The sequence below is a fragment of the Rutidosis leptorrhynchoides genome, chromosome 8 (assembly GCF_046630445.1).
Source record: "Rutidosis leptorrhynchoides isolate AG116_Rl617_1_P2 chromosome 8, CSIRO_AGI_Rlap_v1, whole genome shotgun sequence".
NCBI lineage: Eukaryota > Viridiplantae > Streptophyta > Magnoliopsida > Asterales > Asteraceae > Rutidosis > Rutidosis leptorrhynchoides.
The window spans coordinates 183,648,620-183,720,708 of NC_092340.1; the positions used below are offsets into that span (position 1 = coordinate 183,648,620).

The window sequence follows — 72,089 nt, forward strand, 5'->3', positions numbered from 1 at the left end:
GGTATTGTTGATTGGTGAAGCATGACCTTCGAGGTCCGCTGGCTTCATCATGGTATTGTTGATTGGTGAAGCATGACCTTAGGGGTCCGCTGACTTCATCATGGTATTGTTGATTGGTGAAGCATGACCTTCGGGGTCTGCTGACTTCATCATGGGTGTAGTGTTATATCGGTGAATCATGACCGTTGACGGGGTCCGCTGACTTCATCCGGTGTTGAGTGATCTATCGGTTGTTTTATACACCGATGGTGGGTTCGTAAGGACCGTGTGGTGTGATCTATCGGTTATTTTATACACCGATGGTGGGATCGTGAGGACCATGTTGTTTGATTAGTGATTGCGATAGCCGTGTTTCGCTCATATGATGTTAGGATAGTGGCGAATTGGTTATATTGCGCACTACAAAGGATGTTTAGTGGTAAGTGTAATCCGTAAGGATTCATGTGGTTCGATCTTCAACGCTCGGATTGTTGACTTTAGGTTGAGACTTGGTCGCTTTTAGCGTGGTCCTTGGTAAAGGTACGCTAAGGAATTGATATCTCGGTTCGAGATTGGTCGAGTTTTTCCCGATTTGAGGGATTAGCAAGGTTTTAGTGCTCGGATGGTGGATTTGATAAATCGCAGGTGACGATTTAGCTGTTAAAGGTGATTCATTGGGAAGAATTATCTAGGAAAGTTCGGATTGGGACTTATGATTGAGGACCGTTGAGTGGGTCCAGAGTGGTTAAGTGGAGAAAATCACGAGGACATGATTGATTTTAAGTAGGGGAGAGTTGTAAGACCTGGATCCTGATTCTGGCAAGCCGCGCGCCGCGCCACCTGGTCGCGCGCCGCGCCATATGTCTCTGGCAGACTCCCTTGTTATTTTAAGAGTTTTAAAAGGGCATTTTGGTCTTTTCGCGTTTGAGCTAGATTCGAGGACTTAACCTCATCCACCCATTTCATTTTCCTTATTTCTTTTTCCTTTTCTTTTCATTTTCTCTCTAAAACTCAAACACCCCATTTGATTCTAAGGGATTTTTGGAAATGAAGAAGCGGGTTTTGATCTTTGACGTAGTTGACAAGTTTGTTCCCCTCGTTCTTAGCTTCAAGGTGAAACTAGTGGTAAGCTTTAACTCCGAATTTCATTTTGTGTTCATCATTCAAATTTGGGGCTTTTGATTGTATGATTCATAGATGGAACCCATTTAGTTGTTAATTGAAGATTAACACCAAGGTTCGGGTTTATAAGTGTTAAAGGCGGGTTTTGGGTTGGTTAATGATTTAACCATGTTTAAGACTTGAGAATGGTGTATAATCACTAGTATTAGTGATTATTGATGTATTGGAGACCTTTAGGGTTCTTGTGGTTGACTAATTTTGACTAGAGTCAAAGTTAGGGTTTGTTGATGATTATGACCCGAATGTCGATTCGATGAGGTTTATAAACTTAAAATGGATTAAGTTGAAGTATAAAACCGAGTTAAACATGTTTTGCTGTCAAAACTTGTAATTGGTGAGATTTTGACTTTATGGGTCAAAATTAGGGTTTGTGGGCGATTTTGAGAACGATAAGTGTTTAACACTTTTGTTCGGGTTTAATTGGCATATTAGGACCATTATCACTTGTGTTAGTGATTATTGGTTAGTTTGGGCACAATTTGTGCTTGGAAGTGCAATTGGGTCGAAATTGCACTAAGTGTCGAATTGGGTTGGTTTGTAAATCCATCCTAATTGTGTTGTGGTATTTATGATAATGGAATAGGTACATTCCTTCGGTGAGTTGCGGATTATTTCGGAAGCGTTCTTCAAGGCAACAAGGTGAGTGTTAATATCCTATATGCATATGTATGTGTAGGATGGGTGCGGGTCGGGAGAAGGGGTTCTCGCTTGTAGAGCTCGCTTCTCGTATAGATGGAAGTGTTGGACTTGTGTATAGGTCCAATTGGCACGGTTGTGCATTTTAGTTGACCACTTTGGCGAGGTGCACACTTTGTGTGTATGTTATCACATGGGTGTGTGATGTGGACTTATATAACCCCAATGACGAAGGGTTAATATAGTGAGTGGAATAATTATATGTGTAGGTATATAATGTATCTATTTGTTGTAGCGTGAAATGTGTAGTGTCGAGGTGCTAAGACACCACGTTTCACGTGATGAGTGAAGCATCAAGGTGTTAAGATGCCACTCGGGGTGAAGCATCGAGGTGTTAAGACGCCACCTAGGGGTGTAGTGTCCAGGTGTTAAGACACCACTCCGTAAAATAATGAGTGAAGCATCGAGGTGTTAAGATTGTAGCGACCCCGACAAATCGTCAAGTGACGGCGTCGGCTACGTGGGTCCCATTACCTGATTATAAGTCTTTAAGATAACGTTTGACCAAAATATGTCGCTTCATTTCAAAATAAAGATTGTTTCAAAGTTTACAGGAATTGTTCAACCAAAAGTTAAGTTACAACGTTATAAGTACGATTGAAATCTAGGCGACACAGTTTAAAGTAAAGTCAAAAGACGCTCCATGAAAAGCATGTATACTTGACATCCAATGCAAGTATCAAATAATGAGCGGAAGCATGTATCACATATCGTGCAAGACCTGAGAAAAACATGTAGAAAACTGTCAACGAAAAACGTTGGTGAGATCATAAATGTATTTGTAAAAGTATATTTTGAATCACAAGGTTTAGTATCAAGGCGTATACATCTCTAAAGATGTGTTTGTAAACCACAAGATTTAGTATAAAGTGAATATCAAGCGTATACATCTCAAAAGATGTTGTCTGTATCACGAGCACCCAATTACCAAAACTTAACTGAATCTTCCCTCTGAATTTTGAATATAGTGTTAGAACATACACTATGCACGTTGAAATTATATTTCATCCACTAACGGTAGCGAACCGTCTGAATGAGGGTTCGTTAAACCCGTATGGCCACACAACATAATCACTCGCTTACACTTACACCCTGCAAGTGGAACTAATGATAATTGGATTGAGGACTTTTGTTCTAACTCGTCTGTATCTTTGCTCTTGTATTCGCATTTGTATCCAAAGTATGAAAGTATAAACCGTATAAATGTATATAAAGTATATGTTTCTCAGCCCACGATTTAAAAGAATAAAAATTGTTGAAAAGGTGGGACTATGATCTCACCTCGAGTGCACGAGTATAAATGTACTTCACAAAGTAAACGTGTGCATGAAAGTTGCTTAGCCTTGACCTAAACAAGTAAGTTATATCAATTAACCGGTTACGACACAAGGTCGGGTGAAATGTGTTCAATTAGTCCTATGGCTCGTTACGACTCGATTAAATATAGCATGTGAATCACGTTGCCAAGTTTCATGCGAGAATCAAGTATAAAAGCATGTTAGAAAGGTTGTATAAGTATTTGGTTAAGTTTGATTAAAAGTCAACTTGGTCGGGTCAAAGTCAACAGAAAAGTCAACGGGGTCGGGTTGGGTATCCGACAATTTTTCTAAGTTATATAATCATATATGAGCATGTTGGCCAAGTTTCATGTTAATCGGAGGTCCGTAGCATAGCAAACATTTTTGTGTCAAATGACCAAAACAAACAGCCAGTTTTAGGCTATTGGGACGGCGTCCCATATATCTGGACGGCGTCCTGTTTTGAAGACTGGGACGGCGTCCTGATGAGCTAGACGGCGTCCCGTTTCAAAAGGTGGGACGGCGTCCTGAAGTGCTAGACGGCGTCCAAGGGGGTTTCCAGGCTCTGTTTGCAGAAAACACAAGACACGAGCCAAACGTCAATCAATCCTAGTTTATGATCCGCAAACAATTAAGACATGTATTTTATATCACCGGAAAGCTCTTTCGACAAGGAACACAACTAGATACATTTCCTAAATCAAATTTATCATTTTAGACAACAAAAATCTCGTCGAAAGTTCGTTAAACGTTCCAAAACAAGGTTTCAAGTTCATCAATTGCAATTCAAGTTTCGGGAATCCAATTTATACATATGATATGCCGTTTTGAGGGTAATGAAACATGTAATACAACTAAACACTTACTAACAACATTTCATGGCATTCAAATCATCAAAAGTTCATTTAAAGTCTATCAAACTCTAACGAAAATTCACAAAAATCAATAGTCATGAGTTTGATGTTTCCTTAATCAACCTATACATCAAAACGAAGCTAAAGATACTAGTAACACAATTAAATCATGCACTTTAACAATCTAACAACATTAACTCATCCAAAATCAAGGATTTAGCACACCCATTTCAAATGTTCAAACTAGTTACTCCAAACCACAAATCGAGCAAACAAAACATATATTCATGTTACACACGAGCCATAGACACTAACTAACACAATTTCAAGTATATAAAACGAATTTAGAGAAATTTAGTGTTTTAGAAATGTTACCCAAGATGGATGAAATTGGTACCAAATCGAAGAGGATGATGAGAGGATCACGAATATGTAATTTGTTTTGAAGTTTGCTTCCCGATCCGAATTTAGATGATGATTCTATGAAGTTGGGGTTTGTGTGTGTTCTTGCTAGAGAGAAAGAGAGAGAGGGAGATGATGGGAATGGTGGAGAAATGGGTTGACTAGTTGACCTAGTCAACTAGTTTGCCCATTTGGCAACTCCGGTCCCTCGAGTTTCAAAGCGGGTGCGGGATTTAACCGATCGAATATTTTTAAAACGCTCGAGTAAACGGGTGATGTCAAAATTAAATAGCGGGAATATAATGAACGTTACTCACGGAAACTATTAATTTAAATACGAAAGATTATGTTTTTAAAAAAAAAGACGGTGTTAAAATTAAATTTAACGGAAAAACGCGGGATGTTACATTATCCACAACTCAAAAGAAATTTCGTCCCGAAATTTAGTTGGAAGTAGTAGTCGATATCCCTTACTCGAGACTTTACATTGTCAATGTTATGAATAAGTGAAGGCACGTCCTTGAGTGTTCTCATGAATTTGGATAGTTAGGGTATTTCGTTGTATTAAGGTTTGGTTTTTACGATCCCCGGTTTCAACTGGTTTTTCCTATGAAGAGTAGTTTGTCATCGATAGTTGGTGTACCTAGCAGGATTGCACGTTCCTGTTTCGCAGGACACGTTTCTATGTTTGTTACACGAAATGTAGGGTAAACGGAAACTTAATTGAGTCGGAAGTTCTAAACGGTAGGAAGCGGTTCCAATACGCCCCAAGGTTTCAAAAGGTTCGATATTGCGAATATAGCCTTTCTCGATTTCCCAAAATGGATTACACCTTTCCAAGGTGCGGTTTCTCAATATTACGCGGTTACACACTGGGATTTGTGAGGTTTTCATCTAAGTTTGGTATAACTCTTTTGGCGACTACGGATCGTCTCGAGCCCTCCTCGGATTTGAATGATTTCAATTGTTGTTTCTTGATGGAGTTCAGATTTCGGTGGTTGATGCTTTGGTTAAATGAACAGGGGTATGACATTAGCGGTCATATAGGGTTTCGGAAAGTGCGGGTGAGCACACGGGTGGTAACTACTGTTGTGCGAGTGATCTACTAAAGGTGACAATACGAGCTTGTGACATGTCTCTCCAAGACGTAAATCGTTCGTTTTCTCGGTTCATCGGTTGTGGGAGATACGCGGTACTCACGTCTAAGCGGGTTCCCAAGGTTCCTTGTAAAATTAGAAGTGAAACGAGTATTTCAATACGGAATAATTGACAAAGATACAACGTGTTGGAATAGAATCTCTTAAGATACGTTTGAACAAGTTAGTTAGTGTTCGAAAAATGTTCGTTAGGACTATTCACCCTCGTGGCGAATACTTATGAAATATGAGGAGTTTCTCTATCCATGGAGAAATGTTACAAGGAGTTTCTTTAAACGAAAATGCGAGCGATAAAGATAGGAGTGAAATGAGGACTTAGAATAGGATGAGCTTACATCTCGAGGTTGCCATAACGTGCCTCTAGTTGTCAAAAGTTGAAGTCTGAAAGAGAAACGAGGTAGTACACGTAGTTGTATAGTTCGGGGTTGAATAATAGTTGGCCGATTATCAGAAACACAAGGACGTTAAGTCAAAGAAGAGTGAAGTATCATTGGATTGTGTGTTATCTTAATTTCCAGTAATATCAGACGGAAATGGTGAAATATCAGAGGTATGTAGTGTGGTACGTGATGACGAGAAAATTGATCGGATCCACAATTTAGTATTCGACTTCTTCGTGTAAAATAACGAATTTAACTAGAAATGTTGGTGTGAAGAATCACGCTCAAGGCTCGAACACGGAGAGGTTTAAAGTTTTCCTTAGTGAGTTAACGAGTTTAAAAGTCATGTAACACGAGAAAAGTCAGAAATGAATCTTCGGTAATAACAGACGAGATCTAAGATTTTACGAATACAAGTCTGAGTGGGGAGAGTTTCCTGATTATATGTGGCTTGATTTCGAGATTGATTGTAATGCCTTGACCATTAACATTTTGGTCTAGAAAATTGGACTTCGTTCAACAGAAATTCTCACTCGGAGAATTTGGTATAAAGTTGCTCTTTTCTCAAAAGTTCGAGCGTAAGATGGTGATGTTGTTCGTTTTCCTTCTTTACTTAAATAAGTTAAGACGTCATCTATAAATATGATAACAGATTTGTCTAGATAAGTTGCATACGTGATTTAGGAGGTTCATGAATACGGACGGAGTCCTAAATAAATCAAACGGTACTAAGAGAGATTTACAACTAACGTTGCGAGTTCGGAAATGGCTTAGGAGACATCGTCTCACTTAACCCCATATTGATGATAACCGGAACGGAGGTCGTTTTGGAATACACACGGGATTCATGCAAGAAATCATGAGGTCATGGATGCGAGGGAGAGGGTATCGGTTTTCCAACCGAAAATTACTCAGTTCACAATAATCTATACAAGATGATGGGGAAAAATTATTTTTTTTTTTTTTTTTTTTTTTTTTCTTTTTTTTTTTTTACGAATAGGTTTCGAGCTCCCTAGTTCTATAGGTGTCAAGTCAAAAGTCTTAACGTATATCCTCCAATAAAATTTATAGGCACACAATTTTTTTTTTTTTTTTTTTTTTTTTTTTTTTTTTTTTGTTGGTCACTTAAATCGTCTAAGTAGTATCTAGGGGAAAAAGTGGAATGTAAAGAGCACGAGTCAAAGACTTGTTTATAAAATGTCTAACGGTAACCGAATCGAATAAACATGAAACGTGAGAATTTCGACAAGGAACATACCCGTGACTAGTCCATCGTCGTCTCGGGCATCCTAGGCGTTGATGTTGAAAGTTTAACGGCGTGCGTTGGGGTTGATTTTCTTATTTGGGCACGCACTCCTAAAATGACCCGGTTGGCCACATTCAAAACAAACACCCGTCTTGGGTGCATTGTGCTCCTTTTGAGCGACGGAAGCGGTATTCCTACAATCGTGGGCTACATGGCCACTTCTTTGACACTTCAAGCAAAATGGTTTGCCACATCCGCCTAAATGATGTTTGTAGCACTCGTTACAATACGGTAGGTGTCCGGTATAACCCCTCTTGCCGTCGAAGGTGTAAGGCTTCTTAGCAAAGTTGTTGTTGCTTGATTGAGAGGGTTCCCACTTCCTTTTGTTGCCGCCCGATTTATCCTCGGCCTTAGGTGCCGGAACTACGATTTCGTCAACCGTTTCAATTAGTTGGCGAGCCATGTTCATAGCGGCTTGATGAGTAGTGGGTTTGGATGACATCACCCCTTGTTTGATGCTTTTTGGAAGACCGAGCATGTAGAGCTCAATCCTTTGAGATTCGGGGTTAACAAGATTAGGACACATCAAGGATAGTTCGGCGAAGCGTTGATTATAAGCTTTAAGATCGTTTCCGACCGCTTTCAAAGCTCTTAGTTCTTCCTCAAGCTTTCGGGTTTCTTCGCGCGGAAAATATTCAACAATCATCTTTTCCTTTAGATCGGCCCAAGAGAGGGCATGAGCTTCATCGGTACCCACCGATTGAACATAGGTGTTCCACCATGTTAGAGCAATTCCGGAGAAAGTGTGAGTGGAGTATTTGACCTTGTCTTGGTCCCGACAACCGCTTATGCTAAAGACGGCTTCCGTTTGCTCAAACCATCGGGTGAGCACGACCGGTCCCCCGGTTCCATCAAAAGTGTGAGGTTTGCACCCCATGAAAGCTTTATAGGAGCATCCCTCGTTTGAGTTTCCGGCTCCATTGTTGTTGTTGTTGTCGTTGTTGTTGTGGTTGTTATTATTATTGTTGTTGGATGAGTGACCGGCCATGGCCGCATCTACGGCGGTAGCTATCATCCGTTCGAGAGCTTGTTCGGGAGTTTCATTGCGGCGTACGCGACGAGGAGCCATTGTTCCTTCAAGACACAAGAATATCGTTGGTTAGTATTTTCAACAATACTAACCGGAGTATGGATTAAGGATAGAGAGAAAATTTTCCTTGACTCGCCCTAAATTCTTTATGTCATAATGTCGGAACGTCCATGTGAATCACCGTAATATAATCCCGGAAATTATATTACCCTGATTCTCATGTGCATTTAACATTACTTCATAAAGTCAAGGTGGCGCGTCAACAAAATTTATCAACATAAGATCAAGATCGAATACGAGTTAGATATGATAGAAGAGTTCGAGTATAAATGCACAAATAGTCAAGTAATTCCTACTTCAGTCTATATGCCGGTTCTAGTCTAGATTCACCTATGTACCCTATGACTCGGGGTGGACACAAATGAACTCTAAATCCCTACAACCAAGGCTCTGATACCAACTGTAGCGACCCCGACAAATCGTCAAGTGACGGCGTCGGCTACGTGGGTCCCATTACCTGATTATAAGTCTTTAAGATAACGTTTGACCAAAATATGTCGCTTCATTTCAAAATAAAGATTGTTTCAAAGTTTACAGGAATTGTTCAACCAAAAGTTAAGTTACAACGTTATAAGTACGATTGAAATCTAGGCGACACAGTTTAAAGTAAAGTCAAAAGACGCTCCATGAAAAGCATGTATACTTGACATCCAATGCAAGTATCAAATAATGAGCGGAAGCATGTATCACATATCGTGCAAGACCTGAGAAAAACATGTAGAAAACTGTCAACGAAAAACGTTGGTGAGATCATAAATGTATTTGTAAAAGTATATTTTGAATCACAAGGTTTAGTATCAAGGCGTATACATCTCTAAAGATGTGTTTGTAAACCACAAGATTTAGTATAAAGTGAATATCAAGCGTATACATCTCAAAAGATGTTGTCTGTATCACGAGCACCCAATTACCAAAACTTAACTGAATCTTCCCTCTGAATTTTGAATATAGTGTTAGAACATACACTATGCACGTTGAAATTATATTTCATCCACTAACGGTAGCGAACCGTCTGAATGAGGGTTCGTTAAACCCGTATGGCCACACAACATAATCACTCGCTTACACTTACACCCTGCAAGTGGAACTAATGATAATTGGATTGAGGACTTTTGTTCTAACTCGTCTGTATCTTTGCTCTTGTATTCGCATTTGTATCCAAAGTATGAAAGTATAAACCGTATAAATGTATATAAAGTATATGTTTCTCAGCCCACGATTTAAAAGAATAAAAATTGTTGAAAAGGTGGGACTATGATCTCACCTCGAGTGCACGAGTATAAATGTACTTCACAAAGTAAACGTGTGCATGAAAGTTGCTTAGCCTTGACCTAAACAAGTAAGTTATATCAATTAACCGGTTACGACACAAGGTCGGGTGAAATGTGTTCAATTAGTCCTATGGCTCGTTACGACTCGATTAAATATAGCATGTGAATCACGTTGCCAAGTTTCATGCGAGAATCAAGTATAAAAGCATGTTAGAAAGGTTGTATAAGTATTTGGTTAAGTTTGATTAAAAGTCAACTTGGTCGGGTCAAAGTCAACAGAAAAGTCAACGGGGTCGGGTTGGGTATCCGACAATTTTTCTAAGTTATATAATCATATATGAGCATGTTGGCCAAGTTTCATGTTAATCGGAGGTCCGTAGCATAGCAAACATTTTTGTGTCAAATGACCAAAACAAACAGCCAGTTTTAGGCTATTGGGACGGCGTCCCATATATCTGGACGGCGTCCTGTTTTGAAGACTGGGACGGCGTCCTGATGAGCTAGACGGCGTCCCGTTTCAAAAGGTGGGACGGCGTCCTGAAGTGCTAGACGGCGTCCAAGGGGGTTTCCAGGCTCTGTTTGCAGAAAACACAAGACACGAGCCAAACGTCAATCAATCCTAGTTTATGATCCGCAAACAATTAAGACATGTATTTTATATCACCGGAAAGCTCTTTCGACAAGGAACACAACTAGATACATTTCCTAAATCAAATTTATCATTTTAGACAACAAAAATCTCGTCGAAAGTTCGTTAAACGTTCCAAAACAAGGTTTCAAGTTCATCAATTGCAATTCAAGTTTCGGGAATCCAATTTATACATATGATATGCCGTTTTGAGGGTAATGAAACATGTAATACAACTAAACACTTACTAACAACATTTCATGGCATTCAAATCATCAAAAGTTCATTTAAAGTCTATCAAACTCTAACGAAAATTCACAAAAATCAATAGTCATGAGTTTGATGTTTCCTTAATCAACCTATACATCAAAACGAAGCTAAAGATACTAGTAACACAATTAAATCATGCACTTTAACAATCTAACAACATTAACTCATCCAAAATCAAGGATTTAGCACACCCATTTCAAATGTTCAAACTAGTTACTCCAAACCACAAATCGAGCAAACAAAACATATATTCATGTTACACACGAGCCATAGACACTAACTAACACAATTTCAAGTATATAAAACGAATTTAGAGAAATTTAGTGTTTTAGAAATGTTACCCAAGATGGATGAAATTGGTACCAAATCGAAGAGGATGATGAGAGGATCACGAATATGTAATTTGTTTTGAAGTTTGCTTCCCGATCCGAATTTAGATGATGATTCTATGAAGTTGGGGTTTGTGTGTGTTCTTGCTAGAGAGAAAGAGAGAGAGGGAGATGATGGGAATGGTGGAGAAATGGGTTGACTAGTTGACCTAGTCAACTAGTTTGCCCATTTGGCAACTCCGGTCCCTCGAGTTTCAAAGCGGGTGCGGGATTTAACCGATCGAATATTTTTAAAACGCTCGAGTAAACGGGTGATGTCAAAATTAAATAGCGGGAATATAATGAACGTTACTCACGGAAACTATTAATTTAAATACGAAAGATTATGTTTTTAAAAAAAAAGACGGTGTTAAAATTAAATTTAACGGAAAAACGCGGGATGTTACAAAGATGCCACTAGGGGTGAAGTACCGAGGTGTTAAGGTGCCACCCTAGGGGTTAGTGATACGAGGTGTTAAGTACCCTAACGGATGTTATGAACACCGATGCCGTTTTCGCGAGCGTCATTCCTTTGTGCGATTGGTTAACCATGGTTATTGTGTTGTAAGCGTAAGAAAATTATGTTATTCGAGATATATACATATATATATATATATATATATATATATATATATATATATATATATATATATATATATATATATATATATATATATAATGTTGTATACATATAATGTTGTATTGTCGTGATGTAGCTAACCCTCCGTGTGTAGCTTATTGGCATTGTTCACATCGTTGTTGGTGAACTTATATTTTGTTGATGTATCTTTAGCTCGTTGCTTAGTGATCTTACGGTATGCTTAGACTAGCTTGCCTTTATGCTTGGATGCTCCGGTATGCGGTATTTGGTTTTGTGGGGCGTGTCCATTTTATGCATATATATGTATGTACTATATTCTCACTCACTAAGCGTTAGCTTATATAACGACCCTCATTTTTCTATTCTATATTTTTCCAATATTAAATTCCCAAACAATATAATTAAAACTTAATGATTAAACTTTAATCAATAATTGTTAAGTGTTAAGAGTTAGAAAACATATTAATTAACTTTGTGCAAATATTGACAAGTTAATAAAAGTTGAAAATAATAAACTGTTAGTCGACACTCACTGCTAATTAAAATTTATGCATTTATGTAATATTATAACTAATAACCTATAAGTAATAAATAAAAAGTGACATTTATATAAATAATAAAACAATTGGGAACTAAATATATACAAGTCATGAATTAGTAAAAAGAAAATAATACTTATCATGTAGTAAATGTAAAAATAATAATAATAATAGTAATAATAATGAGACTAAAAAAATCTTAAATCCTTATGTTGACTAAAAATAAAGTGTAAACTAGTACATCCTTATGTTGACGAATTATAAACTAGTACCACCTATTGTTGACTAAAAATTATAAAACAAAATAAAATCATTTATTAGAACATCCTTATGTTGACTAACACTCTAATACTTGCACTATATAAACACCTAGTTTCTCATTCATAAATCACACCAAAATCCTCTCTCAAAAACAATCTATCCCTCTCCCTCTCTTGTGGTATTCGGATCTTCAAGCTTGTTCTTCGTGTTCTTCAAGAATCTTCAAGGAGTTCTTCAAGATTTTCAAGGCATTGATCTTCCATCTTCATCGTGTTCATCTTTTCTTTGTTAATTATCTTGAATCTTCAAAGGTATAACATAAACTCTAAACTATTTACATAAACTTTGATCTTTGTTAATTCATATTCATATTATAAACTTGTTATTCATAAGTATATACATAAACACACCTAGATTTATATATACATATATACATGTAAAAAAAATATTTTTATATATATATACATATATATACGAATTATATATACATATACATATTAAAACCTTAAACCCTAATTACACCTAAACTATAATTCTTAAACCGTAATTAATTAAACTCTAAACATTTATGAAACCCTAGGACATTAATTACTAAACCCTAGTTATTAATTACTACTTTAATTAACTAACTCTAATTAATGAAACCCTAATACTACTTATACTAGTACTTAACATGTATACACTATTACTATTACTAGCACCTATAACCTACTACTTATATTGTAGCATAAAAACATTTTGGGATATGTATTAGAGATGTATAGATCTTTGAACTTTCTTGATGAATGGTTTCTACGAGATTCTAGGCAGAGGGTTTGGATTTCCGATTTAAAGGGTCCTATGGCTCAAGCCCCTAGATCTAAATTAGCCATTCGAAGGGAAATGGGTGATTGGAAGCTTATCTAATACGACAAGTATCCTAAAATGGAAAACACTCATAAAAGTAGAAACTCTCTAGTCATAGAAACTTAGTAAAATAAGAAACTTTCTAAAAATAGAAACTTTATAAAAATAGTAACTTACTAGGAATAGAAACTTAGTAAAACAAACTATACTTAAACACATACTTAAATTTAAACATGGGCAAAACACTTAACTACTCTTAAATGTCAATTGGTTGACTTTCCTGCTCACTCGTTCAACTCTCTATTCCGAGGAATAACTCTCTCTCTACTTACTAAGGTGAATTCATAGCCCCACTCTTTATTGCTAGCAAACTTATTTAACTTATTTGGGGTGAGACACATGCTGCTTTTACTATTTACAATTTAGACACAAGTACCAACTGCTAAAACTATGTTATACCCGACTAAGTCCCAACAGTGATATTTTTAAGTGCTGCGGCATGCTTATTTATTGGGGGTAGGCCTATCGGGAGTAACGTCCCCGATACATTTGACTAAGTCTTTGTATTACTTGATAATGAAATTAAACCGACAAGGACAGACACAACTTGTCAGGGGGCAAATTTGAACGTTTAGTCTAAATATCACGCTTTGGCATAACTTTTTGATCCTGCAGGAGATCAACTTTACAAACAAAATCTTGTGGTCTAAAACAACGATAACTACTTTTGTTAAACCTATGAACTTCACTCAACCTTTTTGGTTGACACTTTAACATGTTTTGTCTCAGGTGCTGTTTGATTCAAGCTTTCTTATCTACTACTTATGTGATGCTACTTGGACTTAGGATTAAGAGATATCGCATTTATTACTTCTGCATATGAACAATTACTTTATCATTATTTCCATTATTGTAACGACATATCATTTTCCGCTGCGTACTCAATAAAGTTAAATTTTCTCATTTAGTATTGTTCTCGTATTATAATATGTTGGTTTATTTGATATTAGTAACGTTTCTTCCAGACCCTATTGGGAGGACGTTACAGCTTACCCTCTCGTTGTTGACTTTTTTATAGATTGCATGGATGCGGAGGCTCGGGTAAGAGGGGAATAGTGGACTTGCGTAGTTGCTTTAGAAGGCTTGCTTTTGGATTGATTAGGATTGGGTAGCGTATCCCCAATCGCCATGTTCGGCCTTTATTTTGTATTACAAATCATGTGGTTGAAAACTTGTATTTTCGTACGAAAGTCGTAAAACGGACGATGTGGACCCGGTCTTCGTAAAACTAATTTTATTAATGGAACGTGTTAGTTCTACATATATTAATGTATGGTTAAAAGTGTTTTGTTTAAATACGTCGGGAAGTGGTCAAACATTTTCGCATTTCATGACTTTTTGGACATGCCAGTTTGGCGCGCCGCGTGGCCATATGGCGCGCCGCGCCATATACTGTTTCAGCAAAAAAAAAATTTAGTTGATATTTCCGCGTGATCGTTTGTATTATGGGTTGGGATGTTACACCTAGTCGACCCGCGCAGAACATTTAGAGCTACAAGTAATGACTATAAACGATAGGGTTGGTCGCCATTGATCTCAATCCTTAGTGTTGGCGCACTCAGAAGACTCTCGTACGCACACTCAGGTGTATAAGTTAAGCGTATAATGTGTGCACAACAATATATGTGACAAGTTATGTGCTTTTTCAGCGGGGTCCCAGACGAGGGGTCCTATAAATCAGTTTTCTTGTAGTGTGAGAGTAGTTCTATTAGCTTTTAGATTAGATTAATGAAAAGACATAAATTTGATTGAGAATTTATACTTCCAAAAATAGGGTTAGGAATGGGGATTTGGTTTAAATTGGTTATTCCTAAAAAGGTTTAGGCTTCTAATGGTAACGACTTGAATCTAGCACACATATTGAGTGCTAACGACATGGGTAAACTGGCTGAAAATTGATTTAAAAAAAAAATTGTAAAAAGGCTAACTTATCATCCTAAAATATTTCTTTATCATATACAAAGTTTCATATGATATGTTGAAAAATTTTAAATTATTCACATCTTGCATTTGTTTTAGTCGTGAAAATATGCAATTTATTTAATCATCTATTTAATCATCTCCCACCCCACACTTAGAAAGTTGCAATGCCCTTATTGCATAAAAATATAAAAAGAGATATAATTATAAGCGAGAAAAGTAAATCTCCCCTTTTCGAGCGTTTAATATAGTCGAGAAGCATCTTTAATTGCTTCATCTCCTATCCATTCTTAAATCATCATCACATACTTGTAACCAACAATCAATCATAACATCACATATATAATTAAAAGTTCAACACATACGCTAATTTAACATAATCAAAGTTATTACAGACCATTAGTATGAATCATCAGAATAAAAGTAGTAATAATAGTTTCTGAAATAAACATAACATAACATAATCGATGATCATCAAGGGAACCTCCTGATCTCCTCCTCATCCTCATCAACAACATGCTGAATCCGGGCCAAGGCATAAGCACGGTTATAACGCGCAGGTGGGAATGCAACATCTGGAGCATACGGTGGTGGTGGCTCTTAATAGGTAGGGTCAAAGGGCTCGGTACTGGGTAATGATCATAAAACCTCTCATCATTATGGAATCCCTACTGAATCGAGTAGTCCATAAGTCCCAGCTCATACCTGGACTCCCTCCTAAACTCATCAAACTCGGTCCTATCCTCCTTGCATTTAGCCATCAACTCATTATGACGAGTCCTCATCATATCTGACATATCACCCTAACGAGTGTTCAGGGTTGTCATCATCTCAGTCACACGAGACAGATCATCTGCATCACTGATATCGGCTAAATAGTCACATTTTACCCCCGATATTATCCCCATTTATAATAAAGTAATTGAATTTATCATCTAAATAAGAATTTATTTGCTTCATTTGATAGATTATGTCATTACAAAGGCTATGTTTTAAGAATCACTAAAAACGGATGAAAAACGGGGAAAACGAGCAAAATCGGCTAAGACGTTTAACTCGCGTTTAAATAACTTATTTTATAATTTTTGAAAAACGTTTATTTACTTAATCTCATGTTGTAGGATATTTAATTACGAACACTTGGGCGAAGAATCGTCAGAAACGGAGCTAAAACGAAGATTCTAGAGCGAAAACGGTGAAAGACAAGTTACGATCCAGCAAACGGCTTGCCAAACGGCCTCATGGTGGATGGCCGTGTTGTACGATGGATTTTAACAATTCGACAATTGTGAGAGTCGAAGTTTGAGAATGTTGTAGTGAACACTTCGTATGAAGTGAAGAAGAACAATCTAAGATCCTTCGTATGCTCAACGTTGAAGCAAAGTTGATGACGTGTGTACGATCAGTTTGCGAGACGGGTGAATCTTGCCTCTTTAATGAAGTTGGGTGTTTGAGGTTTCCTGGTGGGGCTCGGACTTGACGGTCAGATAAGTCGAGGTGAGTACAATGTGTGTTTACTTGTTAATAAGATTTGTATTGGTATGCGATTGTTTGTATTGTGGTTGGTATGAGGGCTCGGTTCACGTTGGGAACGCATTGGGTGGGATTTTGGTTCACGTTGGGAAGGCATCAGGATCCAGAGGGTTCTCGGTTCACGTTGGGAATGCATCGGGAACCATATGTGATTGCATATAGAAGGACTTGATTATTTGTAGTATGTGAGTAATTGTATATACTTGTTAATAAATTTGATATTTGTGTGAAATTATAAGGGAAAACGGCTTGCCATCAAACGGGCACCAAAAACGGCCTTGAAAAAGGACTTGCCAAATGGCCTGCCAAATGGCCTGCCGGGGTTTTTTTAGCAATTTATTTACAACTTTGCCATCAAGCATTTCCTATAAATGGGGGCTTCATCCCACCATTTCAACACACAACTTCTTCACTTCTCTCTCTAAAATATCTCTCTATTGTTGCTCTCTAGTAAATAGTAGGAGATTAGTTCTCTCTCTACATTCTCTCTCTAGATTCTAGAGAGAGAAAAGTACAGAGATTAGGAAATGTAATTATCTCTCTATTGTCGCTCTCTAGTGATCAATAGGAGATTAGCATGTAGTTAATAGTAAAAGCTATGAAGCATTGTAACACTATAGATATTATGAAGAAATACAAGCGTTATTCTGCTGACATTATTCGGTAATATCTATGCTTTCTTTTATTAAATTATTATAATATTCTTGTTTGATGTTTATGATTTATTAATATTAGAAATGCTTGTTGCCATGATGTATGAGTAATTGCTTGATGGTTTGCCATAATTTAATAATGTTGGTTAGGGATGATTATCATTTCGTACTCTCTTTCTGTCTATGATATTAAACCTCGTTATTATCGTCCTTCCACAAATAAACATGATTAAACCCTTTTATAAAGTCGAAAAATATAAGGTAATTAATTATCTGTGTTTATACATTGGTCAAGGTATGAACCCATCGAAAATACTATAAAGTACATGAGAAATTACCGTAGGACCAGATCAATACATTGGTCAAGAGTATAAGACTCGAGGAAATATTGTTGCAACGGTAGAGTACAGTGTTGATGTACTATAGGACCACTTGAGCATGGTCAAGGTTAGAAGCTATGGAACCGCTATAAGTCTAGAAAATGGTGGATAACTAAGGGATTTTTTGGGTAGATTTAAGTAAGCGCTGGTTTAAATCATAAATGAGAACTATCAGAAGTTCTCATAAGCTTATAAATCTTTAAGGATGGCTGAGAACTATCTGAAGTTCTAATTGGTCTACAAAACCTCAGATTTTACAAAACCATTGAAAGAAAGGAATTCGAACACAATTATAACCACTCACCTAGGTGATACACTAAGGTGTTAAGAAAGGTTGGATATTCTATATAAATGGCTATGCTACTTTATCCGTGCACCTAAGATATGCCTTGCATCCAAGATGGGCCACTTATATTCTTAAACCGGATAAAGCGTCAGGAGTTGAGCATAGTCCATCCAATCAGAATCACGATAGCCTAGTTCTTCGTGACATGCTAATCGAGAAATCAATTAGTAAGGAATCTAGTGTTTACACTAAGGTATATCGATCCAGTGAGTGTCTCGCAATCATCCCGACACTACGCTTTCTTAAATCAGGGTGAACCACGTCTTCTCTGTCCTTAGTTGTTGCATGCTAGCTAGCTTATTTTAATTATAAACCGGTTGGACTTGGTTGTTGGATTTTCTGAACAGTCGCCAAATTATTGGGACCAAAAGGATCATGCCTCTCCGCAAAAGGTGTACCTGGCCACTAGTCTTGGATACTGAATTGTGTACAAACCCATCTTAATCACTAAATTATCTGAATAAGCTCCGTTTCAAATTGAATCGCTCAAGGAACGACCCTAGGTCATATTTACCCTTGCTAACCCATAGGAAGGAATAATAGATTTAGGACCAGCATATATAAATTAAACAATCAACTGCTTCTGTTGATATCCTGAATGGACGTTTTGCGACCTAACGACACCGCATAGATAAACCGTCCAATTTGGACATATCACGGGAGAGTTAATATTTGGCGTCGCTGTCGGGGAACGGTAGTACGATTTGGAGCCTGTTTGGATTAGTTAGTTTTTAAGAGTTTTGACTGAGACTAGCTTTGTCAGAAGTTACTAGTTTACCGTAGTTAGGTTAGATAATATTAGCTTATTTTAGATTCTTCTGACACATCCTTTCTTCAATATGATATCATACATTGTACCCATCCGACGAGATCCACACTTACCTGCCGATAGTTCGATGATGGCCGCACACATCACTCTTGCTGACATCAACAAACTCTCGTTAGAAGGATGAGGAGGACCGATACTCTATCCAGAGGTTAACGGAACATCTTTTGTGCTTAAGCATAGCATCATACGACTGATTCAGAACCATTGCCAATTCCACGGCTTACTAATTGACGATCCCAACAGAACCATTGCCAATTCCACGGCTTACCAATTGCCGATCCCAACTCTCACTTAGATAGATTCCTCTCCTTATCCAACTCATATAAGCAAAATGGGATTGAACAAGATGTAGTTCGTATATATTTGTTCCCCTATTCCTTAACTCTTCATGCAAAAACCTGGTTCAGGGGGTTAGAACCCAACTCTATCACCTCATGGGAGGAAATGGCAACAACTTTCTTAATCAAGTACTTTTCGCCATCAAAACAAATCAGACTTAGGAATGACATCGTAAACTTTCAACAAGCTTCTGATGAATCACTCTACACTTCATGGGAGAGATTTAAACATTTGCTTCGAAGATGCCCGAACCATCGTCTTGAGAGCTCTGATCAGATTTTGACCTTCTACAATAGTTTGAATCAGAACAACCAGTCTACTCTTGATGTTGTTTCTCAAGGTAACTTCATGAAATTCACCGCAGACGAGGCCTTGAGATTGATCGAGAAGATGACTATGCACCATCACGATTGGAACACGGAATAGCACATTTCATCATCAACATCGCTTTTCACCTCCGATCCTATCGAAAATAAAACTATCAAATTTCCCTCGGACCAAATAGAAAACCTCACCAAAGAAGTGGAGGAGCTAAAGAAACTCTCGCAACATGTGTCTCAAGTGCAATTATGCCAGAATTGTACTGACCCAAATCCGGCCAAGGTATACGAGGCTGAATGTGAGGACTCTATTGTCTACTCTGATAAGATCCTAGCTTATTCGCACAGCCCACCTACCAAACCCATTACCCTATTAGAGATGAGTTCAGACGATGTACTACTACGAATCATCTACATGATTACAACAAGACAAGATGCAACTGGCTTAGTCATGATTAATCACTTGAGTAGTCTTGAAAATCAAATAAGCCAGCTAAATCAACGTCTCGATTCTCTAGGTTGTCCTAAAAATGACTCCAATGTAGCACATAGCCAACCTTCAGTATCTTCTAAGGAGAAAAAACTAACTAATAACCGTCTCAAGCACATGCATAACAAGTTGAAATCTTTCAAGCTTCATGGTAAATTTTTGGATAATGTGTCTAAAAATCCTCACTGTAAGAAGTATTTTAGGAAACTGCTATCAACCAAGGATAAGGTACCCGAAGTACCCAATGTCCCGCTGAACGCGGATTGTTCAACTATTATCTTAAATACTTTTCCTGAAAAACTAGAGGATACCAAACGATTTACTCTTCCTTGTTCTATCTACCAATCTGGTACTATCTATTCTTTCGCTGACCTTGGTGCCAGCATCAATCTCATGCCCTACTCACTGTTCCAGAGACTCTAAATTGGAAACCTTAACCCTACCAAAATGAGCATCCAGCTAGCTGACCAATCCACTAGATATCCTAAGGGAATTACTGAGAACGTCATGATTGAGTTCGAAAAATTCCTTTTTCCGACCGACTTTGTGGTTATGGATTTTAAAGAAGACGTGAAAACCCTGTCATCTTAGGAAGGCCTTTTATGAATACAGCCAAAGAGATCGTTGACGTTTATTCACGGACTATTACATTGAGAGCCCGTGGAGAAGAGGTCACTTTCACAATCGACAAATCTTTATGTCCTTCTGATGGGAACAGCAAAGTAAATACCATCTCCACTAGGAAAGTCACCTTTTATTTCGAGAATGAAGAGAAGAAGATAGAAGTAGAAGACAAGAAGAATAACCACTCCACACCAACCCAATCTTCATTCCAACCTTATTTTGATCTTTTAATGACTGTAGGGGATTTTGTTCTAGAAGAACTCTCTAAACCATTTATACTTGAATCTCCCGACCAGAGTGACGAGGAGGTGGATGAAGAAATTGAAATGGAGAGTCCGGATGAGAAGAAAGAGATGAAGGATTCTAGCATCGAAGTAGTTACTAATGTTGTAACCATATTGGAGACGTCAATGGACATCGTCCCACCTCCATCTTTAGAGTACAACAATACGACGAACCTGAAGTCACAAAGAAGAAAGACGGGTTTTTGCGTCAGGGCTACCCTATAAACCATCATTCAAATACATAATTACATACACCTCTATGACTAACCCTAGAATGGCTGCTCGAAGCCTCGGTATGTGGCGCATTCTGCTCAGCTTGCATCAAGTGACATACTGGCGGATTATACGGAAGAAAACTCTCACCCGACCATCACTTAACTACCTTCTTATTCAACCGAATCCTCGCATTAACACGACCAACCTCAGTCTGAAGAGTACCCAAACCATTAACCGGAATCCCTAATCATCTAGTAATCAAACTCACAAAATGACCACCACAAATAGCACTGCCCTGCGTCCTACCGCTGGCTGCACCACTCAAATAATCAGCTACACAATAAGGAATGTTAACCAGCTAACAGTTAAACATCTGAGTCAAATACCAACAATCGAGCTAAGTCAACTTCTCTGTATTCTCCTTTCGCAAGGAGATAATGTGAAAAAGCAAGACCTAGAAGCACCGCATATAAGGAAAAGCGATGTATTTCCTCCTCACCTTAGTATTAAGAAAATCAATATTGGGAATACTAAACTGACTCCATGTAGCATTATAATCAAAAGCATCCTGATTATGCCTGAATAGCCTTGTCTAGCAATACTAGCAAGAAAATCTCCAAACCAAAAAGCCTGAGCAAACTCCCCATAAATCCCTAAAGCCTGAGCAATATTCACCATACTCATCGACTGCTCACGTCCACCCAGTCGAAAGAATGAAGTACCTGTCACACTCTGAGCATGACAGGAACAAGCAGCAGTTGCCAATAACTCATAAGTGAGAGTAGGATAGATCGGCATATGAATATTAAACAAATAAAACCACTCTTCCATAAACACATTCATCCCCCTCCATCAGCCAAAGGAACCAAGTAATCAGTTTGCGTCATTTCTTTATAAGCAAGTGTTAACGCATCAGAGTTTAAAGTTGACCAATCAATCATATAAGGTGCCAACATCTCCTGATGCATCATTCTCTTAAGTCTAAGAGCCATGGTTTGTAACCTATGATCATCATGTGGAAATCTCAACCACTCGTGCAATGATGCCCGGTCAATGCGAATCTCAACTGGCTCGGGCTCTTCCCTATTCCCAACTCTCTGTTTTAACACAAATTGAACAAACATTAGCAATAAAAATTAAAATTCGAATTTTTATAACGAAGCCGAGTGGCTTCAACGGCCCAAGGCGGCTTCATAACCTGCAAAAGAATTTTTAAATTTTCTCCAACCTGTTTAAACAAAAATTTTTGATTTGTGTTTAGTTAAGATGAAACCGGCAGCTTTAATACAAAGCTGGCGGCTTTAATACAAAGCCGGTGGCTTTATATGCTTATTAAACATATTCAGATTTTTAGGTTTTCTCATTACAATCTTAACAAGAATTATCATAACAGATATTTCTAAGCAATTCTTAATAATACCTAGATAAGCAAACTAACAAACATTATCAATTTCAACAGAGGACGAAGCCGACGGCTTCAATCTTATGCTGACGGCTTCATGACATGTTAGAGGAAGTCACAGCAGTTTTACAGAAATAAAAAGATTTTAACAATGCAGAATTAAAAATTGAAACTCACTCTTCTAGCCATGGATGTTTTGAAGGTGGATGAAGAAAAAAACGATTTTTGGATTTTGAGAGCATTTTTGGAGGTTGTGGGTGTGAAAATGGAAAATTGAGGCGGATTAGGGTTTAAAACTCGTCTGCAATGTAAGCCGGTGGCTTCAATAGCCAAGTCAGCGACTTCAAGGTCAAAAAACATTTATGATTGGACAAGGTTGCAGTTTTTTCTGCACATACCAAGCCGGTGTATTCGGGAGCCTAAACCGGTAGCTTCCATTTAAGATTTTTAAATTTTTACATTTTTCAAATTTTATCAGAATGTACGGCTAATTTACAAACTCTACAGTAATTTGTTTATAATTCTTTTTAAACTTGAATGATGGTAAGGGAAATTATTTCCCCTCCCGGTAATGCATCTTTCTGAAAGTAAATTTTTAAACAATGGCCATTTATTTTAAAGGTGTCTCCTTTCTTATTATATAACTCAACATATCCAGTAGGAAAAGATTGTTTAACTATAAAAGGGCCTATTCATCTAGATCTTAACTTCTCAGGAGAAAATTTGTATTTTGATTGAAAAATTTAAACTTTATCCCATGGTTGAAAGCTTTTAATGTTTTTAATACGAGCATCGTGCCATTTATTAGTCTTCTTTTTATATGTTAGCGAATTTTTATAAGGAGAAAGTCTAAGTTCATCGAGTTAATTTAATTGGAGAAGTCGGTTCTCTCCAGCTTCTTTAGGATCTAAATTACATTGTTTAAAGCCTAATAAGCACGGTGTTCAATTTCACCAGGTAGATGACAAGCTTTTCCATAAACCAACCTAAAAGGGGTAGTCCCTATAGGTGTCTTATATGCAGTTCAGAAAGCCCATAATGCATCATCTAATTTTTGAGACCAGAGTGTCAAATTATTCTCAAAGGTTCATTCGAGAATCCTTTTTAATCCTAGATTAGTGTTTTCAACTTGACCACTTGTTTGAGGATGGTTAGCTGTAGATAAATGGTGGTTAACCCCATATCTTTTTAGAACTTTCTCGAGTAGTTAATTGGTGAAATGGGTTCCACGGGCACTAATTAAAGCTTTAGGAAAACCAAATCGACAAAATAGTTTCTTTAAAAAATCAACCACCACTCGTGAGTCATTAGTAAGAAGAGCTTTTGCTTCAGCCCTTTTAGAAACGTAGTCAACGGCTACAAGTATATATTGATTTCTCTCGGAAGAGGGAAATGGTCCCATGAAGCCAATACCCCACACATCAAATATTTTGCATACTTGAATATTTTGACGGGGCATTTTATCACATTTGGAGAGGTTTCCTCCTATTTGACATGCATCACAAGACTGGAGTAATTTATGTGCATCTTGGAATATGGTAGGCCAATAAAATCCTGCATCTTGAACTTTTCGAGCTGTGTAGTTACGGCCAAAGTGTACTCTTGGTGCACTACTATGGCATTGTAATAGGATTCCACTTGCGTCTTTACCATGAACGCAACGACGAATAATTTTGTTGGGACCTACTTTAAACAAGTAAGGATTTTCCAGAAGTAATGTTTTAAATCAGAGAAGGATTTTTTTCTTTGTTGACAAGTTAAATCTTTTCTTAGTTCTTTAGCAGCTAAATAGTATGCAAAGTCAGCAAACCATGGATATGACTCATCTGAGATCATCATTAGATATTCGTCAGGGAATGTATCATGAATTTCATCTAAGTTTTCTAGATTAGGATTTTCTAAACGTGAAGGATGATCTGCTGTCAGATTCTCAGCTCCTTTCCTATCAATAATTTGCATGTAAAATTCTTGTAGGAGTAGAACCCATCACAAGAGTCATGAAGCGACCCGTCCCAATCCATAAGGATGAATACAATAACATATGATTACATCGCGAGGTACTTGACCTCTATATGATACATTTTACAAACATTGCATTCGTTTTTAAAAGACAAACTTTCATTACATCGAAAGTTGACAGGCATGCATACCATTTCATAATATATCCAACTATAATTGACCTAATCTGTCATTTAATTAATAATAATCTCTATTGAACTCGACGACTCGAATGCAACGTCTTTTGAAATATATCATGAATGACTCCAAGTAATATCTCTAATATGAGCAAATGCACAGCGGAAGATTTCTTTCATACCTGAGAATAAACATGCTTTCAAGTGTCAACCAAAAGGTTGGTGAGTTCATTAGTTTATCATAAATATCATTTCCATAATTTTAATAGACCACAAGATTTCATTTGTTCAATAATCATACACTCGCAAGTGTTTAAAATTCATTCGTATGGATTGAACACCTGGTAAGCGATATTAACAAAATGCATCTAGAATATCCCCAAACATATAACATCGAATTACTAAAGCAGTTCAAATTCTCTGACAGGGGCTTGTCATTGGCCCATAGATCTATCTTTAGGATTCGCGTCAATTGGTGACAATTATAATAAACACCAATTCTTAGGTTACCAAGTTCAACAAGGGCGATATCCGGTATAACAATTCAACCATAGAATGTAGTTTTGATTACTTGTGTCTATTTCGTAAAGCATTTATAAAAATTGCGCATGTATTCTCAGCCCAAAAATATAAAGGGTAAAAGGGCAAATGAAACTCACTGTACTGTATTTTGTTGTAAAAATACATATGTGGATATTGAACAATGCAGGATTGGCCTCGGATTCTCGAACCTATATCAATTGTATATCTATTAAAACATATAATGGAAATCACATAATTTCCTTTATTAATTATATATTATTTATGTGTTTGTAGTTTATATACTTTATATTAAATTCCACTTAAAATTATATAGAGTATACTTATATTATATCTATAATTGTAGTATATGTAATAAGTATGTTTTATGTACCAAATATTTATTTGTTAAAAATGATAGTTTTGATATTAATGATTTACTAGTAAGAGTCTTACCAGTAATAATTTTATTAATAACGATAGTACTAATAATAAAATGATAATAATAATAATACATATGTTAATAATGATTCTAATAATACTAATAAGTACATAATGATACTAATACTAATATTAGTAGTAATAATAATAGTTTGTGTTATTTTGATAATAATAATAATCATATTTGAAATCTTATTTATGATAAATAATAATTGGTAACTAATACTTATTTTAGTAATAATAATGATAACAACTATAATACTTGTTTTAATACAATCATTAATAATAATAATACTAATAATACTAATGATAATTATAATACTTTTAGATATAATCCTAATGATAATAATTTTAACCTTTATAATAACAATAATAATAAATGACCTATAATCTTGAATTAGTAGCAATAACAATAATAATAAGTAAATTACTAATAATAATAACAATATCAGCAAATAATAATAATAATAATAATAATAATAATAATAATAATAATAATAATAATAATAATAATAATAATAATAATAATAATAATAATAATATTAAAGAAAAAACTACCTCATGTAAGTAGGCTTTAAAAAAAGAATGCCACCAGCAGGGATCAAACCTAAGACCTCTCGAATACCCGACACATGCCTTAACCATCCATCCGTCCTTACAATTATGTTTTAAAACCCAGACTAAAAGTTTATAACCCATTTACACTGGTCTCCTTCTTCTTCTTCATTTTCAATTTCCATTCTATTGACAACTAAATTCCTAATCTTCACTAATTATCTGCTGTAACACCTAAACGATGTATAAATGCGATATCAATTAACAGGAAAAAAAAAGAAAGGAGCAACAGCAGCCTGCCTGCTCGTCGTGGTTTATATAAAAAAATAACATTGATTTTGAATTTGATAGCGTTTTGGTTAAAGATTACAACACAAACTACCCTTCAAATCATTCATATAATCTTCATCAATCATCAATTGAATTAGAAACATATCCCTGACTTCAAATTTCTTCAAGAACACTATAGTTTGACTTTCTAACTTTGAGCTTTGACTCGAAAATTTGTCTTTGTTAAATCGAATTAGAATATGGGATTGTACACACACATTCATGACCAGAAGAAGAAAAGATCTACAATTTTACTTTCCTTCAATTTGATCCGAATCAATTAAATGATAAAATGGGTTCAGTTTTATGAGACAGAGAAGAAACAGAATAGAATAAAATAAAATAAAATATCAAGAACCCAAATAATTTATCAATCTCTATAAGAAAATTAAACGATGCAGTTTATACGATTGATTCCAAAATGATAATTGATAAAAGTCCTCAAGTAGGGTTGATGATAGTTGACAGCAAAGAAAAAAAATCACGAGCAGAATAATAGAAGGCGGGAAAAAAAATAGATCTGATAGGAGTAAGTGAGTACGCGTAATTTATGTCTTTTTTTATTTTATCTATTTTATATTCAATTAATATTAATAATTAATAATCATATTAATATTAATAATAATAATAATAATAATAATAATAATAATAATAATAATAATAATAATAATAATAATAATAATAATAATAATAATAATAATAATAATAATGCTTATCTTTATAATATAAATACAAATTCCTATTATATACTTGTATATAACCACTTATCTATTTGTATATATCAAAATTTATTTTTATATTCTGTATTTGTATATCTTATTTATTTATATAATTATATTTATATATCAATCTCAAATACAACAATAATAATAATACAATTACTAGTAATAATAATACTGATAACTAATGACAATAATATAAGATGATAACAATAATAATAATCATAATATGTATAATTCTTAATAATAATTATACTAACAATAATTTTAATATTAATACTTGATAATAACAATAATAACTGATAATATTTAAATTACAATTACAATATATACATAAAACTAATATTGATAATGATATTAGTATTAATAATGAAAGTAGTAATAAGGTCATTATGACAATTATATTCTTGACTTGTTTTTATATTTTATATATATACAAATTATTAATTATGTAATATTTAATATTTAATATATATATATATATATATATATATATATATATATATATATATATATATATAGTAACTTATATTGAGTATAAATTCTTATATATATTACAATATAATAATAACTATTAATAGAAATCATATATATACATATAGATTCATAATAATATCATATATATATTCAGACATATTCTTTTTATTTGTACATAATTATTCTTTTTATTATTTTACATTTTTAATTCTAATTAATTGAAGTGTATCTCATTTATTTAAAATATTATATATACTCTTATATTTATATTTATATAAATATATTTACATTTATACTTATATACAATTATTCGTGAATCGTCGGGAATAGTCAAGGTTTAAATGAATCCATCTAAACAGTTCAAAATTTTTGTGACTCAACATTACAGACTTTGCTTATCGTCTCAAAATCAAATAAAGATCAAGTTTAAATTTGGTCGGAAATTCTCGGGTCGTCACAGTACCTACCCGTTAAAGAAATTTCGTCCCGAAATTTGAGTGAGGTGGTCATGGTTAACAATAAAAATGTTTTCATGACGAATATGAGTTGATAAATAGAGTTTTATCATCATTGAGTAATATGGATAAAATAATTCGATTACGTGAAGAGTATAAGTGAAGCTATCACAAAAGAGTGAAATGAGTAATTGCATATTTGACTTAACTGGTGACGTAGTCACGGTTGATTTCCAGAATTCAAGGGATTTAAAGATAATCTTCGAAATCTATAAGATCTGATTCTTCGGGATTTAAGGGATTTAGGATATCCTTTAATTAAATATGATTATCTGCCTCGATTGTTTTGTCTGATATTCCCATTATAAATTAAACTTTTTTTTTGTTCCATTATTTTCATCATTCCTATACTTTCTTTCTTAGTTCATACATCTAAAAATTGTAACAATGCTTAAATCCAGTTCTAATCCTTGTTCTTATTCTGACTATCGTATCTGTCATTCTTCTTTTCCATTTACCACCGGAGGAATCTGTTTTCTTCTACTTCCCCCTTGGGGTTATAATGTTTTTAATTCTCCTGTGTCTTTATGTTGCGATAAACATTGATATACACGGTTTGTAATTTATGTGCTATTATCGGGCTTTATATTTTCTCTTATATTTCGGAACTCTTTGCCTTTTTATTCTCTTCTCGACTCTAAGTCAAGCGAATAATAGTCCAGAATTTGTATATATGAAATTCGGAATGAACATAGTTAATGTTCTAAGAAAGAGATTGTAATAGTACGATCTTGATTGGTTAATTTACCAGAATTCCAGAGAAAAGATAAAACTATCAAGAAAATATGTTCCTGATTTGTTTATAGATTAGAAAGAATGTAAGAGTCGTGTAACATGGCACATGATGAAGTTATGATCTGTAAATCATCATGTTCCATTTAAAACTCAGCATAACCTACTGTAATATAATCGCGTTGATCAAGTGTCATTATATTATACTAACTCATGCATCAATTCCCAACACTTCTCCAGAATTCATTCATAATTTATTCTTAGATGTTACAGAATATTGAAAACTAAAACAGTTTTCAATATGATGTAATACAGATAGCACGAAGAGGTATATAATTTCGGACGAAAATATTTATGAAAATATCTTCAGAAATATCGAAGATATTTATGATGATATTTTAGAATTTCTAAGATCGAAGGTTGATGAAGAAAGATTTTCCACAAGATTTAATATAACTTCGGAGCAAGATAATTGCTGAAGATTTCAGCAGGCATCTAATCATTTAGATTCTTTGAAGGCAAGTTTAGTCTTTGTGATTTGTCCACGGCTTCCTTCATAGTTTCGCATAATCCGCTTTTTGGTACTAAATTTTCTATTGAGTGTTTCCAACACTCCATTGTTTATCATCAAATTTCCGACTTTTAAAGTCGTGTACAGTTTTTGCTGCTGTATTCAGCTTTTTCAGAATTTGGAGTATTGATTTGTAGACTGGGTGCTTTTCAGAATTTCAGAATGAAAGATCATAATTCTAAGACATAAATGTTATATGTATACATATAACTGTTGATGTAGAAACGTTGCGAGATTTAAAATACAGATTTGCTGATTCCTGGTAATTGGTAAGGTCATTCTCGTTATAAGACGTGGATGAGTATATGAATAGGTTTTAATGAACAAATATAATGGTTTTTCAGAGAGACTTAAGACGATGAGTAATGAAGTTGCTGGTAAGTTTCTGCTAATGGGTGAGATATAAATGGTTCCCCGATAACGTTGACGAAAGGCAAACTTATATATCAAGGTTATAATAAGACTAATCTGAATGAAAGTCGAAGTTGATTTGCTGTAGCTATGACAAATTTGACGAATTTGAAAAGGAAATGCAAAGTTATTTTCGGTAATAACAATGCCAGAGGAGCTAACACAGATACATGTTAAACGTTTACTCAGTTTTCGAGAGTTTTTCAGGTGAATAACTATATGCATCAATCTTTTCTTCCGTAGATGAAGTGCGGTTGATTTATCCTCTCGATTGAGGTGTTTTCAAGAATCATGAAAGGTTTGAACGCAGATTGTAATCGTCAAGATACAAATGAGTTTTAAGATGAAATCAAGTGGCAAACTTGAAAAATTGTTTAGTTTCATATGTTATAATCAATATTTTAATTCATTTTAATTGTCCAATCTTGGTAGTCCACAGTTAGCAGTCCACAGTCACTAACTCAATAATTCATATATAGTTTATAATATTCGAATTAATTAATACGTATCGTGACCCGTGTACATGTCTCAGACTCGATCACAACTCAAATTATATATATTATTTAGGAATCAACCTAAACCCTGTATAGCTAACTCGATCATTACTGCATATAGAGTGTCTATGGTTATTCCAAATAATATATAAAGATGTGTCGATATGATATGTCAAAACCTTGTATACGTGTCCCGATATTTAAAGTGCGTAAAATAAATAACAGAAATTAAATGACAATAAATAAAATTGCGAGAATTTAAATTGCGATAAAAAAATGTAATCAGTTAGCTAGGAACAGTTAGCGTGGATTCTTAACAAAAATTTTCTCATAGTTAATTTGTATGTTTCTAACAAATTTTATTTTGTCCAATGTTTTCTTCATTATGCCACTTGTTGGATTCTGATAAATCAAAATCCAAATATGAAATTGAATAAAAATGATTATTCTGTGGTGAACGAATATATATATCGGTGGATGTAAGTAGGATAGTAAATGACCGTTGAATCAGATTTGAGGAATGTACAATGTAACTTATTAATGTGAAATCTAAATATTCCTCGGGTATTACCTACCCGTTAAAATATTTTCACCATTAACAGTTTGTAGAAAAGAACTTTTAATTACAATCTTTATGAAAATATACTTACATATATATTTTCTTCAGATGTAATCATGGATTTATAGGTATCGATTGTTTAATCGTTGATGAAAAATGTGAATGATAACATATGTGAATTAATTATGATAGAAGCCCTTTTAAAGCTTCTTTTATTTTTCTCGGGTATTACCTACCCGTTAAAAAATTCACACGTCATAGTTAATATGGAAAGAATTTTGATTACGATCTCAAGATATACATAAATATATATACATATATCTTTTAATCGTGAACAGAAAGTAATGAATTAATATTTCATAATTCATCATTCCCGGTACTCTTCGATGTCTGTGGTGCTTACGGAGCTTGTGGTGATGGAAGTGATGCTGGTGTTGGTGGTGTTGCTATTGGTACTGCTTTTGGTACCTGCGTAGTAGATGCGAGCCTAGCTTCCAAATCGAACACCGTCACCTCCAAGGTTTCTACTTTACGCTCGAGTCTATGAATTAGTTCTACCCATTCTTCCGTAAGGTTTGTCAATTCTTGATATTTAGTTCGAAGTCTTCTATCTTTTTCTAATAATCCTATCTGATTAGAATTCGGGAGTAGAGGACGAATACTATCTTTAATGACATCGAGTTGACCTTCGAGGCGGAAAATCCGTGCGAAAAGAGTGAAAACAGTATTGCGAACAGGTTCGCTGGTAAGCGGATCAAGCACTCCGACGTTAGGTGGTAAGTTCGGTTCGTAATATGGAGTACCTTCTTCATTTCTCCATAGGGTAAGTATTTCGTGAACCCATCCCCACTTTCTAAAGAAGTCACGGTAGTTGATCGGTTGGTGCGCTCCCATCACGCTGTCTTTGGAGTCAGAGGAACTTTGTCGATTCGTAGAGATCATCTTATGCGATTCCAGAAAGATTTTTGGTATGAAAAGTTTAGTGACAGTAATTAATAGTTGGATGGTATTCTCAATGCATATTATGCATAGATATATATAGTACCAGGATCCCTTAAATTACGGAGAAATTTATGGGAGATATCAGGCAAAGTTTCCCGTAATAGATACGTTAAGATAAGAAAATGTCTATACACTATCTATGCAATTAAGGCAGTAGGATGTGTCTAGACTTAGGAATGATATGCAGGTAATTTCCTACAGATGATAAGTAGATGATTTTCGACTAGAAATGATAAGCAAAACTTTTGACATGCAAACACGGTCGAAGTCCAGACTTATTAATGCATCCTAACAACTATCAGTTAGACACACTAATGCAAGACCTGGTTCGCTAAGACCACTGCTCTGATACCACATGAAGTGACCTGTCCCAATCCATAAGGACGAATACAATAACATATGATTACATCACGAGGTACTTGACCTCTATATGATACATTTTACAAACATTGCATTCCATTTCATAATATATCCAACTATAATTGACCTAATCCGTCATTTAATTAATAATAATCTCTATTGAACTCGACGACTCGAATGCAACGTCTTTTGAAATATATCATGAATGACTCCAAGTAATATCTCTAATATGAGCAAATGCACAGTGAAAGATTTCTTTCATACCTGAGAATAAACATGCTTTCAAGTGTCAACCAAAAGGTTGGTGAGTTCATTAGTTTATCATAAATATCATTTCCATAATTTTAATAGACCACAAGATTTCATTTGTTCAATAATCATACACTTGCAAGTGTTTAAAATTCATTCGTATGGATTGAACACCTGGTAAGCAATATTAACAAAATGCATCTAGAATATCCCCAAACATATAACATCAAATTACTAAAGCAGTTCAAATTCTCTGACAGGGGCTTGTCATTGGCCCATAGATCTATCTTTAGGATTCGCGTCAATTGGTGGCAATTATAATAAACACCAATTCTTAGGTTACCAAGTTCAACAAGGGCGATATCCGGTATAACAATTCAACCATAGAATGTAGTTTCGATTACTTGTGTCTATTTCGTAAAGCATTTATAAAAATTGCGCATGTATTCTCAGCCCAAAATTATAAAGGGTAAAAAGGCAAATGAAACTCACTGTACTGTATTTTGTAGTAAAAATACATATGTCGATATTGAACAACGCAGGGTTGGCCTCGGATTTACGAACCTATATCAATTGTATATCTATTAAAACATATAATGGAAATCACATAATTTCCTTTATTAATTATATATTATTTATATGTTTGTAGTTTATATACTTTATATTAAATTCCATTTAATTATAATACTTTTAGATATAATCCTAATGATAATAATTTTAACCTTTATAATAACAAAAATAATAAACGATCTATAATCTTGAATTAGTAGCAATAACAATAATAATAAGTATATTACTAATAATAATAACAATATCAGCAAATAATAATAATAATAATAATAATAATAATAATAATAATAATAATAATAACAATAATAATAATAATAATAATAATAATAATAATAATAATAATAATAATAATAATAATAATAATAATAATAATAAAGAAAAAACTACCTCATGTAAGTAGGCTTTAAAAAAAGAATGCCACCAGCAGGGATCGAACCTAAGACCTCTCGAATACCCGACACATGCCTTAACCATCCATCTGTCCTTACAATTCTGTTTTAAAATCCGGACTAAAATTTTATAACCCATTTACACTGGTCTCCTTCTTCTTCTTCATTTTCAATTTCCATTCGATTGACAACTAAATTCCTAATCTTCACTAATTATCTGCTGTAACACCTAAACGATGTATAAATGCGATATCAATTAACAGAAGAAAAAAAAGGAAAGGAGCAACAGCAGCCTGCCTGCTCGTCGTGGCTTATAAAAAAAAATAATATTGATTTTGAATTTGATAGCGTTTTGGTTAAAGATTACAACACAAACTACCCTTCAAATCATTCATATAATCTTCCTCAATCATCAATTGAATTAGAAACATATCCCTGGCTTCAAATTTCTTCAAGAACACTATAGTTTGACTTTCTAACTTTGAGCTTTGACTTGAAAATTCGTCTTTGTTAAATCGAATTAGAATATGGGATTGTACACACACATTCACGACCAGAAGAAGAAAAGATCTACAATTTTACATTCCTTCAATTTGATCCGAATCAATTAAATGATAAAATGGGTTCGGTTTTATGAGACAGAGAAGAAACAGAATAAAATAAAAAAAAATATCAAGAACCCAAATAATTTATCAATCTGTATAAGAAAATTAAACGATGCAGTTTATACGATTGATTCCAAAATGATAATTGATAAAAGTCCTCAAGTAGGGTTGATGATAGTTGACAGTAAAGAAAAAAAATCACGAGCAGAATAATAGAAGGCAGGAAAAAAAAATAGATCTGATAGGAGTAAGTGAGTACGCGTAATTTATGTCTTTTTTTATTATATCTATTTTATATTCAATTAATATTAATAATTAATAATCATATTAATATTAATAATAATAATGATGATAATAATAATAATAATAATAATAATAATAATAATAATAATAATAATAATAAAAATAATAATAATAATAATAATAATAATAATAATAATAATAATAATAATAATAATAATAATAATAATAATAATAATGCTTATCTTTATAATATTAATACAAATTCCTATTATATGCTTGTATATAACCACTTATCTATTTGTATATATCTAAATTTATTTTTATATTCTGTATTTGTATATCTTATATATTTATATAATTATATTTATATATCAATCTCAAATACAACAACAATAATAATACAATTACTAGTAATAATAATACTGATAACTAATGACAATAATATAAGATGATAACAATAATAATAATCATAACATGTATAATTCTTAATAATAATTATACTAACAATAATTTTAATATTAATACTTGATAATAACAATAATAACTGATAATATTTAAATTACAATTACAATATACACATAAAACTAATATGGATAATGATATTAGTATTAATAATGAAAGTAGTAATAAGGTCATTATGACAATTATATTCTTGACTTGTTTTTATATTTTATATATATACAAATTATTAATTATGTAATATTTAATATATATATATATATATATATATATATAGTAACTTATATTGAGTATAAATTCTTATATATATTACAATATAATAATAACTATTAATAGAAATCATATATATACATATAGATTCATAATAATATCATATATATATATATATATATATATATATATATATATATATATATATATATATATATATATATATATATATATATATATATATATATTCAGACATATTCTTTTTACTTGTACATAATTATTCTTTTTATTATTTTACATTTTTAATTCTAATTAATTGAAGTGTATCTCATTTATTCAAAATATTAAATATACTCTTATATTTATATTTATATAAATATATTTACATTTATACTTATATACAATTGTTCATGAATCGTTGGGAATAGTCAAAGTTTAAATGAATCCATCTAAACAGTTCAAAATTTTTGGGACTCAACATTACAGACTTTGCTTTTCGTCTCAAAATCAAATAAAGATCAAGTTTAAATTTGGTCGGAAATTCTCGGTTCGTCACAAGTCGATCTTTAGAGTCGGGTTTATTAAATAAATATTTAAGAGCAGATTGATCGGTGCAAACTGTTACTTTATTCATAATTAAATATGGTTGAAATTTATTAAGAGCGAAGACTGTAATAATAGTTCTTTTTCAGTGGTTGTATAATTTAATTGAGCACCTGCTAGTGTTTTACTATCATAGTAGATTGGATGAAAATGTTTATCCTTTCGTTGCCCTATGACAGCTCCTACTACATAATCACTAGCGTCATACATGAGTTCAAAGAGTTTAGACCAATCAGGTGATATAATAATAGGCGCATTAGTGAGTTTTTTCTTTTAAAATAGAGAAAGCTTTTTTACAATCTTCATTAAATTTAAAAGGGGCATCTCTTTCTAAGAGTTTAGTTAATGGTCGAGCAATTTGGAGAAATCTTGAATGAAACGTCTATAAAATCCAGCATGACCTAGAAAACTTCGGATTGATTTAACATTAGTAGGTTCGGAAAGTTTGGAAATAACATTGATTTTTGCTTTATCAACTTCGATCCATTTATTAGAAATTTTTTGTCCAAGGACAATGCCTTCTTTCACCATGAAATGGCATTTTTCCCAATTAAGAACAACGATTTTGCCTTTCACAACGAGCGAGCATTTTATCAAGATTAGATCGACAGGAGTCAAAGGATGTTCCGAATATGGAAAATTCATCCATATAGACTTCCATAAAATCTTCTACCATGTCGTGAAAGATGGCTGTCATACTTCTTTAGAAAGTGTCAGGGGCATTACATAGCTCAAACAGCATTCTTTGGTAAGCGAATGTACCAAAAGGACAAGTGAAAGTGGTTTTTTCTTGATCCTTAGGGTCAATTGGAATATGAAAATATCCAGAAAAACCATCTAAGATACAGTAGTATTCTTTTTCGGCTAATCTTTCGATCATTTGATCAATAAATGGAAAGGGAAAGTGATCTTTTCGAGTAGCTTCATTTAGTTTACGTCAATCTATACAAACTCGCCAACCGGTAACGGTTCGAGTGGGAATTAATTCATATTTTCATTTAAGACAACAGTGGTTCCTCCCTTTTTAGGGACACACTGGACTGAGCTTACCCATTGGCTATCGGATATAGGATAAATCATTCCTGCGTCAAACAGTTTTAACAATTCCTTCTTTACTACTTCAGCCATATTAGGATTTAGAAGTCTTTGTCTTTGAATTACGGGTTTTGAGCTTTCGTTTAATAGAATTTTATCAGTAAAGAAGGTGGGGTCAATCCCTAGAACATCAGAGGTTTTCAAAGCAAAGGCTTTTTTATGTTTTTTCAAGACATTTAAGAGTTGTTCTTTTTGAACTTTAGATAATTTGGAGGAAATAATTATGGGAAGTTGATATGGCCAAAACAGACGATTTTATTTGTGCGGTGTCATTAGGTCGCAACACGTCAGAATCAGCTACTAAGAGGGGGGTATTGTTTTAAATCTATATTTAGCGGGGCCTAAATCGTACTACTCCTTATTATGAGTAAGGGAAGTATGACCTAGAGTCGCGCTTTTAAGATATCAGTAGAATCGAACCTATATTTAAAGCTTAAGATAGTTATGAAGGAGAAGCGTTTTCCTAATTTTTGGGGTTTTCTAGTTTATAAGACAGATAAAGTAAATGCAATAAAAGTCATAATTCAGACAAAGTTAAAAGAAGTGCATACTATGATTTCATCAGTTATTCTGCCCAGATTATGGAATGCTGGCTCATGAATAGGTAGAGGCCTTGTATTCTTTACACTGGTCCTAAACGCTCCTGTCGTAAGACATGTCACTAGGTAATGCGATAGGCTTGAAGATTCTGAATAGACGGCAACGTCCCTTACCCCCGATGCCCGTGCAGTCTGACTACAGGCATACACGTTCAGACGGCTCATCCTATCGAGCAAGTCGGTTGGGTGACGTATTAATATTCCATAAAGGTCTTAACTTTCTTAAGCATAATAGAGTACAGGGTTTACCATATTCGAGAGACGTGATGTGTTTCAATGCTTTCGTTAATGATTGGTTTTAAAAGATAGTTAGGCCCTTAAAAATAGTTCAACCATAAAAAACACCATGGCCAAGTCAGGTTGACTTCCATGAACACATTCGGTTATCCTAACGGTCCAATCCTTTATATGTTTAAACAAACAGTTCCTTAATTAAGAATCCCTCAAGTGGGGTGCAATACTTGAGACCGCGTTATGGTGCAGTGTACTGATCAACACTGACCGTGTTCCATGGCCTTACTTAGCAGAGGTACAGCTTACAACAACCGTTGTGCTTCAGCATGCACGTACGAAGTTTATATGCTTGGTGACTACACTAGCATGGTCTGGGACCGATAATGTACTAAGGGTCTAGTCAGATGTTTCACTACGAAAGAGTCCTCAGTCGGAATCCAAAGCTTGATAGACTTACTGTAACCGGTGTGCCTCAGTCGATCTTACGTTGTATCCGATAGACTTCTCTTACCAAGGGGTGACACAGATAGTGTACTCTGAATCGGGGTTCACAACTTCCCAATAACAGAGCCAATAACTACGTTCTATTAGTTGGAAAAGTGATTGAGTTTAAAGCATAATCGGAAAGCATTTTAACAACATACACAAACCATAACATTATTTCGGCATTATAACTGGTTACATCATAGCATACACTAAAGATAACTACTCACTAATCATGGCAACAACATCATAGAACATAATGATAGAAGGCATTATATAAAGATAAAGGATAGAAGTACCAGTAGATTAAACGAGTTCCGAATACGAAAGTGACAACTTCAAACTCCAGAACGCTCCTAATACAATCTTCGGCGTTCTTCTCCGGGTACTAGGTTTCCCGCACGGAGTCAAAGACCTTGAAAGTATGACTAATATTGTACAAGAGAGAGAAAGAAGTGAATTTAAGTGTGTGTTGGAATGAATGACAAAGATCTTTTAAACAAGTTTCAATTTTTGCCTGTAAACGGCTGGCATGCCGTTTGGCAGGTAGTTTGCAGGGGCTATTTGCCAGGCCAGCCCGTTTGCAGGGGCCGTTTAACTTTAGCATGTGGCAGGCCGTTTGCAAGCCAGGCAAGCCGTTTGGCTTGTTGATTCGCTAGATCGTAACTTGATTTCTTTTCTTTCACCATTTTCGCTTTAGAATCTTCGTTTTAGCTCCGATTCTCTTGATTCTTTTTGCACCATCTTCGTAATTACTTGCTCTTCAATTCTAATCTACGAAATGGGTATTTTGCTGATAAATTTTGAATCTTTCTTGTTTTTGGGCCTTAATATCGGGTGAAAACGTGCTTTTTTAGTCGATATCAAATATCTCACACTTAGACTTTCCTTTTCCTCAAGCAAACTCTCATTTTACCTTAAGAAATCTTTTCAGAATTTCTTTTCTAATAGCCTAAGCGGTTTGCTTTTTATTATAAGAGTGAAAAGTAAGATGAGTCATCTATGTTAGGATTGAAACTATCTCTGCAAGCATGCGAGGAGGTTACATGACTTAGGCTAGCTTCCACGGGTCACTCAAATCACACAAGTATTTAGGGTTCCCTATAGATCTAAGAAATGAATTCACTCATAGCCAGTCATGCTGTACCCATCGTCATAGGCTTAATAAAGACTCAAATCCTTGCTACTAATGTGCGAGCAGTAGTAACCATAGCTTTTACGTCATTTGTCAATGGTGGAAAGGAATTTTTGGAGTGAATTTTTTGAGGGGTGAGAAGGAAAAGGGTAATATAGTCTTTATGCAGACTTTTATTCTGATAGATAAGAGTGCTGAAATTTTTGAGAGGCACTTTTGAACTTTTCTTCATTTGATAATTATTTTCGGTCAAGTTCTTCTTCGGCGTTTCTCTTTATAAATTCTGCTCCTTTTTTCAGAACTAAGAATTTTTTTATTTTTTTTTAGATTTCATTTCGAGAAAAAAAAAATTTGCCGGTAAACTTTTTCAAGACCTTTGCTATGATACTTGAGTGGTTTATAACATCGGGTTTTGAGAAGGAATCTCATTTTTTGGATTTTTCGAGTGATAGTAAAGATGATGTGAATGTGGTGGTGAAGTAGAAGTAGTGGAGGTACGAAAGGCTTATTTTTGACAAATGGCTAGCTCTTCTAATTATAACCGAATCATATTTCACTGCTTTGGAAATGTAGATCTAAAGCAAGTTCTGATTCTGAGCACAAACATCGGCACTCTCAACGGAAAATAGTGAAGCATTAAAGATGAATGCTGGTTTTATTTGGGTGCCTCACCATAATCAATTTAGGTCGATAATGCCTTTAGTCATGCAATGTTCTATTAAAGATTTAGTTCAACCTAACAAGATTTCCACCTTACTTAAGCCTTACTTTTATTTACAAACATTTTAGGTTTTCAAAAATACTTTTTCGGAAAGGCTTTCTCTTGTTAAAAATTTTGAAATCCGGCTTAAGAAATTGGATTCTTCGTAATGGGTTATTTTAATACAGCATAAAAAGATTATACCAACATCCCACACTTAGACGAACATTTTCCTCAATGTTCCTAGTGTATCCCACACTTAGGAGTTTTGAAGATTTGAGAGTATTTGTCTAGTGTTTAATTGGGTTGGGATCCCACACTTAGTGATAAGCTAGGATGTGGCATAATTTAAAGTTTGAGCTAGTAGCAGGAAGAAAGAAGTACCCCTAGTAGATGTTGCTCATGACGATACTAGCTGGCTTTCAATCCTTACGTCCTTTTTTGATCGGCTCATTTGTCATCTTTTATTCTTTTATTCTACTTTATTGCACGGGTTGCCTCCCGAGAAGCACTTTTATTTAAGTTCGTTGGCTCGACCGTAGTGATGCTTTAAAAAGCAAACATACCTCACTGGTGGTTGTAATCTTGGTCTTCTTGAGGGAATGTGAGTCTTGGTGGGTAATTCCTGGGAAAGTGTCGGACCAAAATTGATAGTAGATCCGGTACTTCTCTTTAAGATCTTCTGAAAGATAGGTAGTGTGCAGTTTCTGCTCATGATAAATCTTGAAGTTCGATGAGAATACGATCCACGGCTCTGCTGGTTGACCCATGAATGGAAATCATAGAGGCAGTGTTGGTGGTGATTATATCTCTGATGTGATGCGCATTTCGAAGGTCTTCAAATAATGTTAGAAGCTGTATCTTTAGTATCTCGAAATCTTCGTAATGGTGATCTCCACAGTAGGAGTCTGTAGCTTTGCACAGATTAGTTAAAAGGGGATGCTGAAAAGAAGTAAACAACAATCCTGACCCGAGTATCAATGTCACCATTTTTGAGTATATATCCCGACATCCGGCTTTAAATGTGAAACTTGGATCTGTGGATTCGTGGAAGATACATGCTATCTGCTTCATAACGTAGGTGGCAATGTTGACTCGATCTGGTTCAAGATGAGAGAACGGATTTTTGCGCCTTACTTCCTCTATAACTGCGTCTCGTAACTGTTTGATAATCAGATCAGCGTGGTGATCAATTGTTACGTTAATCACTAGCCTGTCTGGTGTGCTTTCGAAATTGTCTCTTTCCATGATAGCAAAAAAACTGTGAATATCCTCGATCATTTGCAAATCAGAGTGATAAGTCGGGCGTCCGGTGGAAAGATCCTTGTGCTTTCGGATGAGAGTCAGTAGTGCTCGTTGGTTTGCTGAGAATGGAAGTACAGATGCATCTAACACGTTGTAAACCTTTGAGTAAATGACCTTCTGATCTCGAAAAAATCTTGTCTCAAGAATAGTGCGAACTACTAAATTGTGCTCTCGTTGCCTTTCTTCGCAGTAGATATGATCGTGAAGAGTGTTGATAAATTCTTGAATGCGTTCTTCTAGGATTTCAACATTAATGTCTTATCTCTAGAGATAGAGGTTGTATTCTTCCTGGATAGCCATAATTCGTTCCGTCAAGTGTAGCGTCAAATCAATTGTTGATTTACGGATGGTGATATCGGCTAAAAAGTCACGTTTTCACCCCGGTATTAAGGCCCAAAAACAACAAAGATTCGAACTTTATCGGCAAAATACCCACTTCGTCAGTTATAATTGAAGAACAAGTAATTACGAAGGCGGTGCAAAAAGAATCAAGAGAATCGGAGCTAAAACGAAGATTCTAGAGCGAAAACGGTGAAAGACAAGAAATCAAGTTATGATCCAGTGAATCAAGGCTGACTAGCATCAAAAACCGCCTGTCATACGGCCTGCCAGTATGTGAACGGCCTGCCAAATACGGCTCACCAAGCGGCCTGCCATACGGGCTGCCAGGAAAACAGCATGCCAAATACGGGCCACCAAACGGGCTGCCAAACGGGCTGCCATACGGCCTGCCAGCCGTATTTTGGCAAATTCCTAGTCTATTTAAAGGGTCTTTGTTATTCATTCCAACACACACTGCAATTCACTTCTTTCTCTTTCTTGTACAATATTAGTCATACTCTCAAGGCCTTCGACTCCGTGCGGGAAACCTAGTACCCGGAGAAGAACGCTAAAGATTGTATTAGGAGCGGTCTGGAGTCTTGAAGTTGTCACTTTTGTATTCGGAACTCTTTTAATCTACTGGTACTTCTATCCTTTATCTTATATAATGTTTTATGATATTGTTGACATGATTAGAGAGTAGTTATCTCTAGTGTATGCTATGATGTAAGCAGTTATAATGCTGAAATAATATTATGGTCTGTGTATGCTGTTGAAATGCATTCCGATTATGCTTTAAACTCAATCGCCTTTCCAACTAATAGAACATAGTTATAGGCTCTGTTATTGGGAAGTCGCGAACCCCAATTCAGAGTACACTATATGTGTCACCCTTTGGTAAGAGAAGTCTATCGAATACAATGTCAGATCGACTGAGGCACACCGGTTATAGTAAGTCTATCGAGCTTTGGATTACGACTGAGGACTCTTTCGTAGTGAAACATCTGACTAGACCCTTAGTACATTGTCGGTCCTAGACCATGCTAGTGTAGTCACCAAGCATATAAACTTCGTACGTGCACGTTGAAGCACAGCGGTTATTGTAAGCTGTACCTCTGCTAAGTAAGGCCACAAAACCCGATTAGTGTTGACCAGTACACTGCACCATAACGCGGTCTCAAGCATTGCACCCCACTTGAGGGATTCTTAGTTAATTACGGATCTGTTTGTTTAGACACATAAAGGACTGGACCGTTAGGATAACCGAACGTGTTCATGGAAGTCAGCTTGACTTGTCCATGGTGTTCTTTATGGTTGAACTCTTTTTAAGGGCCTAATGATCTTTTATCAATCATTAACGAAAGCATTGAAATGCATCACGTCTCTCAGATATGGTAAACCATGTATTCTATTATGCTTAAGAAAGTTTAGACCATTTCGGAATGTTAATACGTCACCCAACCGAGTCGCTCAATTGGATGAGCTGTCTGAACGTGTATGCCTGTAGTCAGACTGCACGGGCGTCGGGGGTAAGAGACATTGCTGTCTATTCAGAATCTTCAAGCCTAACGCAGTACCCAGTGAAATGTCTTATGACAGGGGCGTTTAGGACCAGTGTAATGAATACAAGGCCTCTGCCTATTCATGAGCCAATATTCCATAATCTCGGCAGAATAACTGATGAAGTCATAGTATGCACTCACTTTAAGCTTATCTGAATTACGAATTTTATCGCATTTACTTTATCTGTCATATAAACTAGAAAAACCCCAAAATAAATATTCACTACTCCCTAACTATCTTAGGCTTAAATATAGGTTCGATTCTACTGATATCTCAAAAATACGACTCTAGGTCATACTTCCCTTACTTATAAGAAGAATTAAGATTTAGGTCCCGCTAAATATAAATTTAAAACAGTACCTTCCTCCCACGAGTGGCTGATCCTGGCGAGCCGCGGCCTGATGACACTGTGCGAATAATGTTAACACCTATTTCCTTATGAGGTAAGGCTTAGTGTGTTAGCACAATACTAGAAGTATCTAGCTAAAAGTGCGAGAGTGTTGCCGATTGATGTTTACTCTCGGGAAATAATCCCTGCAGACCCGGTTCACAAGTATAGAAACTTGTGGGGTAGCTTAATCAATCTTTTGTCCGCTGAGCACTGAGCTACTAGCCGGATGACTTCTAGTGAGAGAAAGTTCTATGTGAAAGAGAAAGGTGAAGTCTCTGCTCACAAGTTATCAGAATGTCTGAATGTGGAAAATGATGACCCAAGGGGTCTATTTATAGTGATAGATCTGCCAGATTGTTCGGGGACACATGTCAGATGATGATACGTTATGTTATTCGTGATCCGAAATATACGCTAGATGTGACGTTCTCCGGTTAGGGCTTAAGCGCTAGGCGGCCTTCAAGGCTTATGCATGATGGAAGCAGTCTGCACAGCGGAGAACGCCTGACGGACAGTTTCTCAAAACCATTGTTCTCAGTGTTCCTGATGCTATTTTCATGCGAATATTGTGCCTTTATGCATGTATACGATAGGATACACCATTAAGTCCCCCCAGTTTATTGACTTAAGCATTTGAAAAAGGATTAATGACTTCTAAAGTTGCATCGGGGAAAACATTATTGATAATGATGACAGACGAATTTTTACTGATATTATGATGATTACTTTTAAATGGTTGAGATTCTTCATGCGCCACCAGCTGTAAAAAGCATTTCTGTATATCCTACTTTTAAACTTGCCCATACACGTGTCACGATCGTTTCCATAAAAAATACATTGATGAATCTCTAAATAAACCGTCATAACCTTTGAACTTCACTTTTTTACTTTTGCTCAAGATCTAGAAAGCATATCTCTGCCCAAATCTTCATCGCCTTCCTCAAGCTTTTACTTTCAACTTTTTAAGGTTTTTCATCTTTCAAGGTCAGTTGCATTTTACCTCGCTGTTACTTCTTTTTCACTTTTACTGTTCATATTATTACCATGGCTTCTGTGTCGAGTACTGGCCGAGAGAACGTGGAGATTTCTTCTTCAGAAACAACCGACCTTCCTGAGGTTAGTACGATAGCATCGTCATTATCGGAGAGCCATTTTGACGGCCTGAAGATCGCTTTTCATCATCTTAATCAATACAACCCTATTCTTCCTACTAGCAATCAAAGGGCCAATAAACCGCCTGTCGGAAAAATTACTTTGTATGCTTTACAACTTACTCATGACAACCTCCGTGTTCCTCTTACTAAATTTCTTCTCCATATCCTTAGATACTATAGAGCCTACCTGAGCCAAATCCATCCCCACGGCCTTCAAAAAATTATCCTTTTTGAAATGTATTATAATGCCAGTAATATTAAGCCTCGCCTTAAAGTTTTCATCTCTCTTTTTATAATTTGAACGATTAGCCACTGCTGGCTTATGATTGACAATAAACGAAATGCATATTTTGTTGGGAAAAATAAAGTTTCAAACTTGAAGGTCTGGAAGAGTCCATTTTTCTTTGTTGACGAAGGAGTTATTCCGGAGGAGTATTCCGTGGTCCGGAAATGGAAGTCTATAGATGCTGGTGTGGGAAAGGCCGTTAAGAAAACCACCGCAGAGAAGCGAATAGTAAATAATCTTAAAGCTCTCCACCTTCCGCCTGGATCATATGAGAAATATGAGGGTATTCTTGTGCTGTGTAAAGTGAGCCAAGAATGGCCAAGTACTTCTGTGCCAGTACTCCGCCAGAAAAACCCGGTAGGATGTGATATGATCATCCTAACATATATATATATATATATATATATATATATATATATATATATATATATATATATATATATATATATATATATATATATATATATATATATATATATATATATATATATATATATATTTGTCTATCTTTTTTTATACCATTATTGCTTATGTTTGTTATTTTTACCCTTGTTTAAATTTTGCAGAAAATACCGAGATGCTTGTTCGTTCTGTTATTTTATCCCTCGATCTTGAGGATGACGTGGAGATCACTGCTCGTGACAAAACCCCTGCTAAACTAGAGGCAGAAAGGGTTGCTGCTGAAGCTGAGGCTGCTGCTGCTGCTAATGTTGAAAAGGAAGGGGAAGGCAGTGGCAGTAGTTCAGATAGCGAGTCCGAGTCTGACACTGAACGGACGGCGGAGGACACCACTACCAAGCAGGAAACAACAGGCTCGGTTGATATTACTGGTGAATCACTCCCCAGCTCTCCTCCAATCAAAAAGACTCACAAGAAGAGCATAGGCTCTTAAAGAGCAAAAAGTGCTGAGGGAAGCCCTAAGCTAAAATGCAGAAGAAGTATGCCAACATTGCCCTTTCTTGATATTGCATATATCTTTGCTCATAACTATTATGTTTGCGAATTTATTTATGCTAGTGATTTTAGCAGATTCTGATGATAGCCAAGGAAAGGCTACTGAAGGTGGTGAGCAGAGGCCGGAGGAGAACCTTGAAAGTCAAGAAGATAAAGTTCTGAAAACTCCTGACCAGAACTTTACTCGATTTGAGAAATCTGAATTCCATGAGCAGAGGTCGGAAGACGATGCCTCCTATCATTCTCCACCTCCCAGCACTACTATCCCTCCTATCACATCATCAAATATTCAAGAGCCACCAGTTCCTGCTTATGTGAGCGCGCTGCAGGCGTTCATTGATAACCCTGCCACTAAAGGGAAAGATTTTTCAACTCTTCTTCAGGTATTAATGATAAAATATCTATCAATTATGTTCTTTCATTCTATTTACATGAATTGTCAATATTGATCATGACATTTTTCTTTTGTAGGGTTATGCTATCCCTGAGCTAAAACCTCATTTCAACGCTCTCCGCTCTGATCAACTTAGGGAATCAACCGCTGCACCTACTGTATTGTTGATTAATCACCTAGAATCTTCTCTACAACTGCAAAAGCATCAAGAGTCTGTTCTTCCCATAGCCCGTACTGAGATGGCTGAAGGTGCAAATGCTCGCAAGAGAGCTATTGATGCTGAACGTGCCTTGACTGATGCTCAGAAAACGCTAAAGGCTAAAGAACCTGAGCTGAAAAGTGCTCAAGATGCTGCTACTGCCTTGCATGAGGAGAAGAATAGGTTGGTGGAGGTTGAAAAGAAGAAAGTTGAGGAGGAGCAGTTGAAGTTTAGTGATTTGGAGAAGCAGCTGAGTACGGAGAGGGAAAAGTCTGCTGAGCTTCTGCGGAGGCCGGAGGCCGGTGAGGGTAACTTTACTGAGCTAAAGAATGGGATACCGGGTGTGATAGCCAAAGTTCTTGGATCCAAACTTGTTGGGGATCCCTACAATGATTATGTTGATGCTATTCGCACCCATTCCATTTCTGATGTGGCGGACAAGTTAACTAGACGCCTTGCCCCAAACCAGACTCTCCCTCCTACTATTGCTAACCTTATGCGTCCTGAAACCCTGGAGAAGGTTGATGAAGCAAAGGACAAACTGATAAATCTTAAAATTGATGTTTATGATGAGGTGTGCAGCAGAGAAGAGTCGTCTGCCCAGGATGTCCTTAATGTGGATTTTTCATAAATTTTGTAACTGTGTAATAAACTTTTCCTATTGATAAACAACGTGTGTAATAAACTTTTGTTGTATTTGATGCCATAAATATATATTACTTCTGTGACTACATTTGGCTTTATGTTTGTTTTAACGTTTATTGCTCAAATAAATCTGCTATGCACTAAGATTATTTGAAATTTTCCATGTACAATTGCATGCTGCTTAACTTATTAAGACATACTGAAAAGTGTTTGAGGTAATTCTTTTGTGGATGCTTCGTTTTGTTAACTTCTGCTGAATGAACAACATATCAAATATGGAAAATTCACTTTGCAAACATTATGCCTTCAAATAATTAGTAGAACATTTGAAGTCTACTATACGCTTTCTGTCACAAAGTTAATGAGTAATATGAAGTATTTTTTTGAAGAATGGTTATGAATTAGTAACCTGTCCATCATACGCCTTTCGTCATAAAGTTTATGAGGAAGAATTGTGAAATATTTTTGCCTTCATATAATATAGAAACTTCTTTCGTTCTGTGAAGTAAGTTTTTTATAATGTTTGTCATGACAAGTATCTGATTTTTGTATTTTGTCTCGGTGCGTTCTAGTAAAACTTTAACGTTTTCTAGCCGATCCCCTGTGCCTGTTGCTGGCCGGCACAAAAGCTTCCGCCATCGGAGGTATAAAAATACACTCCTTCTGTGGGCAGGATATAAATGCAATGTTTTACATTTGTCACAGGCAGCACTTTGCATAAGAAAAATAAAAATTTTTATTGATCGATACTGTGCAGTACATAAACAATTAATGACGAATTTAGGTGGATCAAGCCTAATTAGTACATCATGAACGTTTAATGTATGCTATTGTAAACATAGGCACTGTAAAATAACCAAAATGGTTTACAGTAAATTGATAAAATTTGCTCTTCAGAAAATACTAACAAACTGGTCTTCACACGCCAAGCGCCCAGCGCTGTCCGGCTTGAAAGTTTGATCATGGTATGAAAAATTCCTGAACTTCATCCTCTCTGAACAACCGATTACACCTTCTCTGATTTGTGCTGCTGTCTGGCAAATTTGAAAATGAGGATCGTTCCCTAGTTGGTGCCACATACTGTGAATGTATGGCAGCTACTCCGTTAGGAGTTGGGAATCTGATCTCTGCATTAGTGGTTGATGTAATTGCTCCAAATTTAGCCAACGCTTTCCTTCCAAAAAGGACATTAAATCGAGAATTGCCATCCAGAATAGTGAAATTGATTGTTCAGTTCTTAGTAATGGGAATGTTCCCATAACAACCTCCAAACGAATTTGCCCCATGGCATTCACCGGTGCTCCCGTCAATCCCGAAACCTTCAAACTCGTCCGCCTAGCTCTATCCTGCACATGCTTTGGAAAAGTCTTCAAACAATGCCAATAAATGATATCAGCTTCACTACCAGTATCCGTATAGATATGGCTAATGAACTTGTTTGCAATTTCTGCTGAAATGACCACTGGCTGAACGGACAAGGCCCAATTTTGAATTGGTTAAAAAATGATTGGAGCATATCTCCAACTATCAACATTGTTATCCAACTGCTCACCGTCCTCATAGTGACTACCATTCAACCACACCATTTTGATTACAACATCTGGATTTGGCTCACGCTCCGTGATCCGGTCTCCGTACTGGTTTCTGTTATCTCTTCCTCCATACTCTTCCCTTCTTCTGTTCTCACCTCGACGACCTCTTCCACCATCATTCTTCTGCCATGCAAATTTCCTGCGAGGATCATTTCTCCTGTATTGTTTGCCTGGCAACAAGTGGTTTAACTCTCCTGCTTTGATCTTTGCAATGATTTCTCTCATCAGAGATTTGAAATTATCTGTATCATGACCCCATGCCTCATGAAAGTCACACCATAGCTCACTTTTTGGACCCTCTCTTTCCTCCATAGGTGCTGGAGGATTGAAAGTAGTCCGGATTGGCTCAGTGAAAAGAATCTCTTTTGGAGTTTTAGTCAGCGCTATTATCAACGGATGCCTCTCTATTGGCCTTCTGTTGTGATGAAAATCATTGGGATGATTGTTGCCTCTCCATCCACCATTGGAATTGTCATTCCTCCTCTGATTTCTGTCAAAATACCGCCCTCCGTTGTGCGGTTTTCTACTGCTGCTACCATCAAAACTTGTTTAGTCCTCGCTCACCAGCTCGAACATGTTTTTGTACAACTTCCAACGCCTGATGCAGAGATTTTGGCAAGTCATACCTTAATGTATGAACAAGTGCACTAAACCTTCGCTGATCTAAACCAAAAATGAAACCGGACAGTAGCTGCGACTCTGGACAATCAGGTATCTTTTGTGCTTCAATCGTGTATCGCTTCATGAAATTACTCAAGGACTCATTATGATGCATCGTTATCTCATGTGCATCAAGATGTGTCAAAGTGCAGCTACGAAGATTTTGATATTGCATAACAAACTTTGCACGAAGATCCAAATAACTTGTAATACTCCTTGACGGTAAGCTTACAAACCATTCCCTTGCCATTTTCTGCAACACCATTGGAAACATATGACAAGCTACCTCATCATCCCAATGCTGTAACCTCATTGCACCCTCAAACATAGTAAGAAAATCTTCAGGATCCGTTGTACCATCATAAACTCCAATTGCCGGTATGCCAAGATTTCTAGGCAACGGATAGTTAGCAATTCGATAAATAAAATATTGAGTGGACTCTGCCATAACTGGTGGTTTTGTAGCTTGCTCTCCTGTGATTAAAGTGAAAAAATTATCCACAGCCACAGCACGGACCTGCGCTAAGCGTTGCTTATACTTTGCCGGAGCTGTTTGCTTAAGGATGTGATTTAAAAGCAATACTGCTTGCTTCTCAGACATGAACTCATATTTTTCATCAATCTCATCGTCAGAATTGTTATTAATATAGCTCAAGTCATTATCATCCTCAGAGTCATCAATAAGACTGCCCAGCTTGTCAAGTAGTCTGGATAACTTGTACCTTAATATAGATTGCTTCTTCATGATTTGCTTGTCTTTGCCATCCGCCATCCGTCGAAAAGGTATAAATGATGGACATCGCCATGGTTGCATCAATGGTCACCTCTCTGGATTAGTAACAAGATTTGGAAGCCTTTCTGCACTTTTGCTTGTTGTTTCTTCGATTACTGGCCTTTTCTCTGAATTAGTTGCCAAACACTTAAGCCCTTCTGCAGTTTCAGCAACCGTTTCTTCAATCGTACCATCTAGTGGCAGAACAGGTACATCTTCTTCAGTTATCACGTCTTCAATTAATGGATTATTGACTGCTTCAAGTACATTTGTGAATGGAGCTTCAGTTGTTTTTGTTCCTTTTCCGTTTCGCGTGTTCTTTGCATTAGTGGATGGCGCCATTGTTAACACATATTTCCTTATGAGGTAAGGCTTAGTGTGTTAGCACAATACTAGAAGTATCTAGCTAAAAGTGGGGGAGTGTTGCTTATTGACGTTTACTCTCGGGAAATAATCCCTGCAGACCCGGTTCACAAGTATAGAAACTTGTGGGGTGGCTTAATTAATATTTTGTCCGCTGAGCGCTGAGCTACTAGCCGGATGACTTCTAGTGAGAGAAAGTACTATGTGAGAGAGAAAGGTGAAGTCTCTGCTCATAAGTTATCGGAATGTCTGAATGTGGAAAATGACGACCCAAGGGGTCTATTTATAGTGATAGATCCGCTGGATTGTTCGGGGACATGTGTCAGATGATGATACATTCTGTTATTCGTGATCCGAAATATGCGCTAGATGTGACATTCTCCAGTCAGGGCTTAAGCGCTAGGCGGCCTTCAGGGCTTATGCATGACGGAAGCAGTCTGCACAGCGGAGAACGCTTGACGGACAGTTTCTCAAAACCATTGTTCTCAGTGTTCCTGATGCTATTTTCATGCGAATATTGTGCCTTTATGCGTGTATACGATAGGATATACCATTAAATAAAAACCGTCCGTTTCAGCCATATCAGATGGCTTCGAAAATATCTTCAAATTCATCAGTATCACTGATGAAGGTTACCATGTCGGCGTGTATGGTTATGACCGGAATCCGATCTGAAGAAGAGTCTGACTCCCCTTGATCTGGTTCGGTTGGAGAGTGTGAGTTATCCAAAATGTCTTCATGTTGCTTTTCCTCTTCATTATCGGTATAATGTTCTTCTAAGGATTCGTCTGATGAACGGGTTTCTTCTGTATTCTGGTTCTCTATTTTGAAACTTGCAGGATCAATTTCTATATCTTTAACCTCAACCTTGTCAGTCTTTTTCGTGAAACGAACGATTAAACTGTGATCTTCTGCCTCAAGCCTCATTAATTCTTCATGATGCTTAATGCTTAGAGAGGGTATTATCGCAGTTTCTTTTACGTCTTCAATTTCCTCTTCCTCTTCAGATTCTTCCTCTTCCTCTATTTCTTTGCTGGGATCTTCTTCTTCCATTTCTGGGTCGTCTGTAGACTGTGATTCGACACCCATCTCGATATCATTGGCTGGTGGTGAAGACTTGTCATCGGAAGTGATCCGTCTGGTGTAAATATCAAACATCTCTGCCTATCCATAAAGATCGGTAGGTCGGTCAATTTTGAAGGTAACGCTCTCCCCATGTGATCGCAAGATCAAGGTTTGATTGTACACATCAATGACAGTCCTAGCCGTATTCATGAATGGTCTTCGTAACACTACTGGTGTGTGTAGGTCTTCCTTAATGTCCATTACTATGAAATTCGTAGAATACAAGAATTTGTCGACTTTCACCAAGAGGTTCTCAACTATGCCCTTATGATATCGAATTGTGTGATCAGCAAGTTGGATTGTCATTTTAGTAGGTGACAAGTCTCCAAACTCTAATCTCTTGTAGAGAGAGTAAGGGATTAGGTTGATACTTGCTCCTAAATCTGCTAGCGCATGAATGGTTCCAGATTGGTAGATCGAACACGGGAAAATGAATCAGCCCGTGTCTCCTAGATTTGGTGGTAGAGAGTTTATGAGTAATGCGGAGCATTCTTCACTCAGTGGAATTTTGTTAGAATCTGGTATCCTCTTCTTTGTAGAGAGAAGACTTCAAATGTATCTCTTCTGGTTGGGAACTTTGGACATCGTGTCCAGGAATCTTCCATCAAGTTTAAAGGAATCAAGATTGGATCCAGGATAGGTTACGCGAACTAGAGTTGCAGGGGGCAACTTCTGACTATATGTCGATTTGTTCTTGAGCCTAGCTGACCTTCTCCGTGGTTCTTCCTCTGGGATTACAAAATCAATTTGCTTAGCTTCCTCTATGTGGGAATTTTGGATAGTATTACTCGGTAACCTTCCTTGTGGTCGGGTTTCAAGGCGTTGTGATAACTGTCCGAGCTGCGTTTCTAGACTTTTGAGCAGAGCCAATTGATTTCTCATTAGTATCTCCATCTGGTCATGTCTGGATGCAGTTCTCTGATTTAGCTGTTGTTGTCCTTGAATGAACTGAGTCAACTAATCATAAGCTCCGAGAGTGGGGTTGGTAACTTTTGTAATTTGGGTGGTTGGGGAATTTTCCTCGACTGGTGGACCAGTGAGTGGAAGTGGTTGATCGTAGGACAATTGAGATTGTTGGGCTGGATAAGGTGAGTAGCAATAGGGAAAAGGCTGGTTGCTTCATTGAAATTGATTAACCCTAGGTTGTTGATTAAATCCGGGATTTGGTTGACGAGCTGGGTATTAAACGTAACAGACTGAATCATCAGGGTTTTCGTACTCAACTTGATATTCTTCAGTGGGTTGTGGGTTGGTACAATTAACACAAGCCTGAGCCCGGTTGACCTACTGCGGCTGCGTCTTCAATTCTCCGAGTTGTTTAGCGAGAGATTCCATCTTATCCGTAAGGCATTTTATGGCATCCGTTTGATTATTAAGTGCGGAGAGTGGTGTAGATGATGAAGTTGTTTCACCACTATTCCAGTCATGATGATGCATTGTCATGTTCTCGAGCAATTCCCATGCTTCGTCTGCGGTTTGGTTCATCGTATTTCCTTGAGCTGCTGCATCGATCTTCGTCTTATGATTTACCGTAAGACCATTGTAGAAGGTATAGATTTGAGCTGACCGTTCTAGCTGGTGATTATGGCACTTTTTCAGCAGGGTTTTGAATAGCTCCCATGCAGTGTAAAGAGATTCATCATAACTTTGTTTGAAGTTAATGATGTCATTCTTTAGTTTTGTTTGTTTAGAAGGCTGGAAATATTTAGTTAGGAATTTAGTAGCCATCTCCGTCCATGACGTGATGGAATCTTTTTCCAGTCCTTCGATGTGACGACCCGGAAATTTCCGACCAAATTTAAACTTAATCTTTATATGTTTTCGACACGATAAGCAAGGTCTGTAATGTTGAGTCTCAGAAATTTTTAAACTGTATCATATATTCAATTGACCTTCGACTGTTTCCGACGATTCACGAACAATTGTTGTAAATAGATATGTATATATATATATATATATATATATATATATATATATATATATATATATATATATATATATATATATATATATATATATATATATATATATATATATATAATAATTCGAGATGATAAAATACAACTTAATCATTTGAAGTGAATTGAATATTTAAAGTAATACATAAAATAATTAAGTTGCTATTAAAATGAAATATAAATAATAAATATTCAAGATATATTATCATAGAATATATTATCAATATGACATAAATAATAATATATAATAGTAATATATTTAAGCTAATTACAAGTTTAAACACAAATATTATTCTTATCATAGTTATCTATATATTATTATTTTTTATCATGATTATTATTATTATTACTCTTGTTAATATTATTACTAGTATTATTATTAAATTATTTAATTATTAATTATTTGAAGTAATGACATTATTATCATTATTATTAATTTTATTATTTATAAACTTATTATTAGTATTAATATTATTATTAATACAAGTATATATTTATTAATACAAGTCATATCCAGATACATACATATACATATACTGAATACAGTACGTATATATTCAAATACACATATAGATATATATATATATATATATATATATATATATATATATATATATATATATATATATATATATATATATATATATATATATATATATATATATATATATATATATATATATATATATTATATAAATACAGTAAGGATATATATAAATATAAATAAATACGTATTTCTTCTCAAGAGAATCAAATTCAGTATAATATCGTTTTCAAACTTTATATAATCCGATTTTCTGTCATTTGATCGTACCAAGTAGAGATTCAATTATAGAACACAGCCAAAAATCTGTTAACCATTCCTTTCAGCTTTTTATATTTTATATTTTTTTGGGTACCGATTATTCTCCTTATCAAGGTTAATTGATTATAAGACAAACGATTTCTATTTGATTACTGATTTATTCATTACATTACTACCATTATCCATCACACAAAATACAGTTCTAAATCGATCAAAAATATCAAAGAAATAATAAAAGAACAGGTACTGCTCTGTTATTCATATGAATTTTTGAAAAAGTTCGAAATTGAAATTAATTTCAAAAACTTTTAATGCCGTGTTGTTAAAATTCTTTTACTCAAACTATCTTCAAAACCTCAAGTTCCAATTCTTGATATCAAATTTCAATTTTGGAGTCAAAATTAATTATCAAAAAGTCAAACGTCATGTTCATATCAGAATTCGTAATCCATGTGATGTTTAAAATTAAATTGACGGTCCAGAAAGTTTCTATGATAGATTTAGAACATCTTTCATGTTTTAATCGAAGACTAAAACATTCTAAAACTTCAAGTTGGATTTCAAGTTCATAAACGTGTTTATAAACCTGTTACTGCAATTTTTTTTCGAATTAATTAATTCAAATAATGATTATGGATCGATTCTGTTTTGTTTCTACATTTTAAAGAAAACGTGATTTAGTTGTTATGTATCCAATTTGTCTCCAATGGATTTGATTTTAAGTTTAAAATAATTTTTTTAAAGAACAGATGCTACTGCAGTCTTTTTTTTATTTTTTTTAAATCAATTCAACTATATTATGTTTGTTAAAATTCGAATTCTTTACTCTAATTAAAATTGGTACATAGTTGGTATAGATTGGTAAAGGTTTTGATCGATTTAAATGTGAAGAAGAAGGAGAACAGTTTATAACGGGGTATATATTTTACAACTGAGATTTAAAACAGAAAAGTCAAGGTAGAGCAGATGGTTTGAGGGAGTGGCGGGTGAACGAGAGGTCTTGGGTTCGAGTCTTGCAGTGGCCACATTTTTTTCTTCAACGAGGGCTTATAAGGTAGTTTTACTTATTATTATGATTATTATTATTTTTATTATTATGATTATTATTATTATTATTATTATTATTATTATTATTATTATTATTATTATTATTAATTTTATTATTATTATTATTGTTATTGTTATTGTTATTGTTATTGTTAAGTATTATAATTATTATTACTACTAATATCATATTTATATATATAAACATTATGGACAATATTATCATTAGTATTAATAAGTATCATAAATATATTATTATCATTATTAATATAGTATTAATATCATTATTAGGATTATGATTACTATTATTATCATTAATATTTTTATCATTAAAAAATTAATATTTGTACCATTTTATGAATAATAATATTATTATTAGTATTATTACTAGTATTATAATAATTATTAGTAATGCAATTAACATTAAAAGTATCATAATCATTATTATTATTATTATTATCATTATAAGTATGATTATTTATATTATAATGAGTGTTATTAATATGTAATCACTAAAAACATTATTACAAGTATCATTAACCGAAATGTTTATATCTTACTGTTATTATTATAAATATCATTACTAATATCATTAATATAATTATTAACAATAATATCTTATTTAGAAATATTAAGTATTATGATTATTATCATTTTTATCATAGTATTATTAAAATTACTATTTTTAACAAACAAATGACATATACATATAAAAAAAATATATTTGATACATATAACATAACGAAAAGTATTATTTATATAATAAAATAAATATATGAAACATATATGTTATTAATATAAAAAGTATACAACTAATAAATTTATATATATTGTTCGATTACAACTATGTATATTAATAAATACACAAATGATATAGGTTCGTGAATCCAAGGCCAATATGCATTGTTCAATGTCATCATATGTATTTTTACTACAAAATACAGTATAGTGAGTTTCATTTGCTCCCTTTTTAAATACTTTTGCAATATATATTTTTTGGACAGAGAATACATGCGCTATTTTTATAACTGTTTTACGAAATAGACACAAGTAATTGAAACTACATTATATGGTTGAATGGATCGAAGCCGAATATGCCCCTTTTGTGACGACCCGGAAATTTCCGACCCAATTTAAACTTAATCTTAGATGATTCCGACATAATAAGCAAAGTCTGTAATGTTGAGTCTCAAAATTTTGAACTGTTTTCATACAATCATTTAACTTCGATCATTTTCGACGATTCACGAACTATTATTAAAATAAATCTTTATATACATAAAAAGTATATTAAATATATATTTTGTGATTACGAAGTTATTTAGTAAACAACGGTAACACTCAATTGTCATATTGATTAATAATAAACGAGTTAAAAAGAAACTTATGTGATTTTAAAGTAAACGGTGATCCGAAGATGAGTTCTATAAATTATAGACTTATTAAAAATGTATTTAGGAGCTGTTTGTTAAATTTTAGAACTTTTTATATTTTACCCAGAATTGAGAGGGACAATTGATGTAATTTTTATCTAATAAATTAATGATCGAATTTTATACCATAATTACTGAAGTAAATAAAGGAATTCAATTTAAAAATTTGGGATTTTTCTGAAAGACTTTTATCTGTCACTGATTAACAACGGAGTATGAAATACTATCCTATTGTAAGTATCGGCAGATATTTTTCAATTGAAAGGCTGCCATTTGTTTCACTAATAACCAAAAACCCACTTGTAAGACTCTTAAATATAATATATACATGCATTCATACATCACTCTTCACTTCACTCTTACAATGACATAATAAAGAATAAATTAATCAAATCATTGATAATGAATTTCTAAAATTTAGTTGTACAGTGTACTAAAATAAATAAATAAAAAAACGTTGCTATCACACTTTAACTTTTATAATTTACTATAATCATTCTTTAATTTTTTTTATTATATATTTTTTCCTGTATATGCTAGCTGTCATAAAGTTGTTTGTTACACTTAGTAATATTACAAACCGGATCATTGCATCAAAACTGTTGAATTTGGAATTGTAGTTAGTAATAGTAAATATATTATAAACAAAATTGTTAGTGCAAGTGGGTCTTTTGCTCCATGTTCCATGCCATTAATTAGTGTATGTAGGCAGTTATCTAGTACTCCGTATTAGTTATCTTACCGTATTAGTTATTTTAGTGTAGTAACCGTCCTTTGTTTATTACTATATATGTACTTACTTCGAGTTTAAGAAAAATATAAATGAAAAAGTGGTTTAGGCCAAACTCTCTTCTTAGTCTTTATTTCTTGGGAGATTAGCCATCTCGAATCGACTTTATCATTGGAGTTAGCGGTCGACTCGAATAGACCGTATCATTGTTAGACTTGGAAATTATAGACATGTATTCTATTTATATGTATGACTTACAACATCAATGAAAGTCATCAATGAAAAGCACAGTGAATATTTACCTTCAATAAAATCCCACCCAAGAACACTATTGAACAATATAAAACAGTTGTACACTTGTTTCTACTACTCAATCCCTTGTTCATTGTTTGTTTATGTTTCATGCTCAATTATGACCCAACTCGAACACCACTTTTTAGTGCCGCGGTTGCTACTATTTTCTGGCTTAAACAGACCCCAAGAACCACCCCACAATCAACCCATCATCTTCATCAATCCATATTTGAGTAACCCCTTAATTGCTATTTTTTTTATTTATTCAACCATACAACGATTAGAAGCATGATGAACGTAAGAATGCTCATACAAAACAACTGTTGAAGAAACATGCAGTTTTGATAACCGGTTCACGATGGAGCACGACTCCCGACACACGAGAGTGACACCGATTACATAACAATGACAACACATCAACGAACAAGATGTTGTGATCAAGGTGGTCGGTCAGCAACATGTTGGGAACAAGCTTACATCGTAACTTGGAGCTCTCTAACGATGTAACGACCGGAGTAGAACGACGTCTGCCGGAAAAGACTTGTTGGGTTGGCCAACCGACGAATTGTGGGCCGACCAAAGATCCTAGTCTAGAGCGATTATTGATGATACAGTTCTGATTGTTTCGGTGCTTACGTCATCTCAATGACTACTCGGTTCCGTGTTACTTGACATTTGTTCCAAATATTATTACAAAAGTAAAACAGATTTTAAAGTTCTATATTGCAACTTGCAAGGTTAGCATCAAGTATTAAAATAATATAAAAAGAAATCTACTTAGTGTTTCTACATTTACATGTGTAATACCGTATTGGTATATTGCCATGTTTGTGTAAGGTTACAAAATTGCACCAGTATGGTGTATTGATGATCACATATGTTTGTTCTATTTTGGGTTATGGCATGTTACAAGTCATGATAACACAATAATGATGAAACGAAGAAGATTATGGTTAGATGATGATATGATGAGTAATATCATTGATGGAAGTTGACGGCGATAACACAATAGGGTTTTGGTGTTGAGAAGACGACAAGTACATACAGTTTAAAATAATTAAACGTATGGAATAATTCAAAAACGAATGTGCAGTTAGTTGGTTTGGGTGTGTGTTTGTGAAACGAGAGGTCTTAGGTTCGAGCCTGGGCTCGGGCATTTTTTTTATAAAAAAAAAAGAAGAATGAGGCAGAAGTAAAGGTTAAAAACAAATTAAGTTGGGTGTTATTTCAGAATTGAAACAGATAGCGTAATGGTTAAGGATGTTATCGGGTTAGCGGGACGTCACGGGTTCAAACCCGGACTTGGGCATTTTTTTAAGGGCTACTTCTTTGAGGTAGTATTACTATTACTATTACCATTACTGTTATTATTATTATTACTATTATTACTATTATTATTATTATTATTATTATTATTATCCTTAACTTAGTATTATTACAATTATTAATTTTTTCAAACATAAGACATTTATATAAAAATATATTTATGTATACTAACATTACATAATATTATGTTTTAACTAATATAATATTATTTATATTGATATAACGTTAATTAAATCATATATCAAATAAGCATTATGATATATTATAAGTAATAATAAAATTATATGTGAATATTAATCTTAATACATAACTAAATATATATAAAGTTGTTCGATTACCATTATATGTGTTAACATATATATAAATGATATAGGTTCGTGAATCCGAGGCCAACCTTACATGGTTCAGTATCATCGTATGCATATTTTTACTACAAAATATCGTATTGTGAGTTTTCATTACTCCCTTTTTATATATATTTTTGGGACTGAGAATACATGCACTGCTTTTATAAATGTTTTACGATATAGACACAAGTAATCGAAACTACATTCTATGGTTGAATTATCGAAGTCGAATATGCCCCTTTTTATTAAGTCTGGTAATCTAAGAATTAGGGAACAGACACCCTAATTGACGCGAATCCTAAAGATAGATCTATCGGGCTCAACAAGCCCCATCCAAAGTACCGGATGCTTTAGTACTTCGAAATTTATATCTTGTCCGAAGGAGGATCCCAGAATGATGGGGATATTCTTATATGCATATTGTGAATGTCGGTTACCAGGTGTTCAATCCATATGAATGATATTTTTGTCTCTATGCATAGGAAGTATGTTTATGAGAAATGGAAATATGAAATCTTGTGGTCTATTAAAATTATGAAATGATTATTTATGTTAAACTAATGAACTCACCAACCTTTTGGTTGACACTTTAAAGCATGTTTATTCTCAGGTATGAAAGAAATCTTCCGCTGTGCATTTACTCATCTTAGAGATATTACTTGGAGTCATTCATGACATATTTCAAAAGAAGTTACATTCGAGTCATTGAGTTCATCAAGATTATTATTAAGTCGATTATAGTAAGATATATTACGAAATGGTATGCATGTCGTCAACTTTTGATGTAATGAAAGTTTGTCTTTTTCAAAAACGAATGCAATGTTTGTAAAATGTATCATATAGAGGTCAAGTACCTCGCGATGTAATCAACTGTTGTGAATTGTTTATAATCGATATGGACTTCGTCTGGATGGATTAGGACGGGTCTCTACAGTTGGTATCAGAGCAGAGGTCTTAGCGAACCACGTCTGCATTAGTGTATCTAACTGATAAGTCATTAGGAGGCATTAGTGAGTCTGGACTTTGACCGTGTCTGCATGTCATAAGTTCTGTTTATCATTTCTAGTCGGAAATCATTTGCTTATCATCCTTAGTAAATTACCTGCTCATTATTCTTAGTCTAGACACATCTTATTGCATTGACTGCATGAAAAGTGTATAGACAAAATTCATATCTTAGCGTATCTGCTAATTCATATCTTAGCGTATCTGTTATTGTTATCTTTGCCTGACAGCTTCCGTAGATTCCTCCGTAACTTATGAGATTTTAGTATTATATATGTATATGTAAATTATGTATTGCAGGATACTAATCTACATCCTATAATCTATTTCTTATCTAAAATCCTTCATCTGATCGTATGAGATGAATCCCTCAACTAGATCGAGTCCCTCGGATTCCGACAGCTATTCCGATGGTTATCCCGACAGTTATTCAGAACGGATAGTCATCTAAGCCCCGGAAGCAACGACACCAGAATGAATCAACCAATCATCCATCCCCAATTCATCTGAGGGATTCGTATTCGACTTAATCAATGGAGACGCGAAGAAGGCGATCCCTTCCACCAACCGAATTCATCTCTTGACGAAGAACCCGGAGCATTTACCAGTGAACTAGTCCGAAACACCATTTTCACCCTTATTTTCCGAAATAACTCGCCATGATTATATTCTATCTAAAATTCTAAACCTCATTCATTCGCTCTTCCGAACCGACAATCATCCCGGTGTAATAGAAGAAGTCAATGAGCTTTGCGCTCGAGTAGTGGCTTTGGAAAATATGGTGCAAAACGTACCAGCTTCAACAACATCACCGGCACCAACAGTATCACTAATATCAACTCCAGTACCACCAACAACCCAAGTTTCAACATCACATGCCTCAACATCGTAATCTATACCTCGAGCATAATTTTCGTTCTACATCTTGTCCTACATCGATTATCTTCGTTCTATGTATCGTTCTACATCCTTGATCTTCGTTCGACATGACGATTATGTAATCTCTAATGTTTTAGAGATTAGATATTCTTAATCTAACGGTAAAGCAAATGAGATTAATATCATATTAACCCATTAAATCCATGATTACTGATGGTTAAAGCTAAGGGGTATAAAATACTATTAAATTTTACTAGGAAATACTATTAAATACGATACAATTTTACACAAGATATTTATTTATTTAAAGAATGGATATTCTTAAACCTTGCTACAACACTTATAGGCAGTGTACCTAATCGTACAGTAGTGTAGTTTTTAGTAAGTCCGGTTCGTTCCACAGGGAATCTTTTAGACAAAGCTTAACGCTATATTAGTTTTATTTTATAAAAATACAAATATATATATAAGTAATATTATTATTATAAAGGGGGGTTTTTACCGTTTAATGACCGGTTTGTCGATTTTAAAAACTTTTAGTCGCAGTTAAAACCAAATGTAAAATAATAAAAATAAATATAACTTAATTTAAAACGTAAAGTAAATAACGATAAGGAAATTGCGATAATTAAAAAGTACGATAATTAAAAGTGCAATTAAATACAATAACAATAAATAAAAATGCGATAATTAGAAGTGCAAATAAATATAAAATAAAGGAAATTAAATACGAAATAAAAGAATTATGCTTATTTAAACTTCCGTAATCATGATGTTTGACGTGTTGATTTTAGTTTTATGCCCATGGGTTAATTGTTCTTTGTCCTGGATTATTTAATATGTCCATACGGATTTGTCCATAATAGTCCATCAGTCATAAATATAAAGAGCGAAAGCCTTCGTCAAATTATTCTTATTCCCGAAGTCAAATATTCCAACTAATTGGGGATTCGAATTGTAACAAGGTTTTAATACTTTGTTTAATGAATACACCAGGTTATCGACTGCATGTAAACCAAGGTTTTACTACTTTGTTAACAATTACACCAATTACCCTTGAATGTAATTCACCCATGTTTCAACAAGTCTATTAACTATTAATCCAGTTCCGTGTCCGGTAAAATGAATAATTATTGGTATTTATAGATATCCCGCCCACCGTACCCAGTCAAGCGTATGTGGTTATATATAAATACGTCGAATTATAAGTTTGTATATTAAATTAACAAGGTATTGTTTAGTTAATATAAAACCCATTAATAGCCCATAGTCTAATTTCCACAAGTGTCGTTCTTTTATCCAAACCCCAATTATGGTACAAAGCCCAATTACCCAATTTTAATAATTAGCCCAACATCATGATTACTTCGGCTTAAATAAGCATAATAATAACTTAGCTACGAGACATTAATGAAAATAATATAAACATAACTTACAATGATTAAAAATAGTGTAGCGTTACACGGACATAATTTCGACTTACACTCTTACAACATTCGCTAACATACCCTTATTATTAGAAATTAAAATTAAAATTAAAATTAAAATTAAAATATAAATATAAATATTTACGTATACATAAATAGAGAGAGATTGATTTTTTGATATTTTTACGATCAAAATGCGCGAGCTTTATAGGCAGTTTCAGTTTTTGGGGCTCCGCGACTCGCGTAATTTTTTCACTACAAACTCCGCAACTCGCGGAGTTTGATTTTACAGCTCACTCCATTTTGGATCCTTTCTTGCCAACGAATTTTAAATATAATATAATATATATATTAATTTTAAGAATTAATTATATATTATATTATATTCATGTGCATAGTTGACTTGTAATTTTTAGTCCGTTGCGTCAAACGTTGAGAGTTGACTCTGGTCCCGGTTCCAGATTTTCGAACGTCCTTGCGTACAATTTAATATCTTGTACTTTGCATTTTGAATTTTGTACTCTTGTAATTTCGAGACGTTTCTTATCAATAATTGGAACCTCTTTGATTGTATTTTGTACTTTTGAGCTTTTTTGTCGTTTGCGTCTTCAATTCGTCGAATCTGTCTTTTGTCTTCACCTTTTATTATTTAAACGAATATTACTTGTAAATAGGACAATTGCAACTAAAAGCTTGTCTTTCTTGAGGAATAATGCTATGAAATATATGTTCGTTTTTAGCATTATCAAATATTCCCACACTTGAGCGTTGCTTGTCCTCAAGCAATATAGTCTTGAAATACTAGAATCACTTCTTTATTCTTCACACTTTGTACATCAGTGATTTCTTTACGGCGGTATAAACAATGGTAGTAACGATGTGGTTTACAATCCCACATGACTATAAAAATTTAGATCCATTAAGGAAATTGGATCTTTATGAAAACATTTGATCTTTTGAAAATTAAATCTAGCTTTTACCCTAGATAAGTTTTCCGGAATAACCCTTCACCGGTGTTTGTAAAATATTTTTGTGGGTTTTGTGGGTTTCAGATTTGAAAATTTTAGCTCAAAACTTATGGTTTTGTGTCACCCACTTGCTAACCTTGTATTATGAAAGCAACACGTCCAGTATACTTGCTCCGTATATTACCTTTCGGTAAACTACCGTCCGGTTGTAAAGGAAAGCGTTGAACAAGCAACTGTTAAGGCAATGTCCCCTGACATGCTTTTAATTATGGTCTATAACGTGTCGGACGCAATTACTATCCTTGGTAGGAGCAATAGTAAAGCTCACCCTTATAATTTTTCGGTCTGGCACAAGGTCCTGTCTTTGACCATACTATGCAACCACCATTCTTACGGTTGACACCCGATTTGGTTCAGATGACCTAATGAATTCCAGGTGAATTCCTAGGATTTTACGTTCAATGGTAATGAACGCATTGAAAATGGGTTTTTAGAAAACAAATCGGCTTGTAATTTTGATCAAAATATTTTCTCGTTCAAGCTCGAGTTTAGATATCATTGAATTCCATGAGTTTGAATTCTCAATCTTTAAGGTCAATCTCAAGGATTGAGTAATATCAGTCTTAAAAGCTGATTTTTGATCTTTAAGGAGATTATCCTTTCTGAGGATCTGATTCATTAGTCTTATCAAGCTAATTTGCACGGTGCCCCCCATTGTACGAGATAAATCCTTCTCATGGTTAGGATAAATTTGACCACTTGGCGACCCTGTTTTATGCTGAGGTCCGTGGATTTCCTGCTGATTTTAGTGATGACTTTTCTAGATTTTTCGTCAACCTACAGCTGGTCTAGACGACAACTTCATGACCTAAATCAAAAAGCGTGTTTCTTTTTCGGAAGACTTTACTTCCTTTTAATGATGGAATTGATTCATCGTGTAGATCCATCTTTCTTACAGTAAATTGGGTAAAACTGTTTAGTTTAGTCCGAAGCAAAAATATCTTTAAGTATTTGTTACAGAAATATGTGACATATGTTTAAAATAACTTGGTAAATTTTCCCACACTTGGCTTTTATTTTTCCTTTTTATTGTACTCTATTCCATTTTAAATGAATTTTAACATTTTGGTTTGTTTCTCAATTTATGTCCTTTCCGAGGTAACAATAATTTCGGTGTTAACACCTAGTTTTATCGTTCATAAATATGTATAAACATGATTTTGAGTTCATTTAATTGAAAATTTTGAAAAATTTTATTAGAATTGGGTAGCCAGTATATAAGACCAGGGCTGTTCTTTATTATCAGAGAGCACTAGATTCTAATACAACTACTGCTTTACTAGTATTTTTAATGGTAACCAAGTGTATAAAGTAAAAATTTTAAAATCCGAAAGAATTTAACCCCTTCCCACACTTAAGATCTTGCAATGCCCTTATTTGCAAGAAATCAGGAATAATTTAAATTATTGAGGGTGATTAGCACAAAAAATGATTAAATTTTACCAAAGTTTCCAAACATATTATTGTTTGTGTTGAATGATAAATGGTGCACATCATTTGTTCATTCCGTCTTGTTGTTATTTCACATATATTTTGCATCTTGTCGTCAAAATTAGTTGCTTTTGCTAAACTTAATGCCAGTCTTTGAAAATGCGTTGTTTTACCCTGTTGTGTACATAAGATAAACTGCAAACATATATACATATTTTTGAAGTTTGGTATATTACCCCACATTCAAAAATTATTAAAATCTAATAATAAAAGTTAGAATATTATAAAAACTATTACAATATTAACATAAGTGTTAAATGTAGTAACATTACAAAAATAAAATAAATAAAACTAAATAAACAAGGGTTGTTACTGGTACCAGTGGGGGTTCCATGCATAACCGTATGTGTTATAAAATGCTTCAGCTGGGTTATAAGTAGGATACGGTGGTTGCATTTCTATAGACCAGGGAGGAAATATGGGCGTTGGAGTAGGAATATAGTTTCTACCTATATGTTGACAATGAGCTATGATTTGGTTTTGATGAACTTGCCAATCTTCAAATGCTCGATGTCTAGCATTTTCATACTCTTGTGAAGCTATAAACCTTTGCATTTCCGTCATTTCATTTCCCCCTCCCACATTACCTTGCTGTTGATTTCTCTCAACCTGTGGATGTCTACCATTATATCGTATTGCGGCATTATTTCGCCTCTTCAGAACCTTAGCACCATGATATACATTTAAACCAATTGTATCGTGGGGTTCTGGTTCTTCGATTAATAATCCCCCCCGACTTATATCCACATTGAGATACTCAGCAATTAATGTAATAAATATACCACCTCCTATTATGATGTGCGGTCTCATTCCCCTAACCATAGCTGATAAATAATAACCCACACAATAAGGTATACTTACAGCGCTTTGTGGGTCTCGAATACACATGTGGTAAAACAAATCCTGTTCATTTACCTTTTCCTTATTCTTACCTCGTTATGTAATCGAATTGGCTAAAAACTTGTGAATTACTCTTAATTCAGCTCTATCTATATCCAAATAAGAGTAATTTCCTCCTTTAAATCGGTGATGGCTAGTCATTTGACTCCATACACCATGCGTATCAAAACTTTCGTCAAGTTTCCTACCATTTAGTATCAACCCTCGACAATCGGCAGATGCTAGCTCCTCAGGCGTATATATACGTAAGGCCTGAGCCATGTCTAGTAGAGACATGTGGCGTATCGAACCTCCTAACAAAAATCTAATAAAAGATCGATCGGTTAAACTAGCTACCCGATCATTTATTTCTATACTACACAATAATTCTTCACACCATACTTTATATACAGGTCTACGCATGTTGAATAATCGTACCCAATCGTTAAAAGTAGAATTACCATACCTCTGTGTAAGTAATTCTCTAATTGGCTCGGCCAATTCTACAGTTTCTAATGGTCCCTATTCTATTACCCTAGGTACTTCAACAGCTTTAGAATGAAGAGTATGCAAGCCCCTTTGGTATTTTGAATAATCTATCCAACATCTGTCTAATCTCAAGTTCGGGTGCAAATTTTCCACGTGCATATCTGAAAATGTCATAACTGGATGAGGTATATCTTGTTTGTTATGGTTATCAACATCCTGTTGTTCCGCATTCTCAGGAGGAGCATTGCAAGCTTGGGATGAAGATTCACCCCTTTCAGTCTGCAAAACACATCAAACACAATTTTTGTGCATCCAAATATGCATTAGTGTCAGCAAAATCATCAATCAAAATAATTACAATGACATGTTCAATTTATATCAATTTTATGCTCATTTTCATATTTTTATCAAATCTACACTTTTTCAAATAAGTATATACGAAAATGTTCACCAAGTTCATAAGCATTCAATTCAAATAACATGTCTAAATAATCATTACTAGCAATTAAACAAGTTTCAAATGGCATTATCTCTCAAAAATCAAGTTCATGAATTTTAGACTTGAAAAAGTCCACTTTAATTCTCAAAAACCATGTTTAGGCTCAAAGTTTGAATCATTTAACTACCTAAACATGTTACACTACTTAATTTAGCAATAATTCATGACAAAAATTGGCCATAACCTGTTTATATCAAAAAGCCCCAAATTGCTCAAGAACACAAACCCTAGATTACTCAAAATTTGAAGTTTAAGGCTTCTAATCATGTTAAATAGCATCAATCTAGGTTATACAAGCATAATACATAAACAATTTAAGCATAATTACACTAAAAAGTATCAAAATCGAATTGGGTATAAAATGGCTCAAGAACACTAATTTTCGGATTAAAGGGTGTTTTGGTGTAGAAATTTACCGTTTTTCTTGAGTAATTCCTTGATAGCATCCTTCTCAACATGATTTTGTGAAAGATTTGTTGAAAAATGGTGAAAAAATACGAATTTGAGAGTGGTTTTTCGGGTTTTTTTCGCAGTATTTTGGTGTTGTGCGCAAACTGATCTGTTCAGCTGTTTATATTTTTTTTCTATATTTTACAAGCTCCGCGACTTGCGGTGTTTGCCTCTTTCAAACTCCGCGAGTCGCGGCCCCCCCTTTTTTTTTTTAATAATCTTTAACTTATAAAACAATTAAGTAATTAATTTTAAAATTTCGTTTCCCTTGTTATTTAGGACGAGGTCGTTTCGGATCGATGTCCTAGTCCGTCCCTCGACACAATTTTAAAATTTGTCTTTTTCAAGCGATTGTTTTAAAAGCTTAGATTTTTTTCGTTTTTAATGTTTTTGGCATACTTTAATTCAATAAGATTAAAAATAATGATAATAAAAGTTCTCGTCCCTCCCTCGGGTAAAGCAATTTCGGTTCAACGACCTAGTCTTCAACTTACGACGAATTTTTAAAAATCATATTTTTAATTTAGCGAAATAAAGTAAATTTTTGTTTTTAAATTCACACCAAACTTAAATTTAAAATGCATAAAATTCAAAATTAATATTAAAAATTCACACCAAGCTTAAATTTAAAATGCATAAAATTAAAAATTCACACCAAACTTATATTATATTTTTGTTTTTATACATAAAAACTTATATTAAAAAGATTAATTTTTTAAATATTTACAATTTTAAAGAAGTTTACAATATTAATTTAATTTTTATATATTAATTTTAAAAACATGGTAAAAATAAAATTAAAAATCTTTTTTACTTTTATCCCACTTTAATCAATCAAATATTATCAAAAATATGCGCCCCTCTTTTCGGTAAAGTAATTTCGGTTCAATGACCTAATTTAACTCATGACGAATTTTTGAAATATTTTGGGTTGATTGATTAAAGATATTTATACCTTAAGAATAAACGTTAAATTTCGAAGTGATGTAATAAATTTTTGTATGATATCAATAATTTCAGTCGCAAGACCTAATTTCATTGAATAACAATTTAATACTTTGTAGCGAACAAATTAGCGTTTATTATAAAAAGGTTAAAAATAAAAATAAAAATAAAAATAAAAACTGTACTGACTTACCTGTGAAATAGATTTCTTAGTGATATGCTCTAGCCCACTCATAAGATAGTCGGACTAATTGGTTTTCCATGGCTACATAGGCGTAACCTCGAGCATTTATTGTTTTTTCTTCTAAACATATGAACGATCCATCTCTGCATAAAGTAACAAATTCGGTGTTTGAATAGGTTTGATTATTTGAACATTTACCTTCGTGTGACCATTTTCCGCATTTGTGACATTTTTCAAGGTGTCGTGCTCTTCTTTTCGCTGCGGATTTTTATTTTTCTTTACCAAATTGTAACTTATTATCTTTGCATCTGGATTCTTTTCTTACTCCGTCCAATTTACCTCTGATTAATGATACTATTTAACTCGAAAGTGTGTCATTATTACGTTTAGTGATCAAAGCGTGTAGCATTAGACCATGGTTTAGTTCACAGGAAGTCTTCATTTCGTAAAACCTAAAAAAAAAAAAATTCAGAATGGGGGTATAAGACTAGTTCTTTAGGGTCTGCTAGGGAAAGACCATTCGGGTTCCATTTTCGAGAACTACACGAAAACAAAAAATCTAACTCTAACAGAAATACATAAACCTCCCTATACGTAGTTGAAATTGTGATTAACATTATTTTCAATTGAATCATCAACAACTTGTATATCTTTGACTTTTACTTCAATCCATTTGTTGATTTCCTCCGTAACTTTCACAAATTCAACTAACATCGCCTTTTTTTTTTGGCGATAAATTGGATACTAATCGGTTACATAACTTAAAGTTTCCCTTAATCTTAGCATCGTGAATCCGTTTATAAAGTTTCTTCGTTGAACTATTAAAAATGGGTTCATCTAATTTCGTATCATCAACGGCATTCTTTGTGATTGGATCATCATTAAGTGTTTCTTCATCTTCCCCACACTTATGCGTTTTTATTGGTCTAACAGTTTTGGTTGGTGGAGATCTAAACTTTTAGTTCACAAAGGTGATCGATGTATCACCATCCCTAAGTGTCATTCTACCTTTTCTTACATCAATGAATGCCTCGGTGGTTGCTAAAAATGGGCGACCTAGAATTAGAGGAATATCAAGGTTTTCCTCCATATTAATCACTATGAAGTTTGCAACAAAGGTCAAACTTTCCACGTTAACAAGTAAATTATTTGCTATTCCAACCGGGTGTTTAATGGTTTGGTCAAATGATTGAACACCTATTTTGGTTGGTTTTAATTTACCCATGCCTAATCTTTTGTATAAGGAATGACGCATAATATTTGCACTTGCTCCTAAATCTGCGAGTCCATTATATACAGCACCATCATTAAGCAAGCAAGAAATGATAAATTCACCCGGGTCTCCTGCTTTAGTAAGTCGAGTTGGTTTGTAAACCTTTTTCGGGTGTTCTTTTCTTGGTTCTTTCACTTCTATTTGAACTTCTTGTTCACATTTTTCTTCGTTTCTTGGAATGGGAGGTTTGTATAAGAATTCTTCTTCATCACTCAAATTTGACTTTTCCCTATATTCCAATTTTCATATGTTGTTGATAACATATTTATGTTTTTATTTTGAAGGTTTTCTTGGGTGGTGAAATTATGATTAACTTCATTGTCAACTTCCATCGGACCATGTATGTAATGTTTAACTCTGTGACCATTAACTTTAAATTCAATCTCATTTGAATTTATTAATTCTACTGTTCCGTATGGGAAAACTCTTTTGACTATGAATGGTGCAGACCATCTTGATTTCAATTTTCCAGGAAATAGCTTGAATCGTGAATTGAAAAGAAGAACTCTGTCTCCTTCTTTAAATTCTTTTGAACTTCTTATTCTTTTATCATGCCATTTCTTCGTTCTTTCCTTATAGATTAACGAATTTTCGTATGCTTCATGTCTTAATTCTTCTAATTCGTTTATTTGACTTAACCGTAGATGTCCGGCTTCATGTAAATCAAGATTACATGTCTTCAAAGCCAAAAATGCTTTGTGTTCAATTTCTACTGGAAGATGACATGCTTTTCCGTAAACGAGTCTAAAAGGTGTGGTTCCAATTGGAGTTTTGTAGGCTGTTCTAAAAGCCCAGAGTGCATCCTCCAACTTAATGGACCATTCCTTTGGATTTGATCCTACGGTTTTCTCTAGAATACGTTTTAAAGCTCGGTTGGTATTTTCCACTTGTCCACTTGTTTGTGGATGATATGCGGTGGAGATTTTATGAGTTACTCCATATCTTTTAAGAACTTTCTCAAGTTGATTATTACAGAAATGAGTACCCCGATCACTTATTAAATCTTTCGGTGTTCTAAAACTTGCAAAAAGACGTTTTAAAAAATTGACTACAACTCGCGCATCGTTAGTTGGGAGAGCTTGTGCTTCCGCCCATTTAGATACATAATCAATGGCTACGAGAATGTAGAGATTATTATGAGATTTTGGAAATGGACCCATAAAGTCAATACCCCAAATGTCAAATACTTCACATACTTGAATGACATTTTGTGGCATTTCATCACGTTGACTTATTTTTCCGGCCCTTTGACAAGCATCACAGGATTTGCAAAGAAGGTGTACGTCTTTGTAAATTGTAGGCCAATAGAATCCAGCATCATAAACTTTTCTTGCTGTGAGTTGAGACCCATAATGCCCTCCTGTTGGTCCTGTGTGACAATGGTTTAAAATTTTACTAGCTTCATCTCCGAATACACATCGGCGTATTATTCCATCAGGACAACTTTTAAACAAATGTGGATCTTCCCAGAAATAGTGTTTTATATCACTAAAGAATTTCTTTCGTTTTTGGTACGACAATCCTTTTTCAAGGAATCCACATACTAAGTAGTTTGCATAGTCTGCAAACCATGGTATTTCATTATAATCTATCTTCAATAGATATTCATCAGGAAAGTTGTCTTGTATGACCAATTCATTTAGAACTTCTAACTCGGGATTTTCAAGACGAGAAAGATGATCAGCGGCGAGATTTTCTGCTCCTCTTTTATCTCGGATTTCAATATCGAACTCTTGTAAGAGTAAGATCCAACGGATTAATCGTGGTTTGGAATCTTGTTTCGAAAATAGGTATCTAAGAGCAGAATGGTCAGTATAGACTACCGTTTTAGCTAGAACGAGATATGATCGAAATTTGTCAAAAGCAAAGACAATAGCAAGGAGTTCTTTTTCAGTAGTTGTATAGTTCGTTTTTGCTCCTTGTAACGTCTTACTAGCATAATATATAGGTTGAAATCGTTT

At 34.5% G+C, this 72,089-nt stretch overlaps 1 non-coding gene across 1 annotated transcript; it reads right to left on the reverse strand.

The window, feature by feature from the left end:
* Window positions 1-19,341: 19,341 nt before the first annotated feature.
* Window positions 19,342-19,448, reverse strand: LOC139865404 (small nucleolar RNA R71). Its single transcript, XR_011764926.1, has one exon. It is a non-coding gene; the product is annotated as a small nucleolar RNA R71 (small nucleolar RNA).
* Between the last annotated feature and the right edge of the window lie 52,641 nt (window positions 19,449-72,089).